General features: G+C 40.5%; 1 protein-coding gene across 2 annotated transcripts; it reads left to right on the top strand.

The window, feature by feature from the left end:
- The first annotated feature begins 32,839 nt into the window (after positions 1 to 32,839).
- On the top strand, positions 32,840 to 37,597 carry LOC110620412 (nudix hydrolase 2). 2 transcript variants are annotated; one of them, XM_043958785.1, is made up of 10 exons: positions 32,840 to 33,894; positions 34,575 to 34,618; positions 35,058 to 35,242; positions 35,339 to 35,404; positions 35,527 to 35,664; positions 36,423 to 36,500; positions 36,581 to 36,631; positions 36,720 to 36,754; positions 36,885 to 36,993; positions 37,181 to 37,597. In XM_043958785.1, the coding sequence occupies exons 1-10, from the start codon at positions 33,857 to 33,859 to the stop codon at positions 37,370 to 37,372; spliced, it is 936 nt and encodes a 311-aa protein (XP_043814720.1). In that variant the 5' UTR covers positions 32,840 to 33,856; the 3' UTR covers positions 37,373 to 37,597. The 2 variants fall into 2 exon arrangements, with proteins under 2 accessions (XP_043814720.1, XP_021619827.1); XM_021764135.2 differs by having other exon boundaries at positions 37,108 to 37,338.
- The last annotated feature ends 34,492 nt before the right edge of the window (positions 37,598 to 72,089 follow it).

Here is a 72,089-nt window from a genome sequence, read left to right as displayed (position 1 = left end):
AATATAGCTATGGACTTCGTAGTGGGGTTACCGGCGGCGTCCAACAGAGTGGACTCCATATGGGTGATCGTGGACAGACTCACCAAATCTGCTCACTTCATTCCTGTCAGGAGTGGCTACTCTGTGGACAAGTTGGCGCAGGTGTATGTGGACGAGATCGTCAAGCTGCATGGGGTTCCTGTTTCAATAGTGTCAGATAGAGGGCCCCAGTTCACCTCCAGGTTTTGGCGGAGTCTGCAGAATGCCATGGGTACTAGGTTGGATTTCAGTACTGCCTTCCACCCCCAGACCGATGGACAGTCAGAAAGGACCATCCAGACTATCGAAGATATGCTCAGAATGTGTGTGCTGGACTTCGGCGGTTCTTGGAGGCAGCATCTACCTTTGGTGGAGTTTGCCTACAACAACAGCCATCATGCTAGCATCGGGATGGCTCCATATGAAGCTTTGTACGGAAGGAAGTGCAGATCACCTGTTTGCTGGGAGGAAGTTGGAGAAAAGGCCTTAGCAGGGCCTGAGCTTGTTGAGATCACCAGCAGGGTAGTACCCATAATCAGAGAGAGAATCAAGACTGCTGCCAGCAGACAGAAGAGCTATGCAGACGTCCGCAGGAGACAGTTAGAGTTTCAGGAGGGGGATCTGGTATTGCTCAAGGTGTCTCCAATGAAGGGAGTGGTTCGCTTCGGGAAGAAAGGTAAACTAGCCCCACGATACATCGGACCCTTTGAAATCTTGCAAAAGATTGGGAATGTTTCGTACAAGCTGGATTTACCTGCTTCAATGGAAAGAATCCATCCGGTTTTCCATGTTTCAATGTTGAGGAAGTTTGTGTCAGATCCGAGCAAGGTTTTTAGTGAGCCTGATGTGGAGGTCCAAGAGGATCTCACTTATGTTGAACAGCCAATACGGATCATAGACACCCAGATCAGAAAGTTAAGAAACAAGGAAATCCCGATGGTGAAAGTCCTGTGGAACCACCACAACTTGGAAGAATGCACTTGGGAGACACGGGAGTCTATGCTCCAGCAGTACCCTCATCTCTTTTAAGGTTAGATCTCTTTGTGTTTATGTGTTTTGCATGTATGTTGTGTTTTATGCCGTGCTATGTGTGCTAGTTGAGGTACATTCGGGGACGAATGTTCTTAAGGGGGGGAGAATGTAATACCCGGCTAGACTCCAGTATCGGAATTCCTACCGTCCGGTGGAATCTCGGATGTCGGAAGCCTCTAGTAGGGTAGAAACATGTTTTCGTAAAATGTTTTAAGGTATTTCATGGTTTTAAGTATGAAAATTTAAATGAGTTTTTGCATGAAAAGTCTTTGGAGGAAAACCCAGGTTCGACTGCCGAAAGTCAAGTTCGGCCGCCGAACATGCATGCGTTTTGGAGGCACGTTAGGCCCCCGAAAGCATGAGTGAGGGAAGTCCAGGTTCGGCCACCGAAACTCAAGTTCGGCCGCCGAACATGGCATGCATGCGGAAGCACTTTCGGCCCCCGAACGTGGCTTGGCCAGCCACTATAAAAGGGTCACCTAGCCGAAATGGGCGAGCTTTCTCCCATTTTCGGCCATAGCTAGCTTCCGACCTCCCTCTCCCCAGATCTTGTGTTCTTCTCCAAATCTCCTCCATTTTTCTTGAGTTTTCACATCTCATTTCAAGTTTTGAGCATTTAAGACAAGTTTTGGAGCTTTGGGAACTCAGGAGCTCATTTGCTTGGATCTCCGAGTTTAGGTCGTCTCTCTCTCGATCTTCAAGAGGTAAGAGCCGATCTTAAGCTCATTGTATGTTTTAAGCAAGTTTTAAGTTGTTTTATGGGTAGAATGGCATGTATAGGGTTGTATGAGTTTTTAAGCAAATGTTATGTTTTTGAACAATGTGGCATGTTTGAAGTGTTGTAGTTGGGGTATTTGATAGTTTGAGACCCCTAGGAGCTTGTATGCATGTTTTGGTTGAGTTATATGCATGTTGGAAGAGTTAGGAGGCAAATGTGCATAAAGGAGCCAAGTTTCTGCCCTTTGGCAGAAACCAGGTTCGGCAGCCGAAGGCACTTTCGGCCGCCGAACATGGCTGGGGAGGCAGGCCTTTCGGCTGCCGAAGTTACCCCCGAAAAGAGACTTTCGTCTCTGTCTGGGACTTTCGGCCGCCGAAGGTGCCGCCGAACATGCATGAGTTTCGCCTCTGTCTGGGAGTTTCGGCCGCCGAAGGTGCCGCCGAACCTGCCTGACTTTCGGCTCTGGAGGGACTTTCGGCCGCCGAAGGTGCCGCCGAAAGTGCCCTGTCCAGCCATTTCTTGCATGTTTTTATGTAGTTGTTTTATGATGTTTTAGGGGGTTTTTGGGGAGTATATTAGAGTTATGTTTATGTATGTTTGGTCCCTCATTGGAGTCCACCTGTGTAGGTTCGGACCCGAGGAACCGAGGACCCCAGCAGTGAGCCAGCTGCTACAGAGTTTGTCAGAGCTAGCCAGCTGCTACAGAGTTTGTCAGAGCTAGCCAGAGGTGAGTGGAATAAACCTTAAGTCTTAAAATAAATGAAATATGAATTTTGAGCATGACCCATGCATCATGAATGCCATGAGATATAGTAGGTTGTTTGCATTAGTATTCACGAATATGTTGCATTGCATTTATGATGTTGATGTGGATTGGTTATTGGATGATTCTTTAGTCCTCATATGGCATGATGATGTCACGGCATGATATGGTATGGAAGTCTAGGTTGTACCCATTCTACGTCCCTGGCACGATGTAAGAGAAAGTCCAGGTTGTACCCATTCTACGTCCCTGGCACATTGGTATGTTATGATATGTTATGATAAGAGAAAGACCGGTTGTACCCATTCTACGTCCCGGCACAGTTGGACTATGTAGAGGATTATTGGTGACAATACCATCCGAGATGTGATTAGTTGTGATGTGTTGCATTACATAATGGCATGAGATTTTTTTAAATATATGATTTCACTATTCTGCTCACTGGGCTTTGTAGCTCACCCCTCTCCCCTAACCCCAGATGTGCAGGTACAGGGTAGACCAGGAGGTTAGCCAGAGTTTTGAAGTATGTTTATGTAATAGTTAGATTGTGGACATGACAATTGTACTATGATGTAATGTAAGAGATTACAGTATGTTATGTAATGAGGTATATTGAGGTTATAGATGTGCTTGACCCTATGAGTATTGTAATCCCTTGTTGATGCATGATCTTAGATATTTGATGATACAGATGTTAGCCAACTCATCTCATGATGTTTTGCCCATTGGGGCATTGTTGAGATCCCACAGAGGGATCATAGTTATGTTTACGACTATGTACAGTATATGTTCAGGTTGAGTTGGATGTTGAAGGAAAAGGTTTTAAATTTTTATGCATGTTGTTGATCATGTATGGGATTATACAGGTTTACAGGTTATATGTTTGGCTTGGTACGGGTCCCGGCGGCCTTAAGTCGACCCGGATCCTAGCGCCGGTAGCGGTCCGATTTTTGGGTCGTTACACATGTTCGGCGGCACTTTCGGCGGCCGAAACTCCCAGACAGAGATGAAAGTCTCCTTTCGGGGGCAAGCTTCGGCAGCCGAAGGCTGCCTCCACAAGCATGTTCGGCGGCCGAAAGTTCCTTCGGCTACCGAACTGGTTTCTCCCTTAGTGGCAGAAACTCAACTCTTCTATGCACATTTGCCTCCAAAACTATCCAAACAAGCATAAACCTATTCTACAACATTCCCAATCACACACAAACAAGCATACAAGTTCCTGGGGGCATCAAACCAACAAAAACCCCAACTACAACACAACAAGCAACTCACATTGTTCATAAACACATATAAAACCCATAAACCTAACCATGAGCTAAACATGCATTCTACCCCATAGATCCACTTAAAGCCTACTTAAAACATGCAATGAGCTTAAGATCGGCTCTTACCTCGTGGAGATCGAGAGAGAGACGACCTAAACTTGGAGATGGGAGGGGTTGAGTTCCCTTGAACCACAAAGCTCCAAAACTTTGCTCAAAGCTTGAAAATCTTCAAAACAAAGTAAAAACTCATGAAAATCGAGTAGGATTGGAAGGAAAGAACTCAAAATCGGTGAGGGACGGCGGAGAGCTCACCTTGGCCGGAAATGGGGAAAAAGTTCGCCCGTTTTCGGCTAAGGGACCCTTTTATAGTGGCTGGCCATGCCACATTCGGGGGCCGAACGTGCCTCCGCATGCATGCCATGTTCGGCGGCCGAACTTGAGGTTCGGCGGCCGAACCTGAACTTTCCTCACTTATGCTTTCGGGGGCCTAAAGGCGCTCCCGAAGGCATGCATGTTCGGCGGCCGAACTTGAGGTTCGGCGGCCGAACCTGAGTTTTCCTCCAAGGTTGTTTTTATGCAAAAACTCATTTCCGTTTTACTTAAAACCATGAAATACCTTAAAACATTTCATGAAAACATGTTTCTACCCTACTAGAGGCTTCCGACATCCTAGGTTCCGCCGGACGGTAGGAATTCCGATACCGGAGTCTAGCCGGGTATTACATTCTCCCCCCCTTAAGAACATTTGTCCCCGAATGTTCCTCAACTAACACATAGCATGGCATAAAACATAACATACATATATAGCACATAAACACATAAAGATCTAACCTTAGAAGAGATGAGGGTACTGCTGGAGCATAGACTCCCGTGTCTCCCAAGTGCATTCTTCCAAATTGTGGTGGTTCCACAGGACTTTCACCATCGGGATTTCCTTATTTCTTAGCTTTCTGATCTGGGTGTCTATGATCCGTACTGGCTGTTCAACATAGGTGAGATCCTCTTGGACCTCCACATCAGGCTCACTAAGAACCTTGCTCGGATCTGACACAAACTTCCTCAACACTGAAACATGGAAAACCGGATGGATTCTTTCCATTGAAGCAGGTAAACCCAGCTTGTACGACACATTCCCAATCTTTTGCAAGATTTCAAAGGGTCCGATGTATCGTGGGGCTAGTTTACCTTTCTTTCCGAAGCGAACCACTCCTTTCATAGGAGACACCTTGAGCAATACCAGATCCCCCTCCTGAAACTCTACCTGTCTTCTGCGGATGTCTGCATAACTCTTCTGTCTGCTTGCAGCAGTCTTGATCCTTTCTCTGATTATGGGTACTACCCTGCTGGTAATCTCTACTAACTCAGGCCCTGCCAAGGCCTTTTCTCCAACCTCTTCCCAGCAAATAGGAGATCTGCACTTCCTTCCATATAAAGCCTCATATGGAGCCATCCCGATGCTAGCATGATGGCTGTTATTGTAGGCAAACTCCACCAAAGGTAGATGCTGCCTCCAAGAACCGCCAAAGTCCAACACACACATTCTTAGCATATCTTCTATGGTCTGGATGGTCCTCTCTGACTGTCCGTCTGTCTGTGGGTGGAAGGTAGTACTGAAATCCAACCTGGTACCCATGGCATTCTGCAGACTTCGCCAAAACCTGGAGGTGAACTGGGGCCCTCTATCTGACACTATCGAAACATAAACCCCATGCAGCCTGACGATCTCATCGACATACACCTGTGCCAACTTGTCCACAGAATAGCCACTCCTGACAGGGATGAAGTGAGCAGATTTGGTGAGTCTGTCCACAATCACCCATATAAAGTCCAATCTGTTGGACGCCGCCGGTAACCCCACTACGAAGTCCATAGCTATATTCTCCCATTTCCACTCTGGAATAGGTAGCGGGTTAAGCATTCCAGCCGGCTTCTGATGTTCCTGCTTCACCCTCTGACACACTTCGCAGGCTGACACAAACTGTGCCACTTCTTTCTTCATAGCTGGCCACCAATAAACCTTCTTCAGATCTTGATACATCTTGGTGGCTCCGGGGTGAACGCTGTATCTTGCATTATGAGCCTCCCTCATAATGTCTCCTTTTAGCCCTATGTCATCTGGTACACAAAGTCTGCTCCCATAGCGGAGGATCCCCTTACTATCAAATCTGAACTCACTGTCCTTGCCTGACTGAACAGTCCTGGCAATCTTTACTAACTCTGGGTCCTCATGCTGTTTCTGAGCCACCTGCTCCAGAAACACGGGTGCCACTCTCATCTGGGCCACTAAAGCACCTGTACCAGACAACTCCAACTGTAGACCTTCCTCAATGAGCTTGTAAAACTCCATCACCACTGGCCTCCTCTCTGCCGATATGTGGGATAAACTGCCGAGTGATTTCCGGCTTAAGGCGTCTGCCACAACATTCGCCTTACCCGGATGGTACTGAATCTTGCAATCATAGTCACTCAGCAGCTCTACCCATCTTTTCTGTCTCAAATTCAAATCTCTTTGACTCAGGATGTACTGCAGGCTCTTATGATCTGTGAAGATCTCACATTTAACCCCATAGAGGTAGTGCTTCCACATCTTGAGTGCAAAGATTACTGCTGCCATCTCCAGGTCATGTGTGGGGTAATTCAACTCATGCTTCTTCAGCTGCCTAGAAGCATAAGCAATCACCCTCTCATTCTGCATTAGTACACAACCCAGTCCCACACGGGACGCATCACAAAAGACTGTAAAGTCTTCATCACTAGATGGCAGAGCTAACACTGGTGCTGAAGTCAACCTCTTCTTAAGCTCTTCAAAACTCTCTTCGCACTGGTCGGTCCACACAAACTTCTGATTCTTCCTGGTTAATCTGGTCAGAGGAGCTGCTATTTTCGAGAAGTCCTGAACGAACCTCCTGTAGTAACCTGCCAAACCCAAGAAACTCCTGATCTCCGTCACCGAAGTGGGTCTAGGCCAGTTAGCCACAGCTTCTACCTTCTTGGGGTCCACCTCTATCCCATTTTCTGACACTACATGCCCCAAGAATGAAATGCTCCTCAGCCAGAACTCACACTTAGAGAACTTGGCATACAAGCCATGTTCCCTCAAGGTCTGCAGAACCAACCTCAGATGATGGGCATGCTCCTCTGCATTCCTGGAATACACTAAGATATCATCTATGAAGACAATAACAAAGTGATCCAGGTATTGGCTAAATACTCTGTTCATGAGATCCATGAATGCTGCAGGGGCGTTGGTTAACCCGAACGGCATCACAAGGAACTCAAAATGCCCATATCTGGTCCTGAAAGCAATCTTTGGCACATCTTCATCCCTTATCCTTAGCTGATGGTACCCCGATCTTAGATCTATTTTGGAGAAACAACCCGCTCCTGCTAGCTAGTCGAATAGATCATCGATCCTTGGCAGAGGGTACCTATTTTTGGTAGTGACTTTGTTCAACTGCCTGTAGTCGATACAAAGTCTGAGGGACCCATCCTTCTTTCTCACAAACAAGACCTGAGCACCCCAAGGTGAGGTACTCTGTCGGATGAAGCCCCTTTCTACCAACTCCTGCAATTGCTCTTTCAACTCTTTCAACTCGGCTGGGGCCATCCTGTAGGGAGGGATAGAGATCGGTCTAGTTCCAGGCACCAACTCTATCTCGAACTCTATCTCCCTAGGAGGTGGTAAACCTGGAAGCTCATCTGGAAAGACATCCTGAAACTCTCTGACAACTGGCACCGAGGCTGGCTCCCTGACCTGACTACTAAGCTCTCTCACATGAGCCAAATACCCCTGACATCCCTTCCTAAGCAACCTACGAGCCTGAAGAGCTGATATCAGACCTCTAGGTGTGCCCCTCTTGTCTCCTCTGAAGACGACCTCTGACCCGTTCTGATCTCTGAACCTGACTACCTTGTCCCTGCAGTCCAAGGTAGCACCATGGGTAGATAGCCAATCCATCCCTAGAATGACGTCAAAGTCTGTCAAATCTAGAACCACAAGGTCGGCGGAGAGGCATCTTCCCTCAACAAAAACTGGACTGTACTGGCAGACTGACTCTGCCACTGACGGGTCACACTTGGGTCCACTGACCCATAGGGGACACTCTAACCAAGAGACTATCAGACCCAACCTCTCAACGGCTCTCGGAGCAATAAATGCATGAGATGCACCCGGGTCCATTAATGCATACACATCAGAACACCCAATGACGAGATTACCTGACACCACGGTGTTGGATGTGTTAGCCTCCTGCTGAGTCATGGTGAAGATCCTGGCTGGAGCTGATGGACCTTCACCTCGGGAACCAGAAGAAGAGGCTGCCCCTCTCCCTCTACCTCTGCCACTGCCCTGAGTTGTGGCTGGAGCTGCTGGCTGTGCCACACTACCAGAAGCTGTCTGCTGGGGCTGGCCCATAAAAGGTGCTCTAGGACACTCCCGAGCCATGTGTCCCTCCTGTCCACATCTGAAACATGAATTGGTCCCAGCTCGACACACTCCTCTGTGCGGCCTCCCACACTTTTGGCATTCTGTACCGTCTGAACCTGAGCTCGAGCCACCGCCGAATCCCAGACCGGATTTCAACTTACTCCAAAACTTGTTCTTCTTCGGTTTCTTGGTGGTGTTATTCCACCTCTTGCTACTTGAGCCCTGAGAAGAGAGACCTGGCCCTCCTCTGCCTGGGGTCTTAACCCCTGAAGACTGGGTCACTGGCTGCTTCACTGACCCCTCGACTATAGCACTCGCCTCCATCCTTCGGGCCATATACACCACAGTGTGGAAACTTTCCCTCTCAACTGACTGAATCAACGAGGAGTACCTGGAATGCAGCTTCATAACATATCTCTTGGCTTTCTTCGAATCGGTATCTAGAGCTTGCCCTGAAAAAGGCAATAGCTCTAAGAATTTATCCGTGAACTCCTCCACACTCATGTGTTCTGTCTGCCTCAGCTGTTCAAATTCAATCATCTTCAGTTCTCTGGAACTGTCTGGAAAAGCCCATCCAGCGAACTCATTCGCAAATTCCTCCCATGTCATGCCGTCTAGTCTCGGGTCCACATAACACTTGAACCATTCCCGTGCCTTCTTGCACTTTAAGGTGAACCCTGCCATCTGAATGGCCCTGCTATCATCCGCCCCTAGCTCATCAGTTATTGTCTTCACTACTCTCAGATACTCAAAGGGGTCATCCCCTGACTTGTATTTGGGAGCATCTAGCTTAAGGTAATTTGTCATCTTTACCTTGCTCCCACCGGCTGAGCTAGGTCTGGGAGGTTGAGTAACTGGGGCTGCTGGTTCTGTAGGTGGTGGAGGTGGGGGTGCAGCATTCCCCGAGGTGGGGTTTGCCGGATTTGGATAGAAGGGTGAGGGTGGATAAGCTGGGTACTGTGTGTAAGGTGGATAGAAAGGTGGATAAGGCATGTAGGTAGGGTAGGGGTTAAAGCTGGAATAATCCGATGTGCCTCCCATCGGATACCCTGAACCCTGTGGGAAGGGTGGATAATGGGGTGGAAAACCATACCCCGAGGCCTGAACGCCTCCCTGCGACTCCCCTGTCCCCTCTTCCTCCATGCTAACATCTAGATTCCCATCCCTCCTCTGATCCTCTTCCATAACCTCCCTCACATCTGAAGAACTTCCTCCTCTATCTGTCCCCCTTCTGCTAGCATCAAAAGACCTTCTAGGGTCCCTTGACACTCTTTCTCTGTTTGCTCTACAAGACATTGCCCTAGGCAATGTAGGAGGACAGGCGCTCATGCCCTCATCCTCAGGTGGCACTCCAGTCAATCTTGCAGATCGACGGGTTCCTCTCATCCTGTTTTCTGAAAAACAGTACACACCACACAAACATTAGCATCATATGGTTCATGTGGGCACACATGAACCCTCATCACATATATGTCATTCATATCATAGCATCAATGCACATGTATATAATCATGGCATTTCACATCATTATACAAGACAGGACTCCACATCCTATCCTAGTGGACATGATCTTTCCTATTGTGCTTGACCTTCTATAACATCTATGAGCCCGACACTCTAGGTCCGATCCTATGAACCTAGGGCTCTGATACCATTCTGTAACGACCCGAAAATCGGACCGCTACCGGCGCTAGGATCCAGGTCGGCTTAAGGCCGCCGGGACCCGTAGCAAGCCTAACATGCAACCTGTAAACCTGTTTAATCCCATACATGATCAATAAAATACATAAAAATTTAAAACTTTTCTTTCATTCATACACCAAACTCAACCTGTGCATGCACTGTACATAAACATAATCATAATCATGACCCCTCAGTGGGATCTCATCAATGCCCCAATGGGCGATACATCATAAGTTGAGTTGGTTTGCATAATCATCATTAAATATCTAAGATCATGTATTAAAAGGGATATCTTATACATATAGTCAAGCACAACCTCTAATCCTCAAAGTCATTACATGACTAAAACTGTACTTATACATAACATTAATACATTTATCATGTCCACACTATCTATTACAAACACATGACTTCATTACTCTTACGGATCTCCTGGTCTACCCTGTACCTGCAATCCTAGGGAAAATGGGAGAGGGGTGAGCTACTAGAGCCCAGTGAGCAGAATAATAAAAACATTTAAATCATATGGCATCATGGAATGCAGCACATCACAGCTAATCATATCAAGGATGCACTTGTCACCAATAGCCCTCTACATAGTCCAACTGTGCCAGAACGTAGAATGGGTCCTGGTCTTTCTCTTACATAACATAGCATAACATAACAGTCCAACTGTGCCAGAACGTAGAATGGGTCCTGGTCTTTCCCTTACATGGTGCCAGCGAACGTAGAATGGGTCCCACTGGTCTTACATTCCGTACTGTACATATCACATCGTCACATCATAGATCGAGGGCTATGGATCATCCAACGTTCATCCGCATCAATCAACAATAAAGTATGCAATGCAACATATTCGTGAATTCTAAGCAAACAACCTAATACATCTCATGGCATTCATGATGCGTGAAACATGCTAAAAAAGTCCATTATTTGCTTTAAAACATAAGGAGTTATTCCACTCACCTTTGGATAGCTCTGACCAGACACTAGAGCAGCTGACTCACTGCTGGGGTCCTCAGTTCCTCGGGTCCGAACCTACACAGGTGGACTCAAATGAGGGACCAAACAAACATGAACATAACTCTAAACTACTCCCCAAGAACCCCCTAAAACATCATGAAACAATCGTAGAAAAACATGTAAGAGAGGGATGGACAGGGCACTTTCGGCGGCAGGTTCGGCGGCCGAAAGTCCCTCCAGAGCCGAAAGTCAGGCAGGTTTGGCGGCACCTTCGGTGGCCAAAACTCCCAAACAGAGGCGAAACTCATGCATGTTCGGCGGCACTTTCGGCGGCCGAAACTCCCAGACAGAAACGAAAGTCTCCTTTCGGAGGCAAGCTTCGGCAGCCGAAGGCTGCCTCCATAAGCATGTTCGGCGGCCGAAAGTTCCTTCGGCTGCCGAACCTGGTTTCTCCCTTAGTGGCAGAAACTCAGCTCTTCTATGCACATTTGCCTCCAAAACTATCCAAACAAGCATAAACCTATTCTACAACATTCCCAATCACACACAAACAAGCATACAAGTTCCTGGGGGCATCAAACCAACAAAAACCCCAACTACAACACAACAAGCAACTCACATTGTTCATAAACACATATAAAACCCATAAACCTAACCATGAGCTAAACATGCATTCTACCCCATAGATCCACTTAAAGCCTACTTAAAACATGCAATGAGCTTAAGATCGGCTCTTACCTCGTGGAGATCGAGAGAGAGACGACCTAAACTTGGAGATGGGAGGGGTTGAGTTCCCTTGAACCACAAAGCTCCAAAACTTTGCTCAAAGCTTGAAAATCTTCAAAACAAAGTAAAAACTCATGAAAATCGAGTAGGATTGGAAGGAAAGAACTCAAAATCGGTGAGGGACGGCGGAGAGCTCACCTTGGCCGGAAATGGGGAAAAAGTTCGCCCGTTTTCGGCTAAGGGACCCTTTTATAGTGGCTGGCCATGCCACATTCGGGGGCCGAACGTGCCTCCGCATGCATGCCATGTTCGGCGGCCGAACTTGAGGTTCGGTGGCCGAACCTGGACTTTCCTCACTTATGCTTTCGGGGGCCTAAAGGCGCTCCCGAAGGCATGCATGTTTGGCGGCCGAACTTGAGGTTCGGCGGCCGAACCTGAGTTTTCCTCCAAGGTTGTTTTTATGCAAAAATTCATTTCCGTTTTACTTAAAACCATGAAATACCTTAAAACATTTCATGAAAACATGTTTCTACCCTACTAGAGGCTTCCGACATCCTAGGTTCTGCCGGACGGTAGGAATTCCAATACCGGAGTCTAGCCGGGTATTACACAAACCTTCCAATTGTTGTTGAAGTCGTTTCTGTAACAGCCTGAAAACCGGTACCCCTCTGTAACGGTCCGATCTGCTCGGCGCTAGGATCCAGGTCGGCTTACGGCCGCCGGGACCCGTAGCAAGCCTCTAGCCTGAACTCTGTGTATCTAACAAATCCCATACATGATCCAACTAGACCACAAATCTTTAAAACTTGTCGCTTTAAAACGACCAGGCCTAACCTTAAAACCACTCAGATATACTAATTTGAAACAGCCCTCAAGGCCCACACCAGTGATCTCCTACCAAGCTCAACCTCTATGCCCTATGCCTGAAACACATAGAACCCATTCTCAGAGGGTCAGCATATCATAGGTTAGCCTTGGTTCCCGTTTTGGGTCAAGGGATTGGAACCCTTTCTTCCCTAATCACTGGAGTTTTATAAAGACATCAGACGTTAAGCCTAGTTTGACACATTTCTCATCAAGAAACGTAAAACATGATACATGCATACACCAGGGATTAAGCATACACTAGGCAAAGCACATACTAAACCATAAACATATAAACTTACAATCTTTTACAAACATCTCTTTAATTTACATCATGTCCATTACTCTATGACACAAACAAAACCATAGCTGAAGCCTGAACTCTGATCTCCCCTGGCTATCTCTGGCCCTGCAAAAATGGGGCATCCACGACGGCAACCAAGCTCCTCAATCCATTCCAACACCCAAAACATGCAAACCTCAACTCCTCAACATACATATACTCTAGTATATGCACAAAGGGGGTCCAAAACTACCTAAAAACCTCAACAAACAACATACACAACATAGATATTCAAGCTTTCATCAACAAAATACCAAAAAACCCTAAACATGCATCTCTACCCATAACCTCCATAAAACCTCTATAAAGAGAAGTTCCAGATCTTTACTTACCGCTTGAAAACAAGAAGATGAACGATCTGAACTTAGAGATATAGAGCAACTTTCCTTCAACCTCTCCAACTTCAAAACTTATCTTTTTAACTCAAAACCTTCAACACAACATTAAAACTTATTAAATACTATTAAGAGTAGCCATGGAGGACATGGTCTTACCTCAGGGGGTGAAAGGAAAGTGAAACTTATCCAGTTCACCGCTTGGGGGATGCTTTATAGGGGGCTGACCGACTCTCCTTCGGCAGCCAAAACTGCATGCAAAACCATGCAACGTTCGGCGGCCGAACTTGGAGTTTCGGAGGCCAAACCTCAAGCACTTTCGGCTGCCGAACATTACCTTCGGCGGCCGAACATTACCTTCGGCGGCCGAACCTGCATTGTGCCCCCTTGGTCTCTTCTCTTCAAAACTCAATCCTATCCCACTCTAAACCTTTAAAATACTTAAAAACATCTGAGAAAACCTTTCTCTAACCCTTCTAGAAACCTCTGACATCCTCAAATTCCACCGGACGGTTGGAATTCCGATGCCTGATCTAGCCGGATATTACATTCTTCCCCCCTTGAAAACATTCGTCCTCGAATGTTTAAACAACAAACAAAATATGCAAGCAAAGCCTAACACTTCGCTCTAAAGAGAAAACTCCTGGGTCTCTAAGAATCTCACCTCCGGTTACCTAAGAACCTTACTTAACCAAACATCAATCTTAACTGGGAATACTTGTTCTTAGGAGTGACCTTGTTAACGCAGGTGCCATCCTGTAGGGGAAGGAAAGAAATGGTTCTGCAACCAGACACCACTCCTACTCCAAACGCTAACTCTCTGACAGATGGGAAACCTGACAGCTCGCCTGAGCAAACGGCTAAGGAAACTGAGACTGATTCCCTGACCTGACTGCTAGACTCTCCAACAGGAGCTAGAATCCTCTGGCAATCTTTCCTGAGCAAACCATGCAACGTTCGGCGGCCAAACTTGGAGTTTCGGAGGCCAAACCTCAAGCACTTTCGGCGGTCGAACATTACCTTCGGCGGCCGAACCTGCATTGTGCCCCCTTGATCTCTTCTCTTCAAAACTCAATCCTATCCCACTCTAAACCTTTAAAATACTTAAAAACATCTGAGAAAACCTTTCTCTTACCCTTCTAGAAACCTCTGACATCCTCGAATTCCACCGGACGGTTGGAATTCCGATGCCTGATCTAGCCGAATATTACATTCTTCCCCCCTTTAAAACATTCATCCTAGAATGTTTAAGCAACAAACAAAATAAAAACATCTGAGAAAACCTTTCTCTTACCCTTCTAGAAACCTCTGACATCCTCGAATTCCACCGGACGATTGGAATTCCGATGCCTGATCTAGTCGGATATTACAGTTTCATTTGACCCAAATCACCCATAAAGTCTCTATGCCAATAGCTAAGCTTAGATCGATATGAGTGTAACTTACGCATGAAAGAAAACATAGTTGAACCACGACTAGGTGCATTCCAAGCTCGTTGTATCACATTTGTGCATTGAGGATGCTATAACCACTTTGCCTCGAAACGAAATAAAAATTTGCGCTTACTAGAATAGGCATCAATCAATATAACCAAAGGTCAATGATCTAACTCCAACAGAGATTCATGAATGACTTGTGCCCGTAGAAAACATTCCTACCATTCAATAGAAATCAAAGAACGGTCTAGATGTTGTTGGATAGCCCGATCACCAAAGCCCTTATTAAACTAGGTACAAGCAAAACCTTTCCATGTTAGTTCCATCAGAACATATGATTGAATAAATTCATTAAAACCTTCCACCTGAGAAGAGCATACCTCACACCCTCCTAACTTGTCCTCCTGAGTGCTAATTGCACTGAAATTGCCAATACAACACCATGGCAAGTTTTATGAGACATGAAGGCATTTTAAATCATACCACAAAAGATCATTGCTACTCCTATCAGGATAACCATATACAAAAGTCATTTGCCATTATAAGTCTGTATCAATGATTTGCACATGACAATCTACAAAATATGAGGAAACAAGTCGTAGTGCTAATGACACGGTTATTCCACCATAATGACAAACCCCCTACCTTTCCAATCGGATCAATGAACATTGAAAAAGGATACCTACATTGATATTACAAAGATTGCATATACTTACATCAATTCTTAGTCTCCATAAGGAAGACGATGGATGGTCGATATGTATACAAAAGATCCTTCAAAGCTTTCACTGCCAAGGAATGTCTAATACCCTAGCAATTCCAAACTGAGGACGTCATTGGAACACACATACACTAATGTATGCTTATTTATTTACCAAACAAACTATGGCCACTGCATAAAGGATATAGAATGGGTATGATCACAAACACTTTATGTGTAAAATGCTTGAAAAGAAAAACTTTGATAGCCTTTGAAAATGAGAAGAGCACTAGACCTTTATCAAACCAAATGGTAGACATATATAAACCTTCCTTGTATTTTTTTCCACAACAAATTATTATGTGGATGTCAAAAGGTGTTTCCCATGTCCTTCAAAGAAAATGCATCATGGAAGATAACAGCAACTCAGCACACCAAATAATCACAAACCCACGTTGCATCAATAATCAACCAACCATAGTTGAAAAAAGCTCAAAAAACCTGGTACCATCCTCACCACACTTAGATTCTCTTCACCATCCTCGAATCAACACCACAAGCTCGCTTTGGAGCTTGTTAATCACTTATCCACCTTCTCCATCAACTTCTCCTTGTTCTTCGTGTGTTTCTGCTCATTATTGTTTGGTTCTTCGCATCACTGTTTGGTTCTTCTCTCTCGATTATGCTTCTCTTATATATTTTATTATACTTGCTCTAGAAGCTCCTACATAAGAGAAAAGAGAAATAAAAAAACACTTAACCCTGAAACTCAAAGATACTAAAGTCTAAAGTAACATAGTTGACTAAATGCAAGCAGATTGATTTTCTCATATCCCTTTAAGAAATGAAAACCAATATAAAAAATTTTACTTATTTTATACTCTAAATATCAATAGAATTTGAAGATATCTTTTTTCTTTCTTTTTTTTTAAAAAAAAAAATAGAGTGAAAAACATTATTCAATTAGATGAAGTATTATTTTCCATATAGAATAAATCTCATATTTATTGTGCTATTCTTAAAGTAAACAAAATTTGTAATGCTTAATTCTAGCTTACACAGAGAGAGGGGCTTTGTTTCAAAGTGAAAATATATATATTCATTAACAAGAGGAGCTTCCCACGATGCTAAGGCATCTGAGAAGAAGGGCTAGCTCCCAATAGAGTCTTTATAAAGCCAACTGATAAGATCACCTAGTGGAGGGCAATCGAGAACTTGCAAACCATTAGGAAGGTCTTGCATGTGCATAATAAACTCTACGCAATGATTTGCTTCTTTGACAATATGCTTAAAGGATATATTTACGAAGTGGGTAGCTAAATGCTTGATTGTAGCAACCAAAGATCCGACAACAGGGAGAGGGTCATTGTGACCTAAAATGTAGTCCACAGTAAGAAGGCTATTGCTCTCCACCTTTAGATGGGATAGATTCACATCCTTTAATAGTCTGAGCCTCTCTGGAATTTGATTAAAGAGATAGTAAAACCTGTGATCCAATCACCTTGAGCATTTCTAACCATTCCTTCACTAAAGGCGGGGTCACCCACTGTGCAAATTATTGCATCTACATTCAATTTAACAAAAAGAACCATGGGTTTCATCTAGCTAACTAGGGACCGCGATTTGAAAACTTCGTCTCATGGTCTTTGGACCCTGGAAGTAGCCAGAATGCCACACACTGTGTTATCTCTTTTTTGTTTGAAAAATACTTTATGTTGTTTATTATTAAATTGCCAAACTATACTGCAACATTTTGTTTGCATAAATCGTTTAAGTAGAGAAATTGATGGAGTCTCCTTAGTTTTATTAAAAATCTCAAAACCTATGAATTAATTAAAAATATTTCTAATAATTTAAAATATATTTAACCTTTACAATTTAAGATACTCAAATATAAATTACATTCATAAGGAAATGATGGTTATATACAATTAAAAAATTCAAAACATATATTAGCTATACATATATTTACAAGCTATGTTAATAATCTATATATATATAAAAAACAACCTAGAACTATTGGTACTCCAAAATGACTTTGACTTACAACAATTTTGTACCTCATCAACTATTCAACTATCTACTATCTGTGCAAGAAAAATGAAAGATTTCCTCGCACTAAGCTACTTGCTCAGTGGTACTCACTTTCATGCAAATTATGATTTATTATAAAACAAAGTAACATGCTAATAGAATATATATATATATATATATATATCATGCATTATAAATGTAGATAAAGTGTGAAAGCATAAATTATGAAAATAGTGCAACTATCATAATACATTAAGTATATTGCAATTCTCAATCATAAAGCAAACCCACTGTTAAAAGATGTTATATTAATATAATCTTGATTTAACTATCAGTCTTTATAAGTTTAATATATTCAAATAGCTAGACAATGAATAACTATATTTGCACGCACCAAGTACGAACTGTTGAGTCCGGAAGCCAATTTTTTATAATTATAGTGTTGTCGTACTAGAGTGCACCTTAACATGACTTTCGAATAATATAAATTGTAGTGCAATACTACTAATGTATATGGCATGCCACATTCTTATGCCAACTCTCAATTTCTATTAATTATTTGCATTTTTTTGCATATAATCGAGTACAAGTAATAAAATTCCCTTAACATCTTTTCCAAGTGTACAACAAGTAGTAACTTCACACAAATATGTGCATAATAATTTAATAGTTGCCATAACATATATACACAAGTCATTAATATATTTATACAACAATTGAATATGTTAAACAAATCAATTTTATACTTCTTACCTGCAGGGCAGAGTTCTGTCCAACTTTGTAACTAAGATTTGGTAAGGTGTAAGGCATATTTAGCTTATACTTTCTCATAAAGTTGTTCCTCTATGTCTAACAAGCTAAAGATCAACTCATTTGGACAATTAAAAGTTAAGTAATAATGAATTTTCTCCAGGCTGCCATTAGTGCAACTACCAATCTTGATTTGGTTTTTATACTAGTTTCATTTTGAACAGTTTTAAACTAAAGATTAAAATTTTAATTTAGCAAAGTGACTTTCTACATATATTTACTTGTATCTTAGCTTTCATTTGAGATAAATTTTAAGTCAATTGGACACTTCTAACTCTAGTTATGTTCATTTATCTCTTAACTATCCATATCCATTTAAAATTAAGTTTCAGGTTTGGTACTATTCACAATATTATTTATTCCATTTTGAATAGTATATTTAAAAAAGAATTAGGTTAAAATTCCTTTTAAAAATTTATAAAAGTCCATTTGGCACAAGTTTAAGACTATTTGGACATCTAGCTCATATCATGCTTTATTTTTCAATTACTGTTTACAAGCTTAAAATATAATACTAACATCAAATTAAATCTAACATATGTAATAATTGGTGCATATATGGTCTTAATACTCTTCATAAAACTTTTTTCTTATTGTCTTTTCTTTTCAATGAATTAAGAATTACCTAATTTAAACATCTAAAACTTAACTTATAATCAAGTAAACCCAGGCTGCCAAAAAGAGTAAAATAGGTCCAACAATGACCTGATTATTTAAGTCAAATTTAACTTTATTATAAAATTTCTTTAATCTAGAATTTGACACTTTGGTTTTTATAAAACTTATATTCTTATATCATAAGATTATTTGGATATAAATTTTATAGTAATTGCATACTTCTAGCACTAGATAATATAGAGTGCCTAAACAGACTTACCAATTTCATCAACTCAACTTTATATTTTCATACCATTTTCATTGTAATTCAACACCAATCACTAAGGCATAATCAATTACAATTAATATATACAAGAATAGAGTTAAGTGAACACAAACCACAATTTAGCAAGTAGTCTTTCTAGTCAAGCTCCTTCTCCTTTTCCTTGAACTTAGAGCTTTGGGGAGCCTCTCTCTCTAAAGTTGACCGAAATCCTCTCCTCTAAAAGCTTCAAATTCCCCCTTCAATTCTTTCTCCAATCTTCCTTTACTTGTAATCCCTCATTTATTTTCTCTATTTCCCTTCAATTTCTACTTAAATGGGGAGGGAACTTTGTGAGGAAAAGAAAAGGGTGGAAGAAAGAATTGAAAGTGGAGATGGTGGTGGAACTCTTAACTAACTAATATATATATTATCTGCTTTTTATTAATTAATTAACAATTATATTTATAAATTTATATTATAAATTTCAAAGCTTTATTTCCACTTTCTAATTATTTCCTAGTCTAGAAATATAAATATATATATATACACGTAATTTATCTTCTTTTATTTGTTTAATTTCTCTCTAATTAATTATTTCATTAATATAAAATTTTAATTCTCCATAAATATTACACATTTTAAATTAAATTTCGTTTATGAATCATTTTTCGAGTCTAGAATATTTTCTCAATTTGGCTAATAATGTTTAAAATTTGGAGTCATTACATATAGAATATAAAGTATTGCTGTAACGACCCCAAAATGGACCGTCACCGGCGCTAGGATTTAGGTCGGCTTAAGGCCGCCAGAACCCGTAGCAAGCCTGCTATATTCTCTGTGTACCTGTAAATCTCATACATGATCATACATTTTCTGTGAAAATAAAAAAAAAAAAACTCTTTTCTGAACCAAGACTTAACCTGTGCATGCACTATCTCTGTACTCTGTACTCTGTACTCTGTACTCTGTACCCCTGACTAGAGCTTGCTCTAGATGGGTTAACTCATACCTGTTAAGCCTGGTTTTTCACATACTCTGTAAAACATACATATATACAGATCATGTACATAACAAAAGATTTACAACACAAAATAACTAAGTCAAGCACAATTCTAACTTTATACACAACTGTACATCTCTTTAATATTACATGTCCACTTTAAGCTATTACAAATCTCTTTACTCTTTCTGTACTCTGCTGATCTTCCCTGTACACTGTACACTGAACCTGCAAGACTGGGGTTAAGGGAGTGGGATGAGCTCTATAGCCTAGTGAGTAGAACAGTAAAATAAGTCATTAACACATGCTCTGATGGAATGCATCAAACCACAGACAATCCACATCAAGGGTAAACCTGTCACCACATAGTCCCAGTAACTGTGCCGTGCCAGGCCATAGACTGGGGTCCTGGACTTCCTGTACTGTGTATATGTATATGTGTATATAACACATGTACTTACCGTTTGCCAGGGCGTAGACTGGGCACCTGGACTTTACTATACCTGCCAGGCCGTAGAATGGGGTCCTGGTCTTTACTATACCTGCCAGGCCGTAGAATGGGGTCCTGGACTTCCTGTCTGGAACTATTGGATCATTCAGCATTCACCCACATCAACAAATAAGTATGCAATGCAACATATTCGTGGATTCTAATGCAAACAACCTATTGTATTCGCATGATGTATGAAGTATGCTAAAAGCATTTCTTTTCTCAATTAAAGGAATTAAGTTTAGTTCCACTCACCTCTGGCTAACTGGACTGACTCTGCAGGCTCAGAAAACTCTGGAGCAGTACTCACTGTTGCTCTCTCTGGTTTCTCTAGTCTGTGCCTACACAGATAGACTCAAATGAGGGACCAAACTAGCTTATGACCAACTCTATTAAACTTCCCAAGAATCCCCTTAAAGTCACTCAAACATCCTTGCAAAGCATGCAAAGGAAGGCTGGACAGGACACTTTCGGCGGCAGGTTCGGCGGCCGAAAGTCCTCTCCAGAGCCGAAACTCATGCACCTTCGGCGGCCGAATCTCTACTTTCGGCAGCCGAACCCTTTCGGGGGCAAGTTTTGGGGGCTGAAAGGCACTCCAGAGACGAAAGTCTCTAACCTTCGGCGGCACCTTCGGCGGCCGAAACTCCCCTTCAGAGCCGAAAGTCCAAATGCTCGGGGGCAAGCTTGGGCAGCCGAAGCCACCTCCTCATGGGTTCGGTGGCCGACAGTACCTTCGGCTGCCGAACCTGAGTTCATCAGCAAGGCAGAACCTTGCTCTGCCTCTTCGCCAAAAGCACAAAACTCTCCCAATCTCAAACACCTCAACTCCTCAACATGCATACACCCAAGTATATGCTCAAAGGGGTCAGAAACTACCTTAAAACCCCAACAACACAAAACATATAACACATATACAAGCTTTTCTCACAAAATCACCAAAAACTCTCTTTTTACCCTAATCATGCAACTCTCCCCCAAAACCTCAAAAATCATCCATAAATCATGAAAACAAACTCAGGATCTTCACTTACCTCTTGAAACCAAGAAGATGAACGATCCTAACGTGGAGTTTTGGAGCAACTCTCCTTCAAACTCTCCAAACTTCAAAATCTCAAGTTGTTAGCTCAAAACCTTCAAAATCTTCAAAAAACCATAAAAATCAATCAAACCTTTGCATGATTTGATAAAAACATGAAGAAACTCCAAGAAAGAGATGGTCTCACCTCTGGCAAGTGAAAGAAAAGGCGAATGCTTATCCTTCCACCGCTTGAGGGCCTTTTATAGGTGGCTGGCCAGACCACCTTCGGCGGCCACACGTGAAACCGAAAGCCATGCATGTTCGGCGGCCGAATGTCACCTTCGGCGGCCGAACCTGACTTTTCTGTCTTGGTTCTTTTCTTTCAAACACTCTTTTCATTTCAACTTTAAAACATTAAAACATACTATATTACTTTAGAAAAACATAAATCGTACCCTTCTAGAGACTTTCGACATCCTGGATTCCACCGGACGACAGGAATTCCGATGCCGGACTCTAGCCGGGTATTACATTCTCCCCCCCTTAAGACCATTCATCCTCGAATGTTCCTAAAACAACAAATAAACACATAAAACGGAGGAAACTAACCTCAAAACAGATATGGATACTGCTGGAGCATAGACTCCCGTGTCTCCCAGGTGCAATCTTCTAGATTATGGTGGTTCCACAGAACTTTCACCATCGGAATCTCCTTGTTTCTTAGCTATCTGATCTGGGTGTCCAGAATCCGCAATGGCTGCTCTATATAAGTGAGATCCCCTAGAATCTCCACATCAGGCTCACTCAGAACCTGATTCGGATTTGACACAAACTGCCGTAGCATAGAAACATAAAATACTGGGTGAATTCTTTCCATAGAAGTAGGTAAATCCAGCTTATACGACACATTTCCGATTCTCTGCAAAATTTCAAAGGGTCCAATGTATCGTGGAGCTAACTTACCCTTCTTCCCAAAATGAACCACGATCTTCATTGGAGACACCTTCAGCAATACCATACTACCCTCCTGAAACTCTATCTGCTTCCTGCGTACGTCTGCATAACTTTTCTGTCTACTCTGAGCTGTTCTGATCCTCTCTCTGATAATAGGCACTGTTCTACTGGTAATCTCTACTAACTCTGGCCCTGCAAGAGCTTTCTCTCCTATTTCTTCCCAGCAAACAGGTGATCTACACTTCCTTCCATACAACGCTTCATAAGAAGCCATCTCGATGCTAGCATGATGACTGTTATTGTAGGCAAACTCCACCAGAGGTAGATGCTGCCTCCAAGAACCGCCAAAGTCTAACACACACATCCTGAGCATATCCTCAATGGTCTGGATGGTCCTCTCTGACTGTCCATCAGTCTGCGGATGGAAAGCAGTGCTAAAATCCAACCTCGTGCCCATCGCACTCTGCAGACTTCGCCAAAATCTGGAGGTGAACTGAGGTCCTCTGTCTGAGACTATAGACACTGGAACTCCATGTAATCTCACTATCTCATCTAGATATACCTGTGCCAACTTATCCACATAATAGTTACTCCTAACTGGAATGAAATGAGCAGATTTCGTGAGTCTGTCCACAATCACCCATATGGAGTCTATCCTGTTGGACGCTGCCGGTAAGCCCACTACAAAATCCATAGCTATGTTCTTCCATTTCCATTCTGGAATCGGCAGTGGGTTAAGCATTCCAGCCGGCTTCTGATGTTCCAGTTTCACCCTCTGACATACCTCACAGGCTGTCACAAACTGTGCCACTTCTTTCTTCATGGCTGGCCACCAATATACCCTTTTTAGATCCTGATACATCTTGGTGGCTCCTGGGTGAACACTATACCTCACATTATAAGCTTCCCTCATAATGTCTTCCTTCAGGCTACTACTATCTGGTACACAAAGTCGATTCCCATAGCGAAGGATCCCTTTGCTGTCAAATCTGAACTCTGTACTGTTGCCTGACTGAACAGTCCTGGCAATTTTCATTAATTCAGGGTCCTCATGCTGTTTCTGCGCTATCTGTTCCAGAAACACTGGTGTCACTCTCATCTGTGCGATCAATGCACCTGTACCAGACAACTCTAGCTGTAACCCTTCTTCAATGAGCTTATAAAGCTCCATCACTACTGGTCTTCGCTCTGCTGCTATATGGGATAAACTGCCTAGTGACTTCCGGCTTAGGGCGTCTGCCACTACATTCGCCTTACCCGGATGATACTGGATCTTACAATCATAATCACTGAGCAATTCTACCCATCTTCTCTGCCTCATATTCAGCTCTCTCTGGCTCAAGATGTACTGTAAACTCTTGTGATCAGTGAAGATCTCGCATCTAACCCCGTAGAGGTAATGCCTCCACATCTTGAGTGCAAAGATAACTGCTGCCATCTCTAGGTCATGGGTGGGGTAATTCACCTCGTGCTTCTTCAACTGTCTAGAAGCATAAGCAATCACCCTATCACTCTGCATCAAAACACAGCCCAATCCCACACGAGATGCATTACAGAACACTGTGAAATCCTCAGTACTAACAGGCAGAGCTAGCACTGGTGCTGATGTCAATCTCCTCTTGAGCTCCTCAAAGCTCTCTTCATACTGGTCTGACTAGATAAACTTCTGGTTCTTCTGAGTCAATTTGGTCATAGGAGCAGCTATCTTCGAGAAGTCCTGAACGAACCTTCTGTAGTAACCTGCCAGTCCCAAAAAGCTTTTAATCTCAGTCACTGTAGTGGGTCTGGGCCAGTTAGCTACAGCCTCTATCTTCTTGGGGTCTACCTCAATCCTTTCTGTTGATACCACATGTCCCAAGAAGGAAATGCTCCTCAATAAAAACTCACACTTAGAGAACTTGGCATACAAACCATGCTCTCTCAGTGTCTACAAAACTATCCTCAGATGCTGGGCATGCTCCTCTGCATCTCTGGAATGCACTAAGATATCATCAATGAAAACAATGACAAAGTGATCCAAAAACTCACTGAAAACTCTATTCATGAGATCCATGAATGCTGCAGGGGCGTTAGTCAACCCGAACGGCATCACTAAGAACTCATAATGCCCATATCTGGTCCTGAAAGCTGTCTTATGCACATCTGCCTCTCTGACTCTCAACTGATGATACCCGAATCTCAGATCTATTTTAGAAAAACAACCTGCTCCAGCTAGCTGGTCGAACAGATCATCAATCCTAGGTAAAGGATACCTATTCTTGGTAGTGACTTTGTTCAACTGTCTGTAGTCGATACAAAGTCTGAGGGATCCATCCTTCTTTCTGACAAAAAGCACTGGAGCACCCCAAGGTGAGGTACTAGGGCGGATGAAACCCTTATCTACCAAGTCCTGTAACTGCTCTTTCAACTCCTTTAACTCTGCTGGTGCCATCCTGTAGGGAGGAATAGAGATAGGTCTGGTATCTGGCAGCAATTCTATTTCAAACTCTATCTCCCTATCAGGTGGTAGTCCTGGAAGTTCGTCTGGAAAAACATCTGAAAACTCTCGGACTACTGGCAGCGAAGCTGGTTTCCTAACCTGTCTGTCTAGCTCTCTCACATGAGCTAGAAACCCCTGACAACCCCTCCTAAGCAAACGACGAGCCTAAAGGGCTGAAATCAAACCTCTGGGTGTACGTCTCCTGTCTCCCCTGAAGACACACTCTGACCCATCCTGGTCTCTGAGACTCACTACCTTCGCTCTACAATCCAAGGTCGCACCATATGCAGATAACCAATCCATCCCTAGAATGACATCAAAATCTGTCAAGTCTAGAACCACAAGGTCAGCTGGAAGGCATCTACCCTCTATGAACACTGGACTGAAACGACAGACTGACACTGCCACTGATGGGTCACACTTGGGTCCACTGACCCAGAGAGGATACTCTAGCTCAGAAATGATCAAACCCAATCTCTCTATGGCTCTTGAAGCAATAAAGGAATGAGAAGCACTGGGGTCCATCAAAGCATACACATCTGAACACCCAATGATGAGATTACTTGACACCACTGTGTTCGACGTGTTAGCCTCCTCCTGTGTCACAGTGAAAATCCGTGCTGGGGCTACCGGATTTCCACCTTGGGAACCTGCTGCTGAAGTAGAGGCTGCCCCTCTCCCTCTACCTCTGCCACTACTCTGAGGCATGACTGGAGCTGCTGGCTGTACTACTGGCTGTACCACACTGCCTGAACTCATCTGCTGGGACGATGCAAAAGTCACCTGAGGACAATCCCGAGCAATATGCCCTTCCTGTCCACATCTAAAGCAAGCTGTAGATCCCAACCGACAAGCTCCTCCATGTGGTCTTCCGCATCTTCTGCATACTGGATAAGCTGTGCCAAAGCTTGAGCCACTACCTATTCCCAGACCAGACTTGACTTTACTCCAGAACTTGTTCTTTGTTCCTTTTGCCTTTTCCCATCTTTTGCTGCCTGAAGGTGCTGCACTGGGGGCCTTAGAACCCGAAGCCTGTGCCTTTGACTGTTTCTGAATATTGGCATTTGCTTCCATTTTCCTGGCTGCGTCCACTATAGTGTGGAAACTCTCCTTCTCTGCTGGAAGAATCAAGGAAGAATACCTGGGATGCAATCTCATAGTATATCTCCTTGCCTTATTCTGATTAGTATCATAGGCCTGACCCACGTACTGTAGCAAATCTAGGAACTTATCTGTAAACTCATCAACACTCATCTCGTCTGTCTGTCTCAACTGCTCAAATTCTATGACTTTCATTTCCCTGGAACTATCAGGAAAAGCCCACCCTGCAAACTCATTGGCGAACTCTCCCCATGACATACTGTCCACCCTGGGCTCCATATAATTTTTGAACCACTCTCGAGCTTTCTTACACTTACCCATACTTTCATCTATAGACTGGTCAATCTCCATAGCCTCCCTCACTCCCTCTGATCTTCCTCCTCTAACTGTACATCTTCTGCTCTCGTCTACAGACCTTCTAGGGTCTATTGACGTACCTTCCCTGCTAGATCTTTGTGACCTTACTCTTGGCAATGCAGGAGGACGAGCAACTATTCTCTCACTCTCTGGTGGGACTCCAGTCAATCGAGCTGATCGACGAGTTCCTCGCATTTTAACTCTGGAAAACAACACATAACATAGCATATCAGCATACATTTAACTCATAGCATTTCATAGCATCAAATAGATAGGACTCAACATCCTATCCTAGTGGACATGATTCCCTATTGTGCTTGACTTTCTCTAACCTCTATGAGCCCGACACTCTCTCTATAGGTCTGATAATATGAACCTAGGGCTTTGATACCAATCTGTAACGACCCCAAAATGGACCGTCACCGGCGCTAGGATTCAGGTCGGCTTAAGGCCGCCAGAACCCGTAGCAAGCCTGCTATATTCTCTGTGTACCTGTAAATCTCATACATGATCATACATTTTCTGTGAAAATAAAAAAAAAAACTCTTTTCTGAACCAAGGCTTAACCTGTGCATGCACTATCTCTGTACTCTGTACTCTGTACTCTGTACTCTGTACCCCTGACTAGAGCTTGCTCTAGATGGGTTAACTCATACCTGTTAAGCCTGATTTTTCACATACTCTGTAAAACATACATATATACAGATCATGTACATAACAAAAGATTTACAACACAAAATAACTAAGTCAAGCACAATTCTAACTTTATACACAACTGTACATCTCTTTAATATTACATGTCCACTTTAAGCTATTACAAATCTCTTTACTCTTTATGTACTCTGCTGATCTTCCCTGTACACTGTACACTGAACCTGCAAGACTGGGGTTAAGGGAGTGGGATGAGCTCTATAGCCTAGTGAGTAGAACAGTAAAATAAGTCATTAACACATGCTCTGATGGAATGCATCAAACCACAGACAATCCACATCAAGGGTAAACCTGTCACCACATAGTCCCAGTAACTGTGCCGTGCCAGGCCGTAGACTGGGGTCCTGGACTTCCTGTACTGTGTATATGTATATGTGTATATAACACCTGTACTTACCGTTTGCCAGGGCGTAGACTGGGCACCTGGACTTTACTATACCTGCCAGGCCGTAGAATGGGGTCCTGGTCTTTACTATACCTGCCAGGCCGTAGAATGGGGTCCTGGACTTCCTGTCTGGAACTATTGGATCATTTAGCATTCACCCACATCAACAAATAAGTATGCAATGCAACATATTCGTGGATTGTAATGCAAACAACCTACTGTATTCGCATGATGTATGAAGTATGCTAAAAGCATTTCTTTTCTCAATTAAAAGAATTAAGTTTAGTTCCACTCACCTCTGGCTAACTGGACTGACTCTGCAGGCTCAGAAAACTCTGGAGCAGTACTCACTGCTGCTCTCTCTGGTTCCTCTGGTCTGTGCCTACACAGATAGACTCAAATGAGGGACCAAACTAGCTTATGACCAACTCTATTAAACTTCTCAAGAATCCCCTTAAACTCACTCAAACATCCTTGCAAAGCATGCAAAGGAAGGCTGGACAGGACACTTTCGGCGGTAGGTTCGGCGGCCGAAAGTCCTCTCCAGAGCCGAAACTCAAGCACCTTCGGTGGTCGAATCTCTACTTTCGGCAGCCGAACCCTTTCGGGGGCAAGTTTCGGGGGCTGAAAGGCACTCCAGAGACGAAAGTCTCTAACCTTCGGCGGCCGAAACTCCCCTCCAGAGCCGAAAGTCCAAATGCTCGGGGGCAAGCTTGGGCAGCTGAAGCCACCTCCTCATGGGTTTGGCAGCCGAAAGTACCTTCGGCTGCCGAACCTGAGTTCATCAGCAAGGCAGAACCTTGCTCTGCCTCTTCGCCAAAAGCACAAAACTCTCCCAATCTCAAACACCTCAACTCCTCAACATGCATACACCCAAGTATATGCTCAAAGGGGTCAGAAACTACCTTAAAACCCCAACAACACAAAACATATAACACATATACAAGCTTTTCTCACAAAATCACCAAAAACTCTCTTTTTACCCTAATCATGCAACTCTCCCCCAAAACCTCAAAAATCATCCATAAATCATGAAAACAAACTCAGAATCTTCACTTACCTCTTGAAACCAAGAAGATGAACGATCCTAACGTGGAGTTTTGGAGCAACTCTCCTTCAAACTCTCCAAACTTCAAAATCTCAAGTTGTTAGCTCAAAACCTTTCAAAATCTTCAAAAAACCATAAAAATCAATAAAATCTTTGCATGATTTGATAAAAACATGAAGAAACTCCAAGAAAGAGATGGTCTCACCTCTGGCAAGTGAAAGAAAAGGCGAATGCTTATCCTTCCACCGCTTGAGGGCCTTTTATAGGTGGCTGGCCAGACCACCTTCGGCGGCCACACGTGAAACCGAAAGTCATGCATGTTCGGCGGCCGAATGTCACCTTCGGAGGCCGAACCTGGCTTTTCTGCCTTGGTTCTTTTCTTTCAAAAACTCTTTTCATTTCAACTTTAAAACATTAAAACATACTATATTACTTTAGAAAAACATAAATCGTACCCTTTTAGAGACTTTCGACATCCTGGATTCCACCGGACGACATGAATTCAGATGTCAGACTCTAGCCGGGTATTACAATTGCAACCTGTAGCTCGAAAGTAAAAAATGATAATGTACTAGTGCCAAAACTGTGGATATAAAAGATTGAAACTATAATTGTGGTAGAACTCAAAAGTCGAATCCGTGGGTATTTTATTGTAACTTCCAAAATCCATAACGTCCTTAATCTAACTTACGACCCTATGGGTACTAGAGAGAAGATATAAACTTATTCATTTATTTATTAAACAAATTCGTATAACAATTTTTATGTGGTTCATGTCTAACCATACATAATCATATACATTCTAAACTTTATAACATAGTTTATGAGATTTAACAAAACTCACAGTTTAGTCTCCATCATTTTAATAATAAATAATATAATTCCTAAAGTTTCATTTTGTTAATAACATAGTTATTTTGTTAAAATTCATTGTTACATTATTACAATTTAATCTTTCAAATTTAACTTTTTATATATCAGTATAGTACTTTTAATTTTAATTTTTTTATAATAATTTAATTCTTATAGTTTTAATATTTATAATAATTTAGTCCCTTTAATTTGAGGGGATTTCTTCGGTTAATAATTTACTAATAGTAAATTTAATGGAAGGACTATATTGTTACAAAATAAAAACTCATAGAATAAATTATTTAATATTAAAAAAACAGGGACTAAATTGTGGATTTTATTAAACTTAAGAAATTATATTATAAATTACCCTAAAAGATTTAGGCCTCACAAACACAATAAGAGCAAAATGAACATGTAGGTACTTGGGCTAAATTTCAATCAAATCATAAGATTGCTACTTAAATATGTCCCAAGATTTATTTCCACAACTTATTATATCCAATCATTAAAACTCATCTATATCAAAGACCTTAGCATAAAAAGAAAGTAATATACACATATTCAATACCATCTCTCAATTTGGCCATGAATAGATTTATTCCCTATTTCAAAATTTTTTTTTATTATCTCAATTAACTATCAAGAATTTATTTAGACAGAAAGATTTAGTTTTGAAAAGAGGCAAAACACATTTCATATTCATTCATGAACTTCTACCAAGCAAGGGCTTAGGTTCCATTTCTATTTCATTAAACTAATGCACCTAACTCAAAAATTAACCTAATTAAACTAAAATCAACTTGATTAACTTAATTTTAATAATTGAAACAAAGCCTTAATTTTACAAAATAAAAAAAAATCAACATACAAGGATGGGAGTTGAGCACTTAAATCTAACACACCAAAAACAATAAAAACAATTCAAAAGCCTCTTAATCGCTTTTTTCCCCCTTTCCTTTTGATGTTCCATCATCATAACCAACTTGATTTTCAAAGATAACAACGAAGGAAAAATTAAAATTCAAAACATTTTTAAACTAAAAATGATTGTAAAAGTTCATGACAAACTTTTCCCAACTTAATTCAACTTACCTTTACTTTATCTCTATAAGAACACTATTCACCCAACTTTCTCACTGAAAAAAAAAATCTCCTTAATTTGGTCCTTAATATCCAATCTTTGGTTTGAAAGCTTGTTAGATTAAGGAGCATATTTGAAATCCAATCTTAATTTGGTCCTTAATATCCAATCTTTCTCTCTATAAAAACATTATTGGTTGCAGCTATAGTTAGTAACTTTCATAGATTATGACACCTGAAAAGAAGAAAACCTCCCATTTCTCCATTTCCACCTGCGCAATTGACCAATTTCTCATCTCTATCACCCATTCATTGTTAGTGTATTTGCCTTAGTCCATTATCTTGAATCTTTTTTATGTGTTCTCATCTCTATAACCCATTCATTGTTAGTGTATTTACCTTAGTCCATTATCTTGAATCTTTTTTATGTCATTTTGTTTATTAATAAAAGAGGTTTATTATCATTATTATTTGTTTATATGTTACATAATAATGATTAATATTCCTAATTACTTATTATTATAATGATAATAATAAAATATGACTAGTATGATTATTGATTGATAATCATGAGATGATTATGTGTATGTTGATATAAATTAATAATCATAGATACTTGTTAGATAATAAAGTATTGGATAGACCCACATTAAGATCATTATATGTGTTATTGTCATAAGTGAATCTCAAGATAGTTATATTTTAATCATTTGACTTGAGATTGTCATAGTTCCAACATAAGGATTGTTATATTTTGACATAACCAAACATTGTCTTTAATCAGATAATCATAAATGTTATGATTGAGTATAATAGAAATTATGCAGAGGATATTGAACAATCAAGATAGAATTTGTCATTCTCTTTGAGAGAGATATCTTCTGGACCCCTTGATAAGTAAAACTGAGAAATGTATGGCCGTACTTGAATGAATTGATAATGTGATTAATATCTTTTGGTTTTATCAGTCTACTTAGATATCGAGAAATCATAAGTTTGAATATTATAAGTTTGACATTGACCATGACTTATTTTCAAACTAGATATTATATGACAAAGGGATTAATATATATTCTGTTTATTAGGATTTATCGGACTATCGATCCTCATATTAATTGGATAGTCATAACGTCTTGCTAGAGGCTACTTATGATTTATGTTGGAATGGGTCTATTGCCAATTAATGTGAGCTTATTAGGTCACACACAATAGAATGTCATTGATGTGCTATATCATATTAATGGGCTAAGAGGCCGTCAGTATAATTAATAATAATATTAATAAAGATGTTATTATTATTATTAATTATTTGTAATTATTATAATATAATAATATCTGCAGCCTATCTGTAACGGTTATAGATGAAAGGTCTTTTCGTTTTCTTTTGAAAAAACTTATCACACAGATATTGGTATCTGCGATTGTGTGCCTGTTACGATTGACACAACTCTTTTATGAAAAGAAAAGTGTGAAAATGAAAAGTTTTTGAGAGAAAACGAGTGAACAGAAAACACCTTCTTTGAGAGCTTTACAGAAAGCGTGAGGAGGATTTTTGTGATCGTTTTCTGTATTGCAGATTTGGAGCACATAGCTAATCCATCTGTTCAGAGAGCTAGCATTCCAGACGAAAACGTACGTATGGATACTAGGATTTTTGAAATCTAAAAGGTTAGTTTTTTTTTATCATTCCTTTCGAATTAAACGAAACACTCAGATCCTGAAAGGGAAAACAGAGATCTGTTATTTTTTCGCTGCGTAATTTTGGGTTGCAATGATCTTTGGGCTTCCTTACACATGACCCAATCCTCTTGTGAGATTCTGTAGATAAATCATTTATTGAAAGAAGTTAGTGTAGATGTTGCATCACCCGCAAAACTTTGGTGTGATAATTAGGTTGCTCTTCACATTGCCTCCAATCCAGTATACGATGAATGAACTAAGCATATTAAAGTTGATTGCCATTTTATCCGTGAAAAGATTCAAGAAAATTGAATTTTCACCAATTATGTAAAAACATTAGAGCAATTGAGTGATTTATTCACCAAGAAATTAAATGGACCTAAAATATAATATCTTTGTAATAAGTTGGACATGATAAATAACTATACTCTAACTTGAGGAGGAGTATTATAGTGTAAATATAATCTATATATAATTAGAGTAGACTGTAAAATCATATGACTAATTGATAGATAGCGGATTTTTAGGAGAATGATTTATTACGTTAACAAGACCTTGTAATCTCTATATAAATACTCTTTGTTCAAAAGAGAAAACTACAACTATTTCCTACAAAGGAGAAGCATAATACGAGAAGGAAGGGGCACCCAATGAGAATGAAAAACGAGTATTTTAATTTTATTGTTTCACTTCATTTAGTGCCTCGCTATACTGGAGCCCTCTTTATCCTCCGCTTCGTCTTCCTGCAAACCTCCCATTCCTACCACCAGCACTACTACCGCCGCCCTTAAAGCTATTTTTAAGCCTTTCAGTGGGAGTAGTAGCTCTAAGTCTTTCTTTTTTCTTGAGCTCAGCTGCACCAAGTCCTTCTCTGCCTCCAAAAATGAGAAATTTCTGGAGCGTTTGAGCCCCAAAGAAAATCTTGCGATGTTAGGGTTTAGAGCACTCTCTGGTCACTCTTTTATCAGGACAAGGATCGAAAATCCAGGGTAATTTTCACTCACGAAGGAGCCACAAGTAATAAGTCGTTGGCAGAAAGCAATGCCAAAAAGAGCTGGGCTAAATTGTTTGCAAAGAATCATTCTCGAAACCTAGGATTTGAGGTACGTTATATCCTCCAGCAGTATCAAATGGTCAAAGAGTGGTCAAATTTCACACAGAAGAATTGAAGCTAGAGATTCAAATATGGAAGAATACGCTAATTGGGAGTGTCTTCGGACTGAACCTGCGATAAAGAGGCATTGAGAATTTTGCCATGAGTCGCTGGAAAAGGTATGGGCTTATATATGCTATTTAGCATCAATATCAAGTACTCTTGCTTAAGCTTGGTATGTGAATTCAATAGGGCGAGTTGGGATTTCCAGGGAGTCCTTTTGATGAGTAATGACAGAGAGAGGGAGGGATTTCGCGGGCTCTGATTTTATGAGGTTCTTGATGTTCAACATTGGCTTCAGATGCTTTCCTCTCCAGACTGCATGATTGAGGCCCTGGTCGCGTAGGTGTTTGATGGCAGCAAAGTCGACAAACCCACGGTGGTGGGGGGTAGAGACAACAATTTTTGTGGAGATAGCTCTAAATACCTCTCTCCCCAACGCGTCAATTAGCACCATCGTTGCACCTTCGCTCTAGCAATCCTCCCTTCCACCGCCGTTGGTCTTCAGCTGATGGATTGGGACAGTTAATACCAAGTTATTGATGTTCTGTTGTTGAGGAAGAGAAGATGGAGGCCCTGCAATTCTCCCGTTGCGTGGGTGATGTGTGAGTGATCTGTTTCAACCATCAATCTCCCGAGGTTAACAGTGTCTGACATGGCAAATAATTTTTTTTAAGCCACCTAGGACATATCATGTATGTGTGCCGTTGAAAAATTGATTGGACTTTCATCTGAGTGACCGTTTATGATAAATATTTGAATATTAATAATTTTTTTTAAATAAATTGAAGTTTAGTGAACACTGTAAAACAATGACTTAAATTCCTGTAAGTGAAAATTACCTTTTGAATAAGTCTCATCAGTAATAGTTACTTTTATTTTATTTTTTCATTCCATGCATCTTCTCAAAAAATCCCAAAAAAGAAAAACGCGCTCTTTCTTTCATAACTGATTAAATTTAAATTATATCCCCAACCGCGGGCGGAGTCCATTTTGGTTAAGAGAATGCGTGCTTGGCCAACCGCGTACTTTTTTCACGCTGGAAATCTCCATTCAAACTGCTCCCGACGATTGTTCCTACTTGATTCACACCCAAACAAATGATTACGAGAGAGATTCAAAGTCCCGGCTCCAAAACCCACGGCATGTATCTTACAAATCAATGCTTAATGATCTTCTGTGATATTTCTCTACATTCTTTTAATAACCCATTTGGGTATAAATATGATTGATTCCCTCGCTTTCTTTATAACAATCTAATTTTCTCTTCTTTTGCATTTAATAGTTTACTTGCTCGTTGGTCCGAGTGCAGCAACTCCACTTTCAAGGGTACAAATATTTTCTCTTTTAATCGTTGCTTTTACAGTTTCAATACAATCCTGTGTAGCACTGATAATGACTATTTTCTCATTTTGTCAATTTTTTTTCTTGCAAATACGTGTTACCAATGTGAGTTATATTAAGATCACATAACTGGGTAATTTTGGCCAAGTTTAGTGCTTTGGAAAGTTGAATTAGGATTGCTAAAGTTCAGCCATCTACCATGCTATTGGAAATGGCAATTCTGGGAACTTGCATTCATATATATAATGCTTTTCAAAGTACTAGATGATTAATTGCATTGGTGAATGGTGGCTATAGGGCATATAGTGGAAATTTCTTTGCCAGCTTCTAATGGTTTTACGGAATTTGCTCATTTTTACTTTCGAAAGCTATCTATGCATTTGAATTAGAGATGTAGTTATCCTCACTACCTGATCATTGTCAGCTTTAGTAAATTCATCACCTTTTATGGAGACAATCCTAGTTGAAAATGAAGTGCAGCAGGAGGTTAAGCTACTTGATGCAATTAATGATGATCACGAAGGTGTTATTGTAGAATTGAACAAGCCTATCAACTCAGACGACTTTGCTTCAATGCTAAGAGCCTCAATTGCTCAATGGAGAAAGCAGGTATTTGTAGTCATTGATTTGATTGTGGTTTTTCTTCTGTCTCTTGATGTTAAAACAAGAAAGCAGTTAGTGATTAAGTTACAATTATGTGTGTAGGGTAAGAGGGGTGTTTGGATCAAAGTTCCTATTGAGCTAGTCAATCTTGTTGAAGCTGCTGTAAAGGTGATTTTGTGGTCTTTGTATAATGCAACAATGATGATTTCCAAAAATAACTACTGTTGACAATTTATTTTTTTATAAGTTGTAAAAATTTTGCCCATTTAATTGTGTAATTTTCTTCACAGGAACGGTTCTGGTATCATCATGCAGAGCCAAAACACTTGATGCTTATATACTGGATCCCAGAGTGCACTCATACTCTTCCTGCAAATGCCAGTCACCGAGTGGGAGTTTGTGCATTTGTAATGAATGAAAAGAGAGAGGTACTTCCCCACCGTTTGCCATCAATTATTGTAACCTTTCCATTTGGAAGTTGTGGTGGAAAACTTTCTCTGCATGCTTCTCACAGAGTCTCATGATGAGTCCTCTCTTATATGGATGCACTCGGCCATTATTGATGGTCCATGTAAAACGGAAAAATAAAGTATTTGTGAAGCATTTTACCAAAGGCTAGCCAGTTTATACATTAGAATGCATTTTTAATTCTCATCACATTCACTATGCAGAGCGGATCCACATCTACAAATGAGGGTGTCAATTGACGCCTTTTTGTGAAAATTTTTTTTGCATACATATATATATATATATTTATTAAGTTGACCCCTCAAAAATTTATTTATTAAATATTCTTTTAATAAAAATTAAAATTAAGTTATTTATTTATGTGACTCGCTTGGACATAATTAGTTCCTTCTTCTCTTTTTCTTTTTATTTTTTTTATATAGATTAATTAGATTGGCTCACTTTTATTCTATAAAGTTTTTGAAATGTTTAACTTTTAACCCTTCAAAATAAAGATAAAAAAAAACATAATTTTAGTATGCATTTTTTTTTTCATATGCTTACCCAGATTTTTCCTTTTCTTTTTTGGATCCGCTACTGTCACTATGTATAGTCAATATGATAGTAACAATTGATTCTAGCGTAGTTATAACTTGCTAGTTGACTTGGATATCTAGGAAGTTCCTTTTTTTTTTTCAGTCATTTCTTAAAATTATGCATTCGTAATTTTCAATTGAAGGTGCTAGTGGTCCAAGAAAAGACTGGAATACTTCGAGGAACAGGCGTGTGGAAGTTCCCTACAGGAGTTGTTGAGGAGGTATGTCCTTCCAAATTTCTTTCATCATGTATATAAGCAATAAGCACGCAGATAACCACTCAGAGTTTTATCATTCCAAGGGAGAACACATCTGTGATGCTGTAGTAAGAGAAGTTAAAGAAGAGACAGATGTAAGTCTACATAGAACAACTTGAAACTCAACTAAAGATCGAAATTATTCATGTAATTTAATGTTGAAAGTTGCTTTTCTGCTGACAGATCGATACAAAATTTATAGAAGTATTAGCATTCAGGTATGCTTCTTATATTTTGTTTTACCTTTGCTAGTACTTTTCGGATAGAGACCTAATGCATTAGATCTGAGGATAAAGAGAAGATTCTTTTTTGGAAATATATTTATCTCACTGTTTATATAATTTACAGGCAAAGCCACAAAGCATTTTTTGAGAAGTCAGATTTATCATTCATATGCTTGCTACAACCCCTTTCCTTTAACATCCAGAAGCAGGAATCAGAGATAGATGCAGCCCAGGTAATTTTTATTCAAAGCAAAATTATCCGGAAAAACAAACATGTTGGGATCACCAAATACCAATTAAAAATATAATTTGATTTCTATTAAAGCATACTAATAAATTCTTTTTAGTGGTTACAAGTTGCAAACTGGTTGATAGTACGAACTTCCATGTTTAGTATTGTTACTTTGCAATTGCCTGCAGTGGATGTCATTGGATGAATATGTCGCCCAACCATTTGTTCAGACAAGTGAGCTTTTGAAGTACATCTTTGATCTGTGCTTGGCAAAGATAGATAAGACATATTCTGGGTTTTCTCCGGTGCTCACCACATCAAATATTTCTAATGAAAATGGTTACTTGTATCTGAACAGTCGAGACCTGAGAAGCCAGTGAAGTCTGGTCATCCTTTGCCAGCTTAGCCTGTGGAGTTATACTCCAGAAAGACTTCTAACTCTTCAAATTCAGTTGTTCAAGCAATTAATTCATCAGGTTTTACCGTTAGATCATCCTTTGGTTTTGGTTTGATTGTTAGTGATTATAAATCTCTTTTTAAATGAGATCGTTGATGTTAAATGTTGTTTTAGTTATAGGTCTGCGAATGTGGTTGCCCATTTGTTAGCAACGGGTGCCCATTCCGAGTCAAGTTTGGAAGTTTGGTATGTTAATCCACCTCCTTTCTATTATGACTTCTTTAATGCAATAATAAAATTACAAACGTTTGTTTTCATAAAAAAAAAGAGAAATAAAAATTAAATTTATTATTGTGTTAAATGCATTATTTAATTCATAGTGTGAAGAATGCTCAGTTGATTAATAATAAATTATTATTTAGTTGATTCATTATTCATGTCTTATATTTTGTGGCTTCTCATTTTGAAAATGCCCAGCTTCTTTAATGGGCGGTGTCTGGGTCTGCGAATAGGTCTAGTATATAATAAAAGGAGTGGCTAAATTAACCAATTGTCCCTTAACTCTGAGGGTTGGTTCATCATCATCCTTAAATTTCAATTTGTATCACTGTAATAGAACAAGGAATTATTGGATAAATTATGTGTTCTATTCTATGAATAATAGAGCTATATATACAGATTACAAGAGCTCCTATATGATAAGAGTACAAATCACCTACAAATTTGCCTCCTAAAATTGGTGTTATAATCATCTTCTCTATACATGGAAGATAATCAATCACAGATTGTACAAACTATAACACTCTCACTCATGCTGGACTAGAGATATTAATCATGCATCATCTTGTTAAAGAAATATTCCACTTGAGGCCTATTAAATGATTTAGTGAACAAATTACTTAGCTACTCTTTTATCTTCACATGACTAATAGAAATTATATTTTCTTATATTTTCTCATGGATAATGTGACAATCTACTTTAATATGCTTAGTCTATTTATAGTACACTAGATTAGAGGCAATACGAAGAGCAACTTGATTGTCACATTAAAGCTTTGTTGTTGACGAAGGACTAAAGCTTTGTTGGTGACGAAGGACTCAAGCCAACCTTTGCTAATAGATAGTTTATCCATGAAATCTCACAAGTGGATTGATCTATAACTCTCTATTTAGATTCAACACTTGATTTGGATACAATATTTTATTTTTTATTTTTTCAAGACACTATATTTTCTCCAACAAACATAGTAGTTTGTAATGGACCTGCTTTCGCTTTTGGATCCAGCTCAATCAATATATGAAAAATATTTAATACAGGTATTCCTATGATCACTATAGAGTATGCCAAGTTCAGGGGTTCCCTTTAAGTAATATAAGATCTATTCAAGAGCTGCCAAATGTTTGACTGTGGGTGCAGACATGAACTGACTCACAATGTTCACTGTAAATACAATATCTGGTCAAGTCATTACTACAAGATATTTTAGTTTTCCAACTAACTTTCGGTATCTCTCTGGGTCATTAGAGGATCTCCATTATCTTTTGTAAGATATACATTAGGGACCATTGGTATGTTATAAGGCTTAGCTCCTATCTTTCCAATTTCAGTAAGACACTATGTTTCCTCCAACAAACACACAGTAGTCTGTAGTAGACCTTCTATCGCTTTTAGATTTAACTCAATCAAAATTTAAAAAACATTCCATACAAGTATTCCCATGATCACTATAAAGTATACCAAGTCCGGAGGTTCTCTTTATATAATATAAGATCTGTTCAAGAGTTGCCAAATGTTTGACTGTGGGTGCAAACATGAACATACTCATAATGTTCACTATAAATGCAATATCTGGTTGAGTCATTACTACAAGATAGTTTAGTTTCCCAACTAACTTTCAGTATTTCTCTGGATCATTAGAAGATCACCATTATCTTTTGTAAGATATACATTAGGGTGTTAGTGTATTTGTCCTAAACCATTATCTTGCACATTTTTGTATGTCATTTTGTTTTTTGATAAAAGAAGTTTTATTATTATTATTATTATTATTATTATTTATTTGCATGTTATATAATAATGATTAACATCCCTAGTTACTTATTATTATGATGATAATAAAAAAAATATAATTAGTATGATTATTGATTGATAATCATGAGATGATTATGTATACGTAGATACAAATCAATAATCATAGATACTTGTTAGATAACAAAGTATTGGATGGACCTACATTGAGATCACTACATGTGTTATTGTCATAAATGAATCTCAAAATAGTTATGTTTTTAATCATTTGACTTGAGATTGTTATAGTTTCCAACATAAGGATTGTTATGTTTTGACATAACCAAACATTGTCTTTAATCAGATAATCATAAATGTTATGATTGAGTATAATACAAATTATGCAGAGGATATTGAACAATCAAGATAGAATTTGTCCCTCTTTGAAAGAGATATCTTATGGACCCCTCGATAAGTGAAACTGAGAAATGTATGGCCGTACTCAAATGAATTGATAATATGATTAATATCTTTTGGTTTTATCAGTCTATTTAGACATCGAGAAATCATAAGTTTGAATATTATAAGTTTGACATTGACCATGACTTATGTTCAAACTAGATATCGTATGACAAAGAGATTAATACATATTCTGTTTATTAGGATTTATCGGATTATCGATCCTCATATTAATTGGATAGTCATAACGTCTTACTAGAGGCTGCTTATGATTTATGGGCCTTGTTGGATTGGGCCTATTACCAATTAATGTGAGCCTATTGGTCACAAACAAAAGAATGTTATTGATGTGCTATGTCAATTAATGAGCTAAAAGCCCGTTAGTATAATTAATAATAATATTAATAAAAATATTATTATTATTAATATTAATTATTTGTTATTATTATGAGATAATAATATTCAAAAGATCTGCAGCATATCTATAACTGTGACAGATAAAAGATCTTTTCATTTTCTTTTGAAAAGGTCTTATCGTATAGATATATTAGTATTTGCGATACTGTGATGGTTGGTTTTGAACACAACTTTTTTATGAAAAGAAGTGTGAAAATAAAAAGACTGAGAAAAACGAGTGAACATGAAAGACCTTCTTTGAATTGAGTGAGATAGGTTTTTCGTAATCATTTTTCTGAGTTGCAGATTGGGAGCATATAACTAATCCATCCATTGAGAGAGCTAGCACTCCAGACGGAAATGTTCTTGTGGATACCATTGAGGGTGTTCATTTCAGAAGCAGCACCATCAGTCCGGAACAATTTCTTTTCGTCAAATCTAAAATGTTAGTCTTTTTATCCTTTATTTCAAATTAAACGAAGCACTCAGATCCTCAAAGGAGAAACATAGATCTTTTATTTTTTTGCTGCGTAATTTTAGGTTGCAGTGATCTTTGAGATTCCTTACAGTAGTATCAGAGCTAACTTGTACTTTTCATTTAAGTTGAATATGCCATGATTGATGTGCTATGTGATATATGTTTATTTCAATGGCATGATAATTAATCTGTTCAGTTTGATTTACATATGATGCTGAAAACGATAGATTTATATATGATATGAATCGATGATATATGTAGATTTTATGTGAAAATCGTTTTCTTACAGTACTGACTCGCGGTTGTCGAAACCGGTAAAAAATAACCTTTTTGGTTATCAACAATCTTACAACTGTAGATAGTGGTGAAAGGATCGAATCCACAGGGAATTGAAAACTTATCTATTTTCCTTGTCAAGACCAAGAGAATTAATTGAAAGCAAAATAAAAATAAAGTGCAAGTAAAGTAAAAAGGGGGGGTTTTGAGATTGATTGAACTAATATAATGCTGAAAGCAATAAAAGAAAGCGAATAATAAAATAAAGAGATTTCAATAATGAGAAAGATCTAGTTGAAGAATTGGATCCACTTCAGTTGTTGGGATTGATCATTGACACTTAGTTTCCCTTGATAGATTCAATAGATTAGTTATGGAGATGGAAGACGCTTCTCACCACCATGTCTCTCCTTAATCTCACCACCATGTCTCTCCTTAATCATAAACCAATTAGGGAACGTTCTCTAATTAATCACTAATTAATAAGTTGCCAAGGAATGCTCTTGGGCCTTAGGCATCAAAACAACTGTCAATTGCATTAAGAAATAGAGAGATCTAATCCTAACTACCCAAACGCATGGTGATATTGCTAGATTATGCAACTTCCTTAGTTTTTACACAAGTGTTCTTATGTTTGAACAATCCAAGCAATTACAGACTCAAAATTATTCAAACTAACAATATATTACCTTGCAATCAAGAATCAAGTGGCCACATTGATCATAATAACAAAGCAATAATGGAATCAAGCATCAAATTGCACAAATATTGAATAACCAAAAGATAAACAACTTATATTCAGATCTTCCAATCCATAAAGCAACCAAAGTATCACCTAATTTTCAACTAGAACAAAAGGTTTCAGCCACTCATGGCTGAAATAAAAGAAGAAAATAAAGAAAGGAAGAAAAAGAATTGGTGCCACTTGCAATCCCGTATGTATGTCCAAGGGAGAGTAGAAAAAGCATGGAGAGGCTCCTTATGTGTCTTTTTATAGTTGAAAGTGTTGCCCTAGGTCCTTACTTGCTGCCCAAGTTGTTAAGTTGCTGCCCATATGCTGCCCATGCCGCCCATATCTTGCATTGATGAGGTAGAGCCTCTCTTTTGAATTTTGAATTTTGAATGTGCAAGACTTGAGGTGGCATGTGCAACTTCTTTGGCTTCTTTGACAAGCTGAATTTGAATTTCAAATTTGAATGTGCATCTTCTAAAGATTTGGCTTCTTTAATAAGGAAAAGGATTTTTGAAGATCTTGAATTTCAAACTGCTCTGCAGACTGCACTTTCCTTATTTGGCACTTTTCTTAATGAGCTGAATTTTGAATTTGAATTTTGAATCCTCTTAAGGATTTGAAATTTGAATTTCAAATTACTTTCCTTATTTGGCTCCTTTCAAGTTGCATTTGGCATGCTTGCTCTCCTTTGCTCCATTTTAGGCAGTTTTAGGGGCATTTTCACCAAATTATCTCTTTATACAATTTTCTACAGAATAAGATTAAAATCACAAAATTAGGCAGAGAAAGTGTAAATTAACATCAATAACCTCATGATAAAATGGTCTAAATTATGCTATATCAAGTACACATACTTTTTTTTGTTAATTGGATTAACAAGATATTATTTTGATTCTAAGTGTTAATATGATTAACAAGTTATTCGATTAAGGGTTTTAGAAATATGTTGATGGTGATTAACACATATGCATTACTGTTGTTTGTTAATATGATTAATAAACGATGGTATTATTTTCTGTATAGTCAATGATTGTTTGATATGATCAAACGATTACTGATCAGTTTAGTAAAATCATTTTGACTGGTATGCAGAATAAGGGAATTAAGATAGTTTACTGTTAATGTGATTAATGGTTCTGTTTAGCTTTGAGGGGCACTACCCCTTTGGACCCCTGTCAGCGGGAACCCCGCCCGCTAATCGGCTAGCGGGACTGCCGTGTGCGTAGCGCCTTAGATATCATTCCCGCAACAAATAGGCTTTAATCTAATAACTTTATAACATGTTTATATGAAATATGTTGTGATTATGTGAAGTCTTGGCATGGTGCATAGCATGACCTTATTAACCTATGAGATTGGTTATTGTTATCTTTATATGGGATGTAATTTTTAAATACGACCTGTGTGTCACTTATTTTAATATAATAGTCTAGGTTTTCTCTTATTTTATAAATGGAGATCCACAAGATGGAGATCCACAAGATGGAGATCCACAAGATGGAGATCCACAAGATGGAGATCCATAAGATGGAGAAGAGAAGACTCGTACTTTCATGGTGATGGTGGAGTTACCTTCCAATGACGAGTAGATTTCAAGGTGTGGACAAGCAAGCTCAAGATGTAAAGATATGTTCCATTGTAACTAATGTAATAGGATTACACCTAGATTATCCCTTATGATCTTCATATTGGCTTATGAATATCATTTTTAGATTTTGGCCATGCCATGTCACGTTTATATATTTTTGTCATATATTAGTATGTGATACTATGCATGATAGTTTATATATATATATATATATATGCATATATTATGCCATGATATATAAATAATATGTAATGCAAGACAACATAATTAAAATTAAAAGTTGAACTTTAACTATAAATTTTAAGTTTTAATGCCACCGATATATTAAATGCCTATTAAGACTAAGATCACCAAAATATAGATTTTGTCAAAGCAAGGTACTTAGGTTATCTTAATAAGATAGGATGAGTAATAGTTACTCATTTATTTAATTTGGTTGGACTTAATTAGGCTATCAAAATGGTTTTGGGCCTAAGGCATTAGATGTGGTAAAACATGCTTTTGACATATGATGTCAACACCTCATAATCTAAGAGTTATATTAGATATAATTGTTAAGGAGTTACCTACCTAAATAACTTAATTCTAAGCGTCATGTCAAAGTTGACTTGGAATTAGGTGAAATCTGGATATTAGCTCACTAAAATATTATTATTGTAATAATTCAATTTTGTTGAGAGTTATATTTTAGTGGGAGATTATTGTCACCTTAATATTAATTTATTTACTAAATTATTTATATTTGCATATTTTTGTAGATCATTATGGCTGCTAATAACAATTTCACTTTATCACTGCGATCCATCCTTGAGAAGGATAAACTGAAAGAAAATAGGACCAATTTTGTTGACTGGTTTAGGAACTTGAGAATTATTCTGAAGCAAGAGAAAAAGACCTATGTGCTTGAAGCTATCCTTGAACCACCTCCTGCTGATGCTACTAATGCTGTTAAGGACAAGCATAAGAAGCATGTGGATGATTCAATGACATTGGATGTCTTATGTTGGCAACTATGTGCCCAGAACTTCAGAAGGATCTAGAGTACTTTTAAGGCTTATGAGATGAGTGTCCATCTCAAACAGACTTTCCAACAGCAAGCTAGACAAGATAAGTATGAAACCACCATTGCATTGCATGATTGCAAAATGGCTGAAGGTGAATCTGTTAGTGCTCATGTTTTGAAGATGAAAGGCTATATTGATCACTTGCTAGGCTTGGCTATCCTCTGAGTTTAGAACTCTTCACGGATTTGATTTTGCACTCTTTACCTGACAGTTTTTCTCAGTTTGTCATGAACTATAACATGAACAACATGGAAACATCCATTCCTGAGCTGCATGGGATGCTAAAGACTGCTGAGATGAATGTAAAAAAAAAGCCTATCCAAATTTGAATGTCAATAAGGCAAAAGCCCATGAAAAATAAATGGAAGCCCAAGTCTAAAGGTGGTAATGGGCCTAAGGGACGAGACAAGTCTAAACAATAAGCCAAGGCAAAAGCTCCTAAGGAAATAGTTCCTAAGGAAGGAGTCTGCTTTTATTGTAAGGAACCATGGCATTGGAAGAGAAATTGCAAACACTATTTTGATGAGTGCAAGAAGAAGAAGGATAGTGAGACTACGACTTCAGGTATTTATGTTATAAATATTAATTTTTCTATTTCTACTTCATAGGTATTAGATACTAGATATGGTTCTCACATTTGTACTAATGTGTAGGGTCTTAAAAGGAGTAGAAAGCTGAAAAAGGGCGATGTGGACCTACGTGTAGGTAATGGAGCAAGAGTTGTTGTTTTAGCTGTAGGGACTTATGAACTTGTTTTGCCTAATGGGCTTTTGTTAATTTTGAACAATTGCTTTTATATTCCTACTTTGAGTAGGAATATTATTTCAGTTTATGTTTTGGACGAAGAAGATTTTTCATTTCTCATTAAGAATAAAAAATGCTAAATTTATAATAAAGATGATTTGCTTTATTGTATTGCAAATTTATATAATGGCCTTTGTGTCCTTAATCTGGATGATTCTAGAGATAATAATATCTATAACATAACTTCTAAGAAAGCTAAGAAAAATGAGTTAAACCCAACATATTTATGGCATTGTCGTCTTAGCCATATAGATGAGAATCGCATATCTAAGCTCCATAAGGATGGTTTATTAGATTCGTTTGATTTTGAATCATTTGAAAATTGTGAATCTTGTTTGCTTGGTAAGATGACAAAATACCCTTTTACTGGACCAGGTCAAAGGGCTTCAGACTTATTGGGCTTAGTACATACAAATGTATGTGGCCCACTAAGCATTAGTGTCGGAGGAGGCTATCAATACTTCATTACATTCATTGATGATTTCAGTAGGTATGACTATGTCTACCTAATGAAACATAAACATGAATCTTTTGAAATATTTAGAACTTTTCAAAATGAAGTGTAAAATCAACTTGGTAAAACTATTAAAATGCTTCGATCTGATCGAGGTGGTAAATATTTGAGCCAAGAGTTTGATGAAAATCTTAGAAATTGTGGGATTGTTTCACAATTAACTCCTCTAGGAACTCCACAATGGAATGGTGTTTCTGAAAGGAGAAATCGAACTTTATGAGATTTGGTTCGATCTATGATGAGTCAAACAAATCTCCTTTTATCGTTTTAAGGTTATGCCTTGGAGACAGCTGCATTCATTTTAAACCGAGTACTATCGAAAGCGGTTGAAAAGAAACCATATGAGTCATAGACTGACAAAATGCTTAGTTTGTCTTTTCTTAAGATTTGGTGTTGTGAGGCTTATGTGAAACGCGCAATTTCAGATAAGCTAGTTCTAAAATCTATCAAGTGTAATTTTGTGGGGTATACTAAGGAAATCAAAGGATACTATTTCTATATTCCCTCAGAGAATAAAGTTGTAACAACTCGGAAACCAGACCGTTACCGGCGCTAGGATTCTGATCGACTTAAGGTCGCCGGAACCCATAGTAAGCCTACTATGCATCCTGTGTACCTGATAAAATCCCATACATGAACATACATTTTCTTAAAAAAAATTTACTTTTCTTAAAAAAAATTTACTTTTCATAAACCAAGCTTGACCTGAGCATACATCATAACCTGTAAACATAAAACCCACGCTAGAGCCCTCATCAAATGCTCTAGCATGGTCAACATCATATACCTCAAGCTTGGATTAACATAATTTGTTATGAAACCTTTTACATAGAAACATGTTCATTGGGATTTACAACATAAATTAGGGCAAAGCACAAAACTAAACCATTATACATGATATATGTTCACTACTATTCTATTACATAACATGTACCATCAACCTTGGTGACTTCCCCGCTCTAACTCTGATCTTGTAAACCTGGGGGTTAGGGGAAAGGGATAAGCTACAAGAGCCTAGTGAGCAGAACCATAAAAACAGTTTAATAAACATATGCTTTCATGAAATGCATCACAACACAAACAATTCACATCAAGGATGGACTTGTCACCAGTAACCCTCTACATATCCAAATAATGCCCGGCCCTCGACGGAGCTCCTCAGGACTTTCTCTTAAACATAACATAACATATCCAACTGTGCTAGGGGCGTAGAATGGGTCTCGACCTGGACTTTCTCTTACATCGTGCCAGGGGTGTAGAATGGGTCTCAACTTGTGTAACGACCCCAAAATGGACCGTCATCGGCGCTAGGATTCAGGTCGGCTTAAGGCCGCCAGAACCCGTAGCAAGCCTGCTATACTCTCTGTGTACCTGTAAATCTCATACATGATCATACATTTTCTGTGAAAATAAAAACTCTTTTCTCTGTACCACGGCTTAACCTGTGCATGCACTATCTCTGTACTCTGTACTCTGTACTCTGTACCCCTGACTAGAGCTTGCTCTTGATGGGTTATTTCATACCTGTTAAGCCTGGTTGTTTGCATACAGTAAAACATATATACATATACAGATCATGTACATAATAAACATCACTAAGTCAAGCACATTTCTAACGGTATACACAACTATTACATCTCTTTAATATTACATGTCCACTCTAAGCTATTACAAATCTCTTTATCTTTTGTACTTTGTAGCTCTCCTCGGTATACTGTACATTGAACTTGCAAAACTGGGGTTACGGGAGTGGGATGAGCTCTATAGCCCAGTGAGTAGAATAGTAAAACATCTCATTTAAATATGATCTCATGGAATGCACCATATCACAGACAATCCACATCAAGGGTAAACCTGTCACCACATAGTCCCAGTAACTCTGCCGTGCCAGGGCGTAGAATCGAGCACCTGGTCTTCCTGTCATATATGTATATGTGTATATAACACCTCTGTACTTACCATTGCCAGGGCGTAGTCAAAGGCTCCTGGACTTTACTATATACCTGCCAGGGCGTAGTCAAAGGCTCTTGGACTTCTCTGTACCTGCCAGGGCGTAGTCAAAAGCTCCTAGACTTCTCTCAGAGACTATTGGATCATTCAGCATTCACCCACATCAACAAATAACGATGCAATGCAACATATTCGTGAATGCTAATGCAAACAACCTACTGTATACTCATGATGCATGAAGGATGCTAAAAGCAGTTATTTCGCATTCAAAAGCTTTAAGTTTAGTTCCACTCACCTCTGGCTAATTGGACTGACTCTGCAGGCTCTGAAAACTCTGGAGCAGAACTCACTACTGCTCTTTCTGGTTCCTCTGGTCTGTACCTATACAGATAGACTCAAATGAGGGACCAAACTAGCTTATAAACAAGTCTAATAAACTCCCCAAGAATCCCCTTAAACTCACTCGAACATCTATGCAAAGCATGCAAAGGAAAGCTGGACAGGACACTTTCGGCGGCAGGTTCGGCGGCCGAAAGTCCTCTCCAGAGATGAAACTCAAGCACCTTCAGCAGTCGAATCTCTACTTTCGGCTGCCGAACCCTTTCGGGGGCAAGTTTCGGAGGCCAAAAGGCACTCCAGAGACGAAAGTCTCTGTCCTTCGGCAGCACCTTCGGCGGCCGAACTTCCCTCCAGAGCCGAAAGTCCAAAAGCTCGGGGGCAAGCTTGGGCAGCCGAAGCCACCTCCTCATGGGTTCGGCGGCCGAATGTACCTTCGGCGGCCGAATGTACCTTCGGCGGCCGAATGTACCTTCGGCGGCCGAACCTGAGTTCATCCGCAAGGCAGAAACTTGCTCTGCCTCTCGCCAAAAGCACCAAAACCCTTTCAAACTCAACCACCTCAATTCCTTAACTTGCATACACTTAAGTATATGCTCAAAGGGGTTAAAAATGACCTAAAAACCCCAACAACACAAAACATAGAACACATAATCAAGCTCTTCTCACAAAATCACCAAAAACTCTCTTTTTAACCTATGCATGCAACTCTCTCCATAAACCCCATAAATCCATCAAAAAATCATAACAACAAGTTCAGGATCTTCACTTACCTTTTGAAATCAAGTAGATGAATGATCCTAACGTGGAGTTTTGGAGCAACTCTCCTTCAAACTCTCCAAACTTCACAACTTTGAGTTTAAAGCTCAAAACCTTCAAAATAACACAAAACTCAATCAAATCTTTGCATGATTTAATGAAAACATGAAGAAAACTCTACAAAGGACAGGGTCTCACCTCAGAAGACAAAAGAAACGGTGATCTTACCGCTTCAACCGACTGAGGGCCATTTATAGGTGGCTGGCCAGACCACCTTCGGCGGCCACACGTGAAACCGAAAGCCATGCATGTTCGGCGGCCGAACCTCAACTTCGGCGGCCGAACCTGGCTTTTCTGCCTTGGTTCATTTCACTCAACAACTCATTTCCTTATGCTTTAAAACTATAAAACATACCAAAACATATTAGAAAAACATCACTCTCACCCTTCTAGAGCCTTCCGACATTCGAAACTCCATCGGAAAGTAGAATTTCGATGCCGGACTCTAGCCGGGTATTACAACTTGGACTTCCATATCATATCATATCATATCATATCGAGGGCTAGTGGATCATCCAATATCCATCCACAACAATAGTAAATTATGCAATGCATCATATTCGTGAATTCTAATGCATACATCCTATAAACATGGCAATCATGATGCATGAACATGCTCAAAAGTTTGATTACTTAAAAACAGTAAATTAGTTTAGTTCTACTCACCTTTGGCTGATGCTCGACTACAACTGAAGCAGCTGACTCACTGTTGGTTTCTACGGTCTCTCAGATTCGATCCTACACAGATGGACTCAAGTGAAGGACCAAACATAACTCTAGCAGGACTCTAAACATCTCCCCAAAAACCCTAAAACATCATAAAACAGGTACACAAAACAAGCAAAGGAAGGCTGGGCAGGGGACTTTCGGCGGCAGGTTCGGCGGTCGAAGGTCTCCACAGATCCGAAAGTCACCAACCTTTGGGGGCAGGTTTAGCGGCCGAAACTTCCTTCCAGATCCGAAAGTCCATTCTTTCGGGGGCAGGTTAGGCGACTAAAGACTGCCTCCACAGGCAGGTTCGGCGGTCGAACCTGGGTTCTCCAGAATGGCAGAACCCGATTCCGCCCTAAGCATTTCAGCCCCAAAACTCTAAAATCCTCCCACCCAATTTCTTACAACATGCATACTCACTCCCACATGCATAAGGGGTATAAAAACTAGCCGAAACCCCAACAAATAACAACAAAACATAAAAGGAGCATACATTCATCATACCCAAACTCAAAGCCTATAATCTTAGATCTAGCCATTTCATGCATTTATTACCCTTAACCATTTTGAAAACTTACTTAAAACACCATCAAAAGCAAGGATCTACGCTTACCTCTTGAAGATCGAAGGTAGATGTGACCCAAACTTGGAGATGAGGAGGAAAACGGTCTCCGGAGTTCTCCAAGCTTTAAAACTTTGGATTCAAGCTTAAAACTTCAAAAATAAATGAAAACTCATGAAAATTTGAAGGAAAAACATAAAATCATCAAAGGGAGAGTAAGAACTCACCTTTGCCCGAAAATGGAGAGAAAAACTCGCCCGTTTTCGGACTGAGGGCCTCTTATAGGTGGTTGGCCAGACCACCTTCGGGGGTCGAAGAGCTCCCGCAGCAGCACCATGTTCGGCGGCCGAACATGAGGTTCGGCGGCCGAACATGAGGTTCGGCGGCCGAACCTGAGCTTATCCCTCAAAACATTTTTCCTTTTCTTTTAAAACTTAATTCAAAAACTTAGCATTAAAACCATAAAATCATTTCATAAAACCTTATTTTACCCTTCTAAGAGGTTCCGGCATCCGAGATCCCGGATTCCAATGGAGATTCCGTCGGAAGGTTGGAATTCCGACACCGGAGTCTAGTAGAGTATTACAAAAGTGTTTGTTACTCAAAATAGTATCTTTTTAGAAAAGAAATTTATCTCTCAGAGAATCAGTGGGAGTACAGTGTAACTTGAGGAAACTCAAGCACTACAAGAGAGCATTGAACTGCTAGTAGAACCACTTCTAGAATCACAAACAGTTGTGGAAGCTGAAAGGGTGACACAAGTCCCACGCAGATCTGATGGGATGTGTCATCAGCCTAAGAGTTATGGATTTCTCATAACTGATAGTCATGAAGTTTTGCTCATTAATCAAGATGAGCCTACTACCTATCAAGAAGCTGTGTTAAGTCCAGATTTTGAGAAATGGCTTTGTGCCATGAAATCTGAAATGCAATCCATGTATGACAATCAAGTTTGATCATTAATTGATCCCCTTAAGGGTGTTAAGACCATTAGTTGTAAATGGATTTTCAAGAAGAAAACTGACATGGATGGAAATGTGCATACCTACAAAGCCAGGCTTGTTGCAAAAGGTTTCAAATAAACTCATGGTATAGACTATGATGAGACCTTTCGCCAGTTGCAATGCTTAAGTCGGTTAGAATTCTCATTGCCATTGCTGCGTACTATAATTATAAGATATGGCAAATGGATGTCAAAACAGCTTTCCTTAATGGAAACTTGCTCGAGGATGTGTACATGACACAACATGAGGGTTTTGTAATCCCTAAGAATTCGAGAAAGATTTGAAAGCTTCAACGATCCATTTATGGATTGAAGCAAGCATCTCGGAGCTAGAATCTTCATTTTGATGAGACAGTCAGAGACTTTGGATTCATCAAGAATGAAGATGAACTTTGTGTTTACAAGATGGTTAGTGGGAGTGTGGTTGTGTTTCTAGTCCTATATGTAGACGACATATTACTCATTAGAAATGATATCCCTACCTTGCAAAAGGTTAAGACTTGGTTAGAGAATTCTTTTTCAATGAAGAAGGACTTAGGTGAGGCTACATATATCCTTAGTATTAAGATCTATAGGGATAGATCTAAGAGGTTGATCGGTCTGAGTCAAAGTGCTTATATTGACGAAATACAGATTTCAAAAGAGGATTCTTACCCATGTCTCATGGTATTCATCTCAGCAAAAATCAATTTCTTGTGACATCTGATGAGCGAGAACGGATGAATAAGATTCCTTATACTTCTACGTTTGGATCTATCATGTATATCATGTTATATACTAGACCAAACGTCTCATATGCATTAAGCACAACAAGCAGATATCAAACAGATCCTGGTGAAAGTCATTGGACAGCTGTTAAGAATATCCTAAAGTATCTTAGAAGGACCAAGGATGCATTCTTAGTTTATTGAGGTTTGGAAGACGAGCTAGTTGTAAAAGGTTACACAGATGCTAGTTTCCAAACCAACACAAATGACTTTAGATCACAGTCAGAATTCGTATTCACTTTAAATGGTGGAGCTATTAGTTGAAAAAATTTCAAGCAGAGCACTGTAGCATATTCTACAATAGAAACTGAGAATATAGCAGCATCAGATGCAACTAAGGAGGCAGTCTAGTTGAAGAAATTCATCATAGAGTTGGGAGTGGTTCCTAGCGTTGCAAATCCTATGGACCTTTATTGTGATAATAATGGTGCCATAGTACAGGCAAAGAAGCCTAAATCCTATCAAAGATCTAAGCATATACTCAGACAATTTCACCTTATTCGAGAGATCATTGATAGAGGAGATATCAAGGTATGCAAGATAGACACAAATGACAACATTGCAGATCCATTGACCAAGTCTCTCTCACAGGTCAAACATGATAAGCACACTAGGTCTATGGGTATTAGATATTTGTATGATTAGCCCTACTGCGAGTGGGAGATTGTTAATGTATTTGCCCTAGGTCATTAGCTTGGACTTTTTTGCATGTCATTTTGTTTATTAATAAAAGAGGTTTTATTATCATTATTATTTGTTTGCATGTTACATAATAATGATTAACATCTCTGGTTATTATTATTATGATGATAATAATAAAATATGATTAGTATGATTATTGATGCATAATCATGAGATGATTACATGTATGTTGATATAAATCAATAATCATAGATACTTATTAGAAAATAAAGTATTAGATGGACCCACATTGAGATCACTATATGGGTTATTGTCATAAGTGAATCTCAAGATAGTTATGTTTTAATCCTTTGACTTGAGATTGTTATAGTTTCCAACATATGGACTGATATGTTTTGACATAACTAAACATTGTCTTTAATCGGATAATCATAAAGGTTATGATTGAGCATAATATAAATTATGTAGAGGATATTGAACAATCAATATAGAATTTGTCCCTCTCTTTGAGAGAGATATCTTGTGACCCCTCGATAAGTGAGACTGAGAAATGTATGGCCGTACTCAAATGAATTGATAACATGATCAATATCATTTGGTTTTATCAGTCTACTTAGATCGAGAATCATAAGTTTGAACATTATAAGTTTGACATTGACCATGACTTATATTCAAACTAGATATATGTGACAAAGGGATTAATACATGTTCTGTTTATTAGGATTTATAGGACTATTGATCCTCATATTAATTGGGTAGTTATAATGTATTGGTAGAGATCGCTTATGATTTATGGGGCTTGTTGGATTGGGCCTATTGCCAATTAATGTAAGCCTATTGGGTCATACACAAAAGAACGTCATTGATGTGTTATGTCATATTAATTGTAACGACCCGGAAATCCGACCCGTTACCGGCGCTAGGATCCAGATCGGCTTAAGGCCGCCGGGACCCGTAGCAAGCCTACATACCTCTTGTAAACCTGTGGAATCCCATACATAACAACATATACATAATCTGTAAAAAAATTTTCTTTTCTCTTATCCAAGCAAAACCTGTGCATGCACAAAATCATACATAAACCCCACACTGGAGTCCTCATCAAATACTCCAATGGGGTATCATCATCATACATATCAGCTTGGATAATCATGGTCATTAACATCATTACTCATTAAACACTCTGTACATAATGGGGATTCACACACCTCTAGGTCAAGCACTACTATAATCCTCAATACATCATCAAATCATTCATTACATTACATGGTCATAATTACTCATTACATCATGTTCATGTCCACTACTATCTATTACAACGTACATGACTTAACTTCACTCTAGCCGACTTCCTGATCTATCCTGTACCTGCAACTCTGGGGATAAAGGGAGTGGGGTGAGCTACTAGAGCCCAGTGAGCAGAATAATAAAACATCCATTTAAATCATGCTTTCATGTATGCGCCATAACACAAACATTTCACAACAAGGATGAACTTGTCACCATTTAGCCCCTATCTTTCTTACTTATACATGCCGGGGGCGTAGAGCCGTAGCAGGCACACCCGGACTTCCATAATCAGTCATAGTGCCAGGGGCGTAGAGCCGTAGCAGGCACACCTGGACTCACATAGGCTATCATGACATACAAGGGCTAATGGATCATTCAACATTCATCCACATCAACAACAAAGTATGCAATGCAGCATATTCGTGAATTCTAATGCAAACAACCTAATATATCTCATGGCATTCATGATGCGTGAATCATGCTAAAACATTTCATTAATTTGCTTTAAAACTTAAAGTTTATTCCACTCACCTCTGGCTAGCTCTGAAGAGACTCTGAAGCAGTTGGCTCACTGCTGGGGGTCTCGGTTCCTCGGGTCCGAACCTACACAGGTGGACTCAAATGAGGGACCAAACATACATGAATATGACTCTAAAATACTCCCCAAATACCCCCTAAAACATCCTGAAAACATCACATGAAAACATGCAAGAAATGGCTGAACAGGGCACTTTCGGCGGCAGGTTCGGCGGCCGAAAGTCCCTCTGCAGCCGAAAGTCATGCAGGTTCGGCGGCACTTTCGGCGGCCGAACCTCCCAGACAGAGACGAAACTTGAGTTTCGAGGGCAGGCTTCGGCAGCCGAAACTGCCTCCACAAGGGGATTCGGCGGCCGAAAGTCACTTCGGCGGCCGAACCTGAGTTTCTGCCGAAGGGCAGAAACTTGGCTCCCTTGTGTCCAAAGCCTCCAAAACGCCTCAAAACATGCATAAACTTGTTTCTACACATGCATTCACATCATACATCACACCTAGGGGTCTCAAACTATAATATACCCCAACTATAACACTTTAAACAACACATTTCCAACATACATTGTTCAAATCACAACATAAACCCATAAACCTAACAACAAGCCTAAACATGCATTCTACCCCATCAACTTGCATAAAACTTTCATAAAACATAAAAGAAGCATAGATCGAAGCTTACCTCTTGAAGATCGAGAGGAAGAACGACCCTAGCTCGGAAAATGGAGGGATTTAGCTCCAAGACTCCCAAGCTCCAAAACTTGTTTCAAAAGCTTAAATCTTCAAAACCAAGGGAAAACAAGTGAAAATCTTAAAAGATTTAGAGGAAGAACATCAAAAATGGGTGAGGGACGGCGGAAAGCTCACCTTGGCCGAAAATGGGGAAAAACTCGCCCGTTTTCGGCTAAGGGACCCTTTTATAGTGGCTGGCCAGACCACGTTCGGGGGCCGAATGTGCCTCCGCATGCATGCCATGTTCGGCGGCCGAACGTGAGGTTCGGCGGCCGAACTTGGACTTCCCTCACTCATGCTTTCGGGGGCCTAACGTGCCTCCAAAACGCATGCATGTTCGGCGGCCGAACTTGACTTTCGGCGGCCGAACCTGGGTTTTCCTCCAAAGACTTTTCATGTAAAAACTCATTTAATTTCTTACTTAAAAACATGAAATACATGAAAACATTTCATAAAATCATAGTTTTACCCTTCTAGAGGTTTCCGACATCCGAGGTCCCTCCGGACAGTAGGGATTCCGATACCGGAGTCTAGCCGGGTATTACATTCTCCCCCCCTTACGAACATTCGTCCCCGAATGTTCCTCAACTAACATACAAAGCATGGCATCGATCATAACATACAATATATCATACATGCAACACATAGAACAACTAACACTCACCTCAAAACAGATGGGGGTATTGCTGGAGCATAGACTCCCGTGTCTCCCAGGTGCATTCTTCAATATTGTGGTGGTTCCAAAGGACTTTCACTATCGGGATTTCCTTGTTCCTCAGCTTTCTGATCTGAGTGTCTAGGATCCTCACTGGCTGTTCTACATAGGTGAGATCCTCTTGGATCTCTACATCAGGCTCACTAAGAACCTTGCTCGGATCTGACACGTACTTCCGTAACAGAGAAACATGAAAAACCGGATGGATTCTCTCCATCGAAGCAGGCAAGTCTAGCTTGTACGACACATTACCGACCCTCTGAAGCACCTCGAAAGGACCGATGTACCGTGGAGCTAACTTACCCTTCTTCCCGAACCGAACCACTCCTTTCATAGGAGACACCTTGAGCAAAACCAAATCCCCCTCCTGAAACTCTAGCTGTCTTCTGCGGATATCTGCATAACTCTTCTGCCGACTAGCAGCAGTCTTGATCCTCTCTCTGATTATGGGTACCACCCTGCTGGTAAGCTCTACTAACTCCGGACCCGCAAGAGTCCTCTCTCCTACTTCCTCCCAGCAGATAGGTGATCTGCACTTTCTCCCATACAAAGCTTCATATGGAGCCATCCCTATGCTAGCATGATAGCTGTTATTGTAGGCAAACTCCACCAAAGGTAGATGCTGCCTCCAAGAACCGCCAAAATCTAGCACACACATTATGAGCATATCCTCTATTGTCTGGATGGTCCTCTCTGACTGTCCGTCTGTCTGCGGGTGGAAGGCAGTACTGAAGTCTAATCTGGTACCCATAGCGTTCTGCAGACTCCGCCAAAACCTGGAGGTGAACTGGGGCCCTCTATCTGACACTATAGATACCGGGACCCCATGCAGTCTGACAATCTCATCTACGTACACCTGCGCCAACTTGTCCACAGAGTAACCACTCCTGACAGGGATGAAGTGAGCAGATTTGGTGAGTCTGTCCATAATCACCCATATGGAGTCCAATCTGTTGGACGTCGCCGGTAACCCCACTACGAAGTCCATAGCTATATTCTCCCATTTCCACTCTGGAATCGGTAGTGGATTCAACATTCCAGCCGGCTTCTGATGCTCTAGTTTCACCCTCTGACACACATCGCAGGCTGACACGAACAGTGCCACGTCCTTCTTCATAGCTGGCCACCAATACACTCTCTTCAGATCCTGATACATCTTGGTGGCTCCAGGGTGAACACTATACCTGGTATTATGGGCTTCCCCCATAATATCTCCCTTCAGACCAATGTCATCTGGCACACATAATCTGTTCCCGTAGCGGAGGATCCCCTTATCATCAAACTTGAACTCATTACTCTGGCCTGACTGAACCGTTCTGGCTATCCTGACCAACTCTGGGTCCTCATGCTGTTTCTGAGCTACCTGCTCCAGAAACACGGGTGTCACTCTCATCTGAGCCACTAAGGCACCTGTGCCAGACAACTCCAACTGTAATCCCTCACTCATAAGTCTGTGGAACTCCTTCACCACCGGCCTCCTCTCTGCTGAAATGTGGGATAGACTGCCGAGTGATTTCCGGCTTAGGGCGTCTGCCACAACATTCGCCTTACCCGGATGGTACTGAATCTTGCAATTATAGTCACTCAACAGCTCTACCCATCTCCTCTGCCTCAAATTCAGTTCTCTCTGACTCAGGATGTACTGCAGGCTCTTATGATCTGTGAAGATCTCACACTTTACCCCATAAAGGTAATGCCTCCACATCTTGAGTGCAAAGATCACTGCTGCCATCTCTAGGTCATGTGTGGGGTAATTCAGCTCATGCTTCTTCAGCTGCCTAGAAGCATAAGCGATCACCCTCTCATTTTGCATTAGCACACAACCCAGTCCCACACGGGACGCATCACAATATACTGAGAAGTCATCATCACTTTTTGGCAGAGCTAACACCGGTGCTGAAGTCAACCTCCTCTTAAGCTCCTCAAAGCTTTCCTCACACTGATCGGTCCATATGAACTTCTGATTCTTCTTTGTCAATTTGGTCATAGGAGCAGCAATCTTTGAGAAGTCCTGAACGAACCTCCTGTAGTAACCTGCTAAACCCAGAAAACTCTTGATCTCGGTCACTGTGGTGGATCTAGGCCAGTTAGCTACAGCCTCTACCTTCTTGGGGTCTACTTCAATACCCTGTTCTGACACAATGTGCCCCAAGAATGAAATGCTCCTAAGCCAAAACTCACACTTGGAGAACTTGGCATACAAGCCATGCTCTCTCAAGGTCTGCAAAACTGTCCTCAGGTGATGGGCATGCTCCTCTGCATTTCTGGAATACACTAAGATATCATCTATGAAGACAATAACGAAGTGATCCAGATACTGACTGAATACTCTGTTCATGAGGTCCATGAATGCTGCAGGGGCGTTGGTCAACCCAAACGGCATCACAAGGAACTCATAGTGCCCATACCTGGTCCTGAAAGCTGTCTTCGGTACATCTTCATTCCTTATCCTCAACTGATGGTACCCTGATCTCAGATCTATTTTGGAGAAACAACCTGCTCCTGCTAGCTGGTCGAATAGATCGTCGATCCTCGGCAAAGGGTACTTGTTCTTGGTAGTGACCTTGTTCAACTGTCTGTAATCGATACAAAGTCTGAGGGATCCATCCTTCTTCCTCACAAACAAAACCGGAGCACCCCAAGGTGAAGTACTCGGTCGGATGAAACCCTTATCTACCAGCTCTTGCAACTGTTCCTTCAGTTCTTTCAATTCAGCTGGTGCCATCCTGTAGGGAGGGATAGAGATCGGTCTAGTACCAGGCATTAACTCAATCTCGAACTCTATCTCTCTAGCAGGTGGTAACCCTGGCAGCTCGTCTGGGAAAACATCTAAGAACTCACTCACCACAGGCACTGAGGCGGGCTCTCTGACATGACTATCTAACTCCCTCACATGAGCTAGAAACCCCTGACATCCCCTCCTAAGCAACCTACGAGCCTGGAGAGCTGAGATCAGACCTCTAGGTGTACCCCTCTTGTCTCCTCTGAAGACGACCTCTAACCCATCCTGATCTCTGAATCTGACTACCTTGTCTCTACAGTCCAAGGTAGCACCATGGGTCGATAACCAATCTATCCCTAGAATGACGTCAAAATCTGTCAAATCTAGAACCACAAGGTCGGCGGAAAGGCATCTTCCCTCTATGAAAACTGGACTACATTGGCAGACTGCCTCTGCCACTGACGGGTCACACTTGGGTCCACTGACCCATAGGGGACACTCTAACCCAGAGACATCAATCCTACCCTCTCCACGACTCTCGGAGCAACAAAAGAATGAGATGCACCCGGGTCCATTAAGGCATACACATCAGAACATCCAATGATGAGATTACCTGCCACCACGGTGTTGGATGTGTTGGCCTCCTGCTGATTCATAGTGAAGATCCGTGCCGGAGCTGATGGACCTTCACCTCTGTATCCTGCTGATGAAGAGGCTGACCCTCTCCCTCTGCCTCTGCCACTGGCCTGTGTTGCGGCTGGAGCTACTGGCTGCACCACACTGCCGGAGGCTGTCTGCTGAGACGGTGCTGCAAAGGCTGCTCTAGGACAATCTCGAGCCAAATGACCCGCCTGTCCGCACCTGAAACATGTGTTTGTCCCTGCCAGACATACTCCCTTGTGTGGTCTCCCACATCTCATACATGCTGTAACCTCTGCGCCAGAGCTTGAGCCACTGCCTAAACCCAGACCTGACTTGATCTTGTTCCAGAACTTATTCTTCTTAGATTTTCTGTGGCCTCTGTCCCACTTCTTACTGCCTGCAACTGCTGTACTCAGAGAAGAAAAGTCTAACCTTTCCCCACCTGGGGTCTTGGAACCAGAAGACTGTGCCACTGACTGTCTTACCTTCCCCTCAACGATAGCACTAGCCTCCATTCTCCTAGCCATATCCACTATGGCATGGAAACTCTCCCTCTCTGCTGACTGTATCAAAGAGGAATACCTGGAGTGCAGCCTCATAATATATCTCCTTGACTTCTTTTGATCTGTGTCCAAATTCTGCCCAGCATATGGCAGCAACTCCAGGAACCTGTCTGTGTACTCCTCCACACTCATCTGTTCAGTCTGCCTCAACTGTTCGAATTCTATCATCTTCTGCTCTCTAGAGCTCTCAGGGAAAGCCCATCCTCCAAACTCATTTGCGAACTCCTCCCAGGACATACTGTCCGCTCTCGGGTTCACATAGTTCTTAAACCAATCACGTGCCTTCTTGCACTCCAGTGTGAACCCAGCCATCTGAATGGCTCTACTGTCATTAGCCCCTATCTCATCTGTAATAGTCTTGACCCTGCTCAGATACTCAAATGGGTCATCGCCTGCTCTGTACTGAGGAGCACCCAACTTCATGTAGTCGGTCATCTTGACCTTGCTCCCTCCAGATGAGGTAGGTTTGGGTACTTGTGTTTCCGGGACAGTAGGTACTGGGGGTGGTGGAGGTGCAACATCCCCTGGGGTAGGGTTTGCTGTACTAGTATGGGGAGGTGGAGGTGGGTACATGGGGTACTGAGAGTATGGTGGGTAGTAAGGTGGGTATGGCATATGTGGAGGATAAGGGCTAAAACTGGGGTTATCCGATGTACCTCCCATCGAATACCCTGGATGGTGTGAATAGGGTGGGTAGTGATGTGGCTGGACGTAACTCGAGGCCTGAGTGCCTCCTTCTGATTCTCCTATGCCCTCTTCCGGCATGCTCACACCGAGACTGCCATCCCTCCTCTGATCCACTTCCATATCCTCAGACATTCCTCCCTGCACTGTTCCCCTTACTGATCTGCTTCTACCCAGATCCAAAGACCTTCTAGGGTCTCTAGCTACTCTGTCTCTGTTGGACCTACTGGACATTGCCCTAGGCAATGTTGGAGGACGGGCATCAGCGCCCTCGTCCTGAGGTGGCACTCCAGTCAATCGTACAGATCGACGAGTTCCTCTCATTCTATCTTCTGAAAAACAGCACATAGCATAAGCAATCATTAGCATCATATGGTTCATGTGGAAACACATGAACCCTCATCACATACATCACATATCATAGCATATCATTAATGCACATGCATATTATCATGGCATTTCACATCATCATGCAAGACAAGACTCCACATCCTATCCTAGTGGACATGATCTTTTCCTATTGTGCTTGACCTTCTATAACATCTATGAGCCCGACACTCTAGGTCCGACCATATGAACCAGGCTCTGATACCACTCTGTAACGACCCGGAAATCCGACCCGTTACCGGCGCTAGGATCCAGATCGGCTTAAGGCCGCCGGGACCCGTAGCAAGCCTACATACCTCTTGTAAACCTGTGGAATCCCATACATAACAACATATACATAATCTGTAAAAAAATTTTCTTTTCTCTTATCCAAGCAAAACCTGTGCATGCACAAAATCATACATAAACCCCACACTGGAGTCCTCATCAAATACTCCAATGGGGTATCATCATCATACATATCAGCTTGGATAATCATGGTCATTAACATCATTACTCATTAAACACTCTGTACATAATGGGGATTCACACACCTCTAGGTCAAGCACTACTATAATCCTCAATACATCATCAAATCATTCATTACATTACATGGTCATAATTACTCATTACATCATGTTCATGTCCACTACTATCTATTACAACGTACATGACTTAACTTCACTCTAGCCGACTTCCTGATCTATCCTGTACCTGCAACTCTGGGGATAAAGGGAGTGGGGTGAGCTACTAGAGCCCAGTGAGCAGAATAATAAAACATCCATTTAAATCATGCTTTCATGTATGCGCCATAACACAAACATTTCACAACAAGGATGAACTTGTCACCATTTAGCCCTTATCTTTCTTACTTATACATGCCGGGGGCGTAGAGCCGTAGCAGGCACACCCGGACTTCCATAATCAGTCATAGTGCCAGGGGCGTAGAGCCGTAGCAGGCACACCTGGACTCACATAGGCTATCATGACATACAAGGGCTAATGGATCATTCAACATTCATCCACATCAACAACAAAGTATGCAATGCAGCATATTCGTGAATTCTAATGCAAACAACCTAATATATCTCATGGCATTCATGATGCGTGAATCATGCTAAAACATTTCATTAATTTGCTTTAAAACTTAAAGTTTATTCCACTCACCTCTGGCTAGCTCTGAAGAGACTCTGAAGCAGTTGGCTCACTGCTGGGGGTTGTTCCTCGGGTCCGAACCTACACAGGTGGACTCAAATGAGGGACCAAACATACATGAATATGACTCTAAAATACTCCCCAAATACCCCCTAAAACATCCTGAAAACATCACATGAAAACATGCAAGAAATGGCTGAACAGGGCACTTTCGGTGGCAGGTTCGGCGGCCGAAAGTCCCTCTGCAGCCGAAAGTCATGCAGGTTCGGCGGCACTTTCGGCGGCCGAACCTCCCAGACAGAGACGAAACTTGAGTTTCGGGGGCAGGCTTCGGCAGCCGAAACTGCCTCCACAGGGGATTCGGCGGCCGAAAGTCACTTCGGCGGCCGAACCTGAGTTTCTGCCGAAGGGCAGAAACTTGGCTCCCTTGTGTCCAAAGCCTCCAAAACGCCTCAAAACATGCATAAACTTGTTTCTACACATCCATTCACATCATACATCACACCTAGGGGTCTCAAACTATAATATACCCCAACTATAACACTTTAAACAACACATTTCCAACATACATTGTTCAAATCACAACATAAACCCATAAACCTAACAACAAGCCTAAACATGCATTCTACCCCATCAACTTGCATAAAACTTTCATAAAACATAAAAGAAGCATAGATCGAAGCTTACCTCTTGAAGATCGAGAGGAAGAACGACCCTAGCTCGGAAAATGGAGGGATTTAGCTCCAAGACTCCCAAGCTCCAAAACTTGTTTCAAAAGCTTAAATCTTCAAAACCAAGGGAAAACAAGTGAAAATCTTAAAAGATTTAGAGGAAGAACATAAAAAATGGGTGAGGGACGGCGGAAAGCTCACCTTGGCCGAAAATGGGGAAAAACTCGCCCGTTTTCGGCTAAGGGACCCTTTTATAGTGGCTGGCCAGACCACGTTCGGGGGCCGAATGTGCCTCCGCATGCATGCCATGTTCGGCGGCCGAACGTGAGGTTCGGCGGCCGAACTTGGACTTCCCTCACTCATGCTTTCGGGGGCCTAACGTGCCTCCAAAACGCATGCATGTTCGGCGGCCGAACTTGACTTTCGGCGGCCGAACCTGGGTTTTCCTCCAAAGACTTTTCATGTAAAAACTCATTTAATTTCTTACTTAAAAACATGAAATACATGAAAACATTTCATAAAATCATAGTTTTACCCTTCTAGAGGTTTCCGACATCCGAGGTCCCTCCGGACGGTAGGGATTCCGATACCGGAGTCTAGCCGGGTATTACATTAATGGGCTAAGAGCCCGTTAGTATAATTAATAATAATATTAATAAAGATATTATTATTAATATTAATTATTTGTTATTATTATGAGATACTAATACTTAAAAGATCTGCAGCCTATCTGTAACTGTGACAGATAAAAGATCTTTTCGTTTTCTTTTAGTATCGGCGATACTGTGACAGTTGTGTGGAGCACGACTCTTTTAAGAAAAGAAGTGTGGGAAAATGAAAAGATTGAGTGAAAACGAGTGAATATAAAACATATTCTTTGAATTGCGGGAGGAATGTTTTTTCGTGATCGTTTTTCTGAGTTGTAAATTGGGAGCACATAGCTAATCCATTCGTTGAGAGAGTTAGCCCTCCAGATGGAAATGTTTGTGTGGATACCATTGAGGATGTTCGTTTCAAAATCAGCACCATCAGTCTGGAACAATTTCTTTTCGTCAATTCTAAAAGGTTAGTCTTTTTATCCTTCCTTTCGAATTAAACAAAATACTTGGATCTTGAAAGGGAAACAAAGAGCTTTTATTTTTCTGCTACGTAATTTTGGATTGTAGTGATCTCGGGCTTCTTTACATTCATACACACAAGCTATGCCACTGCATGCATTGGTATCCTCGATGTACATGATGCTCCCTGTCTCACGGGCCAAGATAATATGGACCTATCTCCATCAGTGCATCATCACCTGTATCTCTTCAAATTATCTAGTCGCCTTTGCCGCCACTTGTTTGCACACTTCCTACTGTGAGGAGCTACACTTAACTACTATTTTTTTATGTTAAAGGTGACAAAGGGTAAAATTTATTCCTTTTCTTTATATCTAACATTAGCTCTTAAAATTATCGTACTATCTATGTCCAATTCAACTTGTAGATTGAGTGGGTTCATTGAAATTGAGCCGAAGGTGTGTGATTATGAGTTGGATTAGTATGGAGTTGTTAATAATGTAACACCCCCTTACCCTGTCAAGGTGTAGACATAGTAAGAATTATCACAAACTATACTTTCTTAGATATTTCAAAACTAAACAATTTTCTTTATGTGTAATTACCAAGTTATTAAGCAGTTCATGTAAATTTTATAAAGTGAATAAAGTAAATGTGAGATTTTAAATTAAAATTTTGGAAGAGTTTTCTCTGTTTTATCAGCATTTCAACCTCTAGTACATATGAAAAACACCTTTATACTATCAACTTTCATTTGATATTGATGACCGTTGGGCTTCCCTAGCCAAGGAATGAGGCTTGGCCCTAGAGAAGGTTACGAGCCCAAAGCCCATTAAGCCCCAAGTAGGTAGGTCGGCCCAACATCACGTGACTAGCCTTGCGATGAGAGGTGGACCAGATTGATTACGCGTTCGGGCCAACCCATGAAAAGCCCAGCCCAATGATGTGACATAAGGTAAGGAAAGCAAGCCCAGTCACTTCGCAGCCCTGCCAACATGCGCGCTGAGGGGAATTAAACGGCCGCCTGGTATGGAGAGGTGCTCTGACGCATCCATATGTACAGATCTGAGTGACAGAGACAGATGGCACTGTAGCAGAAAGGCGGTTAGACGTCACTAGCAGACAAAAGGAAAAGGGATAAAAGGGGGGGAATGTCTTCTTCCCTGGACAAGCTTACACACCCACTGTAAACTCTATTTTCTGGATCTCAGGATATCAGATATCTTAGTATTCTTTAATTTAGCGCGCATTTCATAACAACATCATCCCTTATTTTTCTATGAATATCATCATATGCAAATGCTTAATTCTTTCTCTTTATTCATACATGATTACATTGTTTTAACTTACATAACCTTCATAACCCATTCTATTTAATATGTACATACCAAAATATAGCTGTACTATGACTTGGAGACTCAAACAACCAGTTATGATAATGGTCTTGATGTCTAATGTAGATCCCTGACGACCTCTATAGTGCTTACTTTATCTACAACCTGCGTGAGGTAAAAAGTAACACACTGTAATACCCGGCTAGACTCCGGCATCAAAATTCCAACCTTCCGATGGAATCTCCATTGGAATCCGGAATCTCGGATGTCGAAACCTCTTAGAAAGGTAAAATACGTTTTTTCACAAAATGAATTTTATGATTTTATTGTTGGTTTGTGTGAAAGAAATTTTAAAAGAAAGAAAAATGTTTTGGAAGGAAAGCCTAGGTTCGGCCGCCAAACATGGTGCTGCCGCCAAACATGGTGCTGTCGCGGGAGCTCTCCTTTCAGCCACCGAAGGTGGTCTGGCCAGCCACCTATATTACGTCTCCAGTCCGAAAATGGGAGAGTTTCTCTCTCCATTTTCGGGCAAAGGTGAGTTCTTGCCCTCCCATTGTTGATTTTGTTATTTTTCCTTCAAATCCTTCAAAATATTCATGAGTTTTCTCTTGTTTTTGAAGTTTTAAGTTTCAATCCAAGATTTTAAAGTTTGGAGACCGTTTCTCCTCAACTCCAAGCTTGGGTCGCATCTACCTTAGATCTTCAAGAGGTAAGTATAGATCCTTGCCTTTTTCTATGTTTTAAGTAAGTTTTAAAAAGGGTTAAGGGTTAAAAATGCATGTTTTGGTTAGATCTAAAGTGTTAGGGTTTGTGTTAGTTTTGATGATAAATGCTTGTTCTTGTGATGTTTTATAGTTGTTTGTTGAGGTTAAGACTAGTTTTTATGCCCCTTATGCTTGATGAGTGTGTATGCATGTTTTGAGGAGTTGAGTGTGAGGTTTTGGAGAGTTTTGGTGGCTGAATGCATAAGGCAGAATCGAGTTCTACCATTCTGGAGAACCCAGGTTCGGCCGCTAAAGCAAGATTCGGCCGCCGAACCTACCTGTGGAGGCAGCCTTTGGCCGCCTAACCTGCCCCCGAAAGGATGGACTTTCGGATTTGTGAAGGGGTTAGGCCGCCGAACCTGCCCCCGAAGGTTAGTGACTTTCGGATCTGTGGAGACCTTCGGCCGCCAAACCTGCCCCCAAAAGTGTCTGACTTTCAGATCTGTGGGGATCTTTGGCCGCCGAACCTGCCCAACCTTCCTTTGCTTGTTTTCTATGCATGTTTTGTTATGTTTTAGGGGGTTTTTAGGGAGTGTTTAGAGTCTTGTAATAGCAATGTTTGGTCCCTCATTAGAGTCCATCTGTGTAGGATCGGACCTGAGAGACCGTAGAGGCCAGCAGTGAGTCAGCTGCTATAGTGTTTAGGCAAGCGTCAGCCAAAGGTGAGTAGAACTGAACTAATCTCTTGTTTTAAAGTAACCAAACTTTTGAGCATGTTCATGCATCACGAATGCCATGTTATGTAATAGGTTATTTGCATTAGAATTCACGAATATGATGCATTGTATAATTTACTGTTGTTGTGGATGGATATTGGATGACCCACTAGCCCTCAAGCATGTTATGTTATGACGGATACAGAAGTCCAGGTGAGACCCATTCTACGCCCCTAGCATTATATAAGGGAAAGTCTAGGTGAGGCCCATTCTACGCCCTTGGCATATTGGATATGTTATGTTTAAGCGAAAGTCCTGAGAAGCACCCCTAGTGGGTCGGGCACATTGGATTATGTAGAGGGTTACTGGTGACAAGTCCATCTTGTTGTGAATTGTTTGTGCTGTGATGCATTCTATATGAGCATATGTTTATTAAACTATTTTTATGTTATGCTCACTAGACTCTTGTAGCTTATCCCTTTCCCTTAACCCCAGGTTTGCAGGAGCGCAGATAGCTTGGGAGAGTCGACATTGCTTTTGGTATAGTTTTAATGTAATAGAATAGTAGTGGACATGTAATATCTTATGGATTAGAATTGTGTTTTGCCTTAATGATAGTTTTGTAATCCCGGTTTACATGATCTTTATGTAAAAGTTTTATGTATATGTTATGTTGGACTAAGTTGAGGCATGTATGTTAACCATACTGGAGCATATGATGAGGGCTCTAGTATGGGTTTTATGTTTTCAGTTTATGATACATGCACAGGTTAAGCTTGGTTTCATGAAATGTTTAAGTTGTTTTATAAATGTATGATCATGTATGGGATTTTATCAGGTACACAGCATGTATAGTAGGCTTGCTATAGGTTCCGGCGACCTTAAGTCGATCTGAATCGTAGCGCTAGTAGCGGTCCGGTTTCTGAGTCGTTACAGAGTGGTATCAGAGTCCTAGGTTCATATGGTCGGACATAGAGTGTCGGGCTCATAGATGTTATAGAGGGGCAAGCACAATAGGAAAAATCATGCCCACTAGGATAGGATATGGAGTCCTATCTTGATGAATGAATGATGATGTGTAATGCCATGACTATATGCATGTGCATTAATGATTTGTTATGTACATGATGTGGGTTCATGTGTATTCGCATGAACCATATGATGCTAATTTTTTTGTGTTGTACGTTGTTTTTCAGAAAATAGAATGCGAGGCTCATGTCGATCTGCACGATTGACAGGAGCTCCACCTGAGAATGAGGGTATGGATGCCCTTCCCCCTGCTCTGCCAAGAGCACGATCAAGTAGAACTAGCAGAGGAGAAACATCAAGGGACCTTAGAAGGTCTTTTGATGTAAACAGGAGGAGAACAGATCTGGGTAAGATGTCTGCGGATGTGAGGGAAACAATAGAGGATGATCAGAGGAGAGATGGAAGTTTGGGTGTGAGTATGTCAGAAGAGAGTATGGGAGAATCACAAGGAGGCGCTTAGGCCTCGGGTTTTGCTTACCCACCACAGTACTAACCCTACCCACAGGGACCAAGGTATTTGATGGGAGGCACATCAGATTTCTCTAGCTACAACCCATATCCCTCATTCATGCCCTACCCTTCCTACTACCCTCCATATCCACCCTACCCGATGTTTTCACCCCCACCTTTTTATCAAAATCCAACAAACCTTAACCCAGGGAATGTTGCACCACCTCCTCCTCCCCCAATAGAACCAGTGGTTCCTGAAAACCAATCATCCAAACCTAACCCATCAACTGGGAGTGACTCGCGGTTGTCGAAGCCGGTAAAAAATAACCTTTCCGGTTATCAATAGTTTTACAACTGCAGACAGTGGTAAAGGATCGAATCCATAGAGAATTGAATACTTATCTATTTTTCCTAACAAGATCAAGAGAATCAACTGAAAGCACAACTGAATGCAGAATAAAAGTAAAGTGCAATAAAGTAAAAAGGGGGGTTTTGAGATTGATTTGACTAACAACTATTGAAAGCAATTAAATCAGCAAGTAATTAAAATAAAAGAGGAAATCAATGTGAGAAAGGTCTAGTTGAAGATATGGATCCACCTTGGTTGCTTGGATTGATCATTGAAACTTATATTCTCTTGATTTATTCAATAGATTAGTTATGGAGATGAAAAACGCTTCTCACCACCATGTCTCTCCTTATGATTAAATCAATTAGGGAACATCCTCTAATCAATTACTAATTAATAAATTGCCAAGGAACGTCCTTGGGCCTTAGGCATCAAAACAATTGTCAATTGCATAAAGAATGAGAGAGATCTAACCCTAGCTACTCCAAACGCATGAAGATGATGCTAGATCATACAATTCCTTAATTTTTACACCAAGTGTTCTTAGGTCAGAATATTTCCAGCAATTACGGACTAAAAAATATCCCAACTAACAATCAATTAACTTTGCAATCAAGAATCAAGTGGCCAATTTGATATAAACAACAAAGCAATCTTAGATTCAAGCACACAATTGTATGAATATTGAACTAATCAAAGACAAATAGTTTATGTTCAGATCTCACAATCCTTTAAACAACCTTAGTTTCAACCAATCCTCAACTAGAATTAAGGGTTTCAGCCACTCATGGCTGAACTAAAACAGAAAATAGAAGAAAAGAAGAAGGAGGAGGAACCGGTGGTGGCAAAGGTGGAGGTGGAGCGGCGGCCGAACCTTGGAGGAGATGGAGTGATCAATTCTTTTTCCTCTTGTCTTCATAAGGCCTTTAAATATGACTTGAGAGGCTGTCTAGGGTTTCTTGGATGTCCATGCATCTTTTAGAGGTTGCCCAAAGTGCCCTTGGTCTAATATGTGCCTTCTTTATGTGTGAAGTTGCAAGGGAGGGGCTTTTTGGTCTTTTAATTGCTGTCCAAGGTCTTTAAGATATTGCCTTAGTGTGTCCAAGAAGTCTTCTTCACATTATCCTTGCCACCCATGCACTAAAGAGGAAGGTGGGGCTTCCATTTGAATTTTGAATGTGCATGGCATGAAATGGGAAACATGTGATCTTTAAGATTTGGCTTCTTGAATAAGGAAGAGACAATTTGGGGAGTGTTTCGGCCGCCTAAGCTTGCTTCCGGAAGTTGGACTTTCGGCTCTGGAGAAGACTTTCGGCTGCCGAAGGTGCCGCCGAAGATGGCTGGGTTTCAGATCTGGACGAGACTTTCGGCCGCCGAAGGTGCTGCCGAAGATGGCTTTTCCAGATTTGGCACTTTTTGGCAGTTTTAAGAGCATTTTCTCCAGATTGTCTCTTTACACCTAATATCTGCAAAACATGATTAAAACCACAAAATTAGGTAGAAAATGTGTAAATAAACATCAATAAGATCATGATAATATGGACTAAAATATGCTCTATCAGGGAGCAAGGTGAAAATGACAGACTATTTGAAGCTGGATGCTCCCAAGTATGAAACAGGTGATGATCCGTTTGAGTACCTCAAGACGGTAAAAATGATAACTGATGAGTTGGAGGCTAGTGATAGCAGAGCCATGCAGATGGCGGGGTTCACTTTGAAATGCAAGAAGGTGAAGGAATGGTTTAAGAACTATGTGGATCCGAGACTGGACAGCCTATCATGGGAACAGTTTGCCAATGAATTTGCAGGATGAGCTTTTCTAGATAGTTCGAGGGAGTTGAAGGTGATAGAGTTTGAGCAGTTGAGGCAGACTGAGGATATGAGTGTAGATGAGTACACAGATAAATTTCTGGAGTTGCTGCAGTTTGTGGGGCAGGCATACGACACTAATCAGAAGAAAGCCAGGAGATATACCATGAGACTCCATTCTAGGTATTCCTCTTTAATCTTAGCTACAGAGAGGGAGAGTTTCCACACTATTGTGGACGCAGCACGAAAGATGGAGGCTAGTGCCATCATTCAGGGGACAATTAAACAACAGGTGGCACAGTCCTTAGGTTCCAAAACCCCGGGAACAGGGAATATTAATCTCTCCTCTCTGAGCGCAGCTGCCTCAAAGGGTAAAGAGTGGGACAGAGCCACTAGAAAGCCGAAGAAGAATACGTTCTGGAACAGATTGAAGTCTGGCCTAGGAATGGGTGGTGGTTCAAGCTTTGGTTCAGACAGTTCTGGATGTATGAGGTGCAGTAAGCCGCACAAAGGAATCTGTCGGTTTGGGACTATAACAGTCGGTTATCGAAGCCAGTAAAAAATAACATTTTCAGTTATCAACAATTTTACAACTGCAGATAGCGGTGAAAGGATCGAATCCACAGGGAATTGAAAACTTACCTATCTTTCTTGTCAAGACCAACACTACAAAAAAACAGTGATTTAGCGACCAAAAATTTGGTCGCTAAAAGGAAATATTTGGTTGCTATTATGTAATAGCGACCATTTAGCGACCAAAATGAAATGGTCGGCGTTTGGCCAGTCGCTAAGTTTTAGCGACAATTTGAAAATTAATCGCTAAAATAGCGACCAATCAGCGACCATTTTTTGGTCGCTAATTTGGTGTCATGACAAATTAAGTATTAGAAATAATATTCGCTGTGTGGTAGTAAATTAGTCGTTAAATTTTGGTCGCGAAATAGTCGCTATTTTGGTCGCTATTTTAGTCGCTATTTCGTTGATGTTTGGTCGCCTCAGGGAAGAGCATTTAGTCGCTATTTCGTCGCAAATTAGTAGTAAAATCAAAAAAGTATTTGTTATTTAATTTGCTTTTGTGGCTGATTAGTCACTAATAAATGCATTTAAATATGATTCATATCATTTTTCAAATAAATTCATAAACCTGCTATAATATCAATATGTACACATACATTTCAAAACATAAAACATCAAAGATAATATATACACATCAACTTTATTTCATAATTCTGCGATCGAAAAGTACAAAATATTACTATAGTTCAATACTAAGAAACTTAAAATATCTCAAAATACATAATGGATCCAAATAGTGTCAAATTTATATCATAAAATATATTATTTAAGTTAGTGAGAAATGGCATCATACTAATCCATATGTGAATCACCAAGGGATCTATGAGCTGGATGAATATCAGATGATGATGGCATCAATGAGGAAGCCTGCTGTCCCATCTTCGTTGCTTGTAGTTCATCACGCATTTGAGCTATCATCTGATTTTGGTCTTCTACAAGTTTCTGCAAACTATTATACTTCTCTTCAAACTTTGCTTCAATTTCCTTCTTCCATTCTGGTGATTGGGATGATGGAACATTTGTTGATGTTCCCCCAGTTCCTGTTTGAGAGAAGGCAGAAGAGACAGCACTACCTAAACCATAAACTCGACTTTCTTGCTGACAGAACGGTTGTCGAGGCCGGTCAAAAATAATACAATTCAGCTATCAACAATCTTACAACTGTAGATAGTGGTGAAAGGATCGAATCCACAGGGAATTGATACTTACTTATTTTCCTTATCAAGACCAAACAAACAAACTGAAAATAAAAATAAAGTGCAAGTAAAGTAAAAAGGGGGGTTTTGAGATTGGTTTGATTAAACTAATGATGAAAGCAATAAAGAAAAGCAAATAATAAAAATAAAGAGAAAACAATAATGATAAAAGCTCTAGTTGAAGATTCAGATTCACTTTAGTTGATAGGATTGATCATTGACTCATATGTTCCTTTGTTGATTCAATAAATTGGCCATGGAGATTGAAGAAGCTTCTCACATCCATTGTCTCTCTTTAAGA

The sequence above is a fragment of the Manihot esculenta genome, chromosome 8 (assembly GCF_001659605.2).
Source record: "Manihot esculenta cultivar AM560-2 chromosome 8, M.esculenta_v8, whole genome shotgun sequence".
NCBI lineage: Eukaryota > Viridiplantae > Streptophyta > Magnoliopsida > Malpighiales > Euphorbiaceae > Manihot > Manihot esculenta.
Note: the sequence above shows the minus strand (reverse complement) of the source record. Positions and strands in the feature narration are given on the sequence as shown.

Coding starts and splice junctions, on each gene's coding strand:
- LOC110620412 (XM_043958785.1), top strand. CDS start 33,857: ATGGAGGCCCTGCAATTCTCCCGTTGCGTGGGTGATGT. Junction 35,243..35,338: donor TTGCTCAATGGAGAAAGCAG/GTATTTGTAGTC, acceptor TTATGTGTGTAG/GGTAAGAGGGGTGTTTGGAT. Junction 35,665..36,422: donor TAATGAATGAAAAGAGAGAG/GTACTTCCCCAC, acceptor TTTCAATTGAAG/GTGCTAGTGGTCCAAGAAAA.